Genomic DNA, 72,089 nt, shown 5'->3' with positions numbered 1-72,089 from the left:
CAAATGCCATTTTCAAGCTAGGTAACGCCATATCTCAGTAACACCTTGACGACATTTCTTCACATTTGGCTCAAACGTCAAAGTCATGCAATGTCGACTGTTCACTTGTTGGTGGAGGCATATATCCGCGGTGCAGTCATTCTAGTTTGGGACTGTGAGCTTACTTCAAAATTCAAAATTGTGAACTATGAATGTGCACTAGTTCATTTTAATCTGTGTGAGCTGAACTTTGAGCTAGCTCTTGTGAAGTGTGAACTTGCACAACACTGAAGTTGGTGATCTGACATTGGGCTAACTCCTCTTGATGTAACAAGAGTTAGCTAGCTAGTTAGCTAACTTAAGAAGGAGAAAGTTGAGCGAGGTTCTGCCGGGTACCAAGCTTGGTCAGCTGTTACTGGAGCACAGAGCGAAAAGGGGTGGGACTTGGGAAAGGTCAATTGCATCTGTGTATGAAATGTGCTATAAAAATAAACTTGCCTTGCCTTGCCAGGTGGAGGAGCGGGTCAGGGGGGAGACGCAGCCCAGACGCAGCCCGCCTCCAGCCCCTTCGAGCTGGATCTGCGGCAGCTCGGTGCCTCCTGCCTGGGCCTGGAGGGTGCGTTGTACGCTGAACGCCGGGAGAGAGAGAGGGAGACGGCAGAGAGAGAGAAGGAGCTGCCTCACCTGCAGTTTGCCGGATCCCGCGGGGGGGCCGGGGAAGGCCCGGGGCCTGGTTCCCGTGGGGGAACCGGGGAAGGCCCAGGGCCTGGTTCCCGCGGGGGAACCGGGGAAGGCCCAGGGCCTGGTTCCCGCGGGGGAACCGGGGAAGGCCCAGGGCCTGGTTCCCGCGGGGGAACCGGGGAAGGCCCGGGGCTCGGGGAGGAGGTGCAGCTGACGGGAGGCGAGGCTGCAGATGGGGGAGGGGGAGGAGCGGGGAGGCTACAGACTGAGCACACCCCAGACCCCCCCGCACTCTCCTCCTCCTCGTCTTCCTCTTCCTCCTCCCCCCAGCCCGCAGAGCCCGCCTCTAACCACAAGGGATTGGTGGATGCAGAGGAGAGGGGGGCGGAGCTTCTTGAAGACAGCCAATAAGCTTTCTATTGCCTCTGCCTACCTGTATGTAAATAACACAATAGCTACCTGTCTCCCTGTCTGTCTGTCTGTCTGTTTCCTTATCTGTTTATGTGTCTATCTTTCCAACCCGTTCTCATTCCCAACGCGTCCTATGACTATACGTCAGGACCCCTTGTCGTCACTTCTTAGCACAGAGGGTACCCTTTTTCAGCATTTGTCGATGCCACTGGTTACGTTCCTCCACTGTGAATTTGAAAAACGTCCATTCATCCAACTTCAACCGCTTATCTGGGGTCGGGTCATGGAGGTAGCCGTTCCAGCAGGGGACCCCAAACTTCCCTTTCCCTGGCCACACTAGCCAGCTCTGACTGAGGGATCCCAAGGCGTTCTCAAGGCCCCGAGATACTTGAACCGAAACAATACTTGAAAAACCTCATGTTGGTTAATTTAAAAATGTCACCGTCTTGGTTATGGTTAGTCAACTAAAACAATCTTGGTTAAGTTTAGGCAACTGAAACATCTTTCTTAAGGTTAGGCAAACAACTTGGTTAAGGTTAGGTAACTAAAACAACTTAGATAACTAAAACAACTTGGTTGAGTTTATGCAACTAAAACAACTTGGTTAGGGTTATGGTTTGGGTTAGGCTTAAATAACAAAAGCTTTAAATGTGACTTAGGTTTGCATTACATCAAAGATGCCATGTTACAACCATTTTTAATGGATGTAGCCTTGGTCCGAAGGAGGGTCATCAGGTGGTCTCCAACCTTCACGTGTTTCGACCCTTATAACAACACTGTGATTAAAAGTCAGCATCTAAAATTTACATCACGAAAAATATCAAGTGCAAACATTGTGAGAGTGTCAATGAATATGGAATATGTTACAAGTTGGCCTCTGTGCTTCTACGGCTTGTTTGAGTTTGACATGTTTAGCATGCTTGCTAATGTCAGTTTCCCCACCGTGTTCTACGCTAAAGTCAACTGACATAGCTTGCAAAATGCATGGTATTTGCTAATGTGGAAATGGGAAGGTCTCGCACCAAGTGGACTGAAATTTGGCAGCGCATCTCTTCTTCTTGGGACTCCAGTCCTCCACCGAGAGCTTGAGTGAGGGGAGTGATGCAGTTACACACCGTGCGTCACTCGCCTCTGGGTTGGGTTGCCAGGTACCATGACACATATCCTACAAATTGGGAGGTTAGCGGGGGAAATTACCAAGCAGTGTGCTCTAGGATGTCTGTGAGTGTTGTCAACACCCTGTCATGATGCCCTCAATATCTCCTCTGGGTCAAAGCAGTTTTCCACATTGACAGGATGTGGTGCCTCTCCCTTCACATAGCTTACAGAGGGGGTCCTCCTTCACCCCCCACATGTGCAGGTGGACTGGTGTTGGTCCTCCTTCACCCCCCACATGTGCAGGTGGACTGGTGTTGGTAGGGTGTCATAGACTGCTCTGAGCAAGAAGGAAATGGCTCCAGCCTCCACAGTTCAGCCCATGTGATGGTTCTTTTAGGCAGCTCCCACCTTGTCCAGGCACCTTGAGTTCCGAGCTCTATGGCTTTAGCTCTTCTCCTTTCCTCCTCAAGGCTTCGGACTTTTTACTCGATCATGGTTCTCTTCTGCATAAGGTTGGACTTTGACCACTGCTGAAAATGTGAGGTTCCTAGGTCTTCCAATGCAAGGGTTGCCAATGCTGTCTCTGGTCGTAAGAGAACATTCTGCCTGGCTGACTGTGACTACAGTGCTGGTGGCCCTCTTCTGCCTGGATGTTCTTATGCCAGCTTCCCTGACGAGTGGATCTTCGCAGTCTGTATGTCAAGGAGAGTCTGCACTTGGCAACTTTGAACTCCTCAACTATAGATGACAGGGGGAGCTGGAGCTGTCCAGATCGTATGTACCCTGATAGATGTAAAGCTTGTGGGTATCCCCAACCATCTGTGAAGATGCCTATTGATCTTTCCCTCCACTCCCTCGACTGTTGTCATAGGCACGACCACGTAAGTCTCAGAAGCAAGCCTTGTTGGTAGATCCAGCACTTGCATTTTCCAGGTGAGCCAGATTTGTCAATCTTTTTTATCCATTCTTCTACTTGCTTTCTCATGTGGCATATGCCGTTTTTGTCTGTCAGGGTGTCATACCATTTACCAAGGCATTTGATTGGATGTCCTTGTATTGTTAGAATCACTTCCCCTTGGTTTGCCCAAGTGACCATGCGGTTCTGACCCATTTTACCTGCACGTGGGTTGGTGTGGTCACCGTAAGGTCATCCATGAATCCCCTGATTGCCAGCTGTTGCCTTCCTGTGATTGTCTTTGCTCCTCTGGACTCTTTGCAGGCTGATGTAATAATCAGATATGAATCTGATGGGAATGATCCCATGACGAACAAGATGGGAGAGGTGGTACACCCCGTTAGGATGCCTTTCTCCATGAGCTGCCACTCTGTTGTCAACCTAGCAGATTGGAAACGCAGCTTGATGTCTCCAACGTAACTGGTGATCAGGCCCTGGTTGTGCATTAGGATATGGTAATGGTCCATAGCAACTTGAATCAAATTATGGGGAGTGGACCCATATGCATTAACGCAGTCAAGCCAGACAACTGTGAGGTTGCCTTTTCTCTCCTTGGCTTCTTGGATAAGTAGGCTGGGAAACTCCTGTGTCCTCCAAGCACCCAGAAAACCCCTAAATGCCACCCTTCTGAATAGACGTGTCGACATATCCGTTCTTGGTCATGTATGTGCTCATCCTTCTGGCATCCACACTGAGCAAAGAGATGGTCAGAAACTGGATGACCTGCATGGAACCTAGTTTTGGGGATGAAGCACCCTTCTGCTCTTCGCCAGCTCGCTGGAACAGTGCCCTTAGACCAAATTCTCTGTATAAGCTGCCATAGCCTATGGAGGAGTTTGGGGCATTTTTTGTATACTTTGTATGGTATACCGCTGGGACCTGGAGCAGATGATTATCTAGAGTGCTTACCTCCTGGACCTCTTTCCAGGATGGAGCTTCTGTGCTGAGGGATACTGTTGGTTTATCAACGGTGCAAAGGTTGTTTTCTGCTAAGGCAATGTCTCTTGATGGATCACCAAAGGTTTCCTTTACAAATTCTTCTACTTCTTCCTTTGAACTTGTAAGAATAACAGACTTTGTTTCCCCAAGTAATGATTTGGTGAAGCGATATGGGCTTTTCTGGCTTCCTTCTTCTTCCGCCTCTGTCTTATCCCCTCAGCTCTTCTTGCTCTGATCAGCTGTTCTCTGAGGCTGGATGTTAGTTATTTTATTCCTTCTTTTTCCTCAGTGCTTTTTAAACTGCTTGTTTAACATTTTCATCTCTTTCCTTAGTTGTTTGATCTTCCTTTCTCTTCGGTTTGGCTTCTTTTCCTGTCTGGCTTGGGGGTCTTTCTTTGGCAGTGTTCCAAAGCGTTCTTTCGACTTTCCTTTCTACAGTTCCTGCTTGGGCAACTCCAAGATCTTTATCCAGGTCTTCATCCAACCTGGACCATTCCTTGGCATCACTCATCTTGGGCCACTTGATTCTTTCCTTCACTGGTGGGGGTGGAGTTTGGATTGGGTTGGTACTGGAGGAAATCCGCATGTGTTCTTGTGGAGATGCAGTGGCCATTACCATTGTGTACATCTTGGTGAGTCTCTCATCCTCCCCCCCTCTCGGAAGACTCTGGGGATATTGCTCATTTGTAGTTTCTGTAGCTTCCTTGATGCCCTCTTGCAATTGCTGCACAAGGGGTCTCTCTCTCTCTCTCTCTCTCTCTCTCTCTCTCTCTCTCTCTGCCTAACCTTTGTTGAACCATGCCAGTCAGCTGTCTTTCCAGCATCACTGATATTCCTCGGTTGCCATCCAGACTTTCCTGGAAGTCGCTGGTATCCCAGAGATTTCAGTTTGGTATTACATCGAAGATGCCATGTTACAACCATTTTTAATCGATGTAGCCTTGGCCTGCAGGAGAGGTTATCAGGTGGTATCCAACCTCACAGACTCTTTCGAGCCTTATAACAACACACTCCAGTTGGCGGGTCGGCAAGACACTGCTCCTCTCCTCCGGGCTTCTAGCTAGTGTTCTCAGGAGCCAACAGGAGGCTCTTTATTCATAGACTTTGAAGACACTGTGACTTGAACTCCAGGAGGCTCTTTCTCTTACAGTTCATAGACTTTGAACACGCTGGGACTTGAACTCCAGTCTCCAGCAAGAAAGGCGAAGTGTTGTACCCCTCCACCACCCTGGCTTATTTGAATGTCACACTCCTGTAACATCAATTGCAGATTTTGTGGGAGTTCTATGACAATCTCCTGGACTAACCTGCATGTCCAAAAATGAGGAAAAAGGGGTACCCCATGTGTTATGAACTGATGCCAAGTAGTCTCACAAATAGTCAACACATAGGAGAGGCTAGTCTTTCCCTCCCTCTGTCTGTCTCTCCTTCCCTCTGTCTTATTGTCTACCTGTCTATCCCCCTGTCTACCTGTCTGTCTGTCTGTCTGGCTCGGCTCTGCTGCATGTTAACCAGCCTACTGCAGTCCAGCACACAGGCCCATAGCAACAGGACTGGTCATACTGATGATGATGATGATGAAGATGATGATAATATCCACTCTGATAATGACAATAAAGCTTATTGATAATCTGTTTCTGTCCTTGATGCTTGATGCTTTTTGTTTAAGTGAGTCGACCGAGCTCCACTTTTCTACACATTCGTGCAATCTTCTTTGTCAAAACAGATTCTAGACGTCTCTTATGTTGTCTAGATGAAGTGTGCAAATTCTCATCATTTTGTCTTGATAACTGAATTTTGACACTAGCTAGAAATCTGCCTGTAAATGCATGGACAGCTGTTACACTGCACCCTGGTGGTTGCCTAAGTCCTACTGTGAAGCCTCCTCATGATTTTGCCACTCATCAGGTAGCTCAACTAGATCATGACTTGCCATCGGTGGCAAAGGTTGTGAGTTTGAGTCCTGTAGGATGCAGAAACGTATGCCTACTAAGGATTAATCATATTTTTGGTCCGGAAAGTTTTACTGATGGACCCTTGTGTATTTCTCATTTGTCTTCCTCCTCTTCTTCTACTTCTTCTTCTTCCTCCGCACCGCTGTGCAGCAGCTATAATTAAATCTGTTTTTTGGTTGTGGGACAGCAGTTTGCACCAATTCGGTAGAATGGCCCATATTCTCTCTCTGTCTTTGCTCCTCAGATCAGTTGCCTGGAGTGAAGTCAGCCTGTGTCTTGTGTCATTGGCTGTAGCAGGTTGATGGCTGTCCTGAACCGACCAGATATTTAGCCTGCTAGATATCTGTCAGACCTCTGTGACTCATCGGCGAGCACTTGGCAAGCTCCCTGGTCTCGTGTCTGGACATTTCACACACCGCAATCGTCCATTGATTTGCGAGTGCAGAGCGAATGCCAATTTGCTTCTGATCTGGGGTGGTTTGTCGGCAAGCTCCAAAAACTGTCGTCAAGGGGCATTATCGTGTAATGAATTTAGCTTTAGAAGAGCAGGAGAGACAGGATAGGGTAGGTTAGGCTGTAGATTAGCTAGATTTTTGGTTGGTAGGTAGTTCAGGTTAAGGTTAGGTCTCTGAGACATGCTTGTGAATTGGGCTATACAAATAAACTTGGCTTCAGAAAGACACAGAATAGAATGGGAGAACTACGGGTTATTGAAACATGTGCCACTTTCACAACCTGGACCTTATTTCCCACTTTAAATATGATTTTGACAAGTTTGGGTTGATATACATGCACTGAAATGATCATGTTTTGAACTGCAACCTGAAAATGAGGAATAAAGGGCATGTGTAATGCTTGTATTTACATCAATAGCTTATTTTCTGACACGCAGCAGCTCATTATCCTTATTGTATCATAGAGACAATGAGAAAATTAACAATGTATTTAACTTGGTGCAGCTGGCTCAGCCTGCTGTGTTTGCTGTCCGTCACATTGGTAGCTAGCAGTTCCTGTTGTCCCCCGCTGCTCAGTTTGCAATCCATATGACGTTATTCCATATGGGCGGCCATCGAATTCAAGTACATCGTTCATAATCTCGAAATCAGATAAATATCAGCAGTGTTTACCATGCTAGGCTACATATCGGCTAGAGTATACCCTGCAAGTCCAGATGTGCTTTGACACGACTCTTTTAAAAATCACATTTAAAGCTGGAAATAAGGTCCAGGTTGTGAAAAAAAACTTAATTCTAATTTAATTGATTGGAGCAGACTTTTAAAGTCACCTATGGCAGTGTCCAAACTTTTTATGTGAAAATACCTGGAGGCCAGCTGCTTCATATGGGTTCCACTCGTTCACTGCCGGACAATCACTGGTATGAAATGTATGCTTAGTCTCGTAATGTCTCTTCACATTGAACTCTTTCATAAGAGTGACGGTCTCTTGGCAAATGAGCTTTCAGTGAAAAAGTATTCAACTTTCCAGCACTCCTGAAAGCGGCGGGCCTCGCTGTTAACTTTACACTTCTTTACACCGGCCATGTCTGCCACCCAGTGGGAAATGTGTATGTTGCTAGGTAACCATTTGTTTGCTGTTTACCGTCTGAAAACATTACTTCCACGTGTGTTGTTCCTACTTGGTGCTTGTCTACAAACTGTATGATACTGCTGTCATTGTTAGGTGAATGGATAAAAACACAAAGTGAACTTGCTTGATTAACAAATACTGTGTGGAGAGCCACATATAGTATATTTTAAGAGACAAGCTGTGGGCCGTTTGTTTTTCAAGGGGGGTTCTTAGATGGAGGAAACCATGCATAAACCCCAGGAATAGATAGAATATATGCAGGAATCAGCTGCCAGGGTTCTTACCCACACCAAGCCTTGGCAGCACATCAACCCCACCCTCATCCATCTCCACTGGCTCCCGGTCAAGTCCATTTACCTATAAATCCTGCTCCTCACTTACAAATCCCTCCATGCACTTGCCCCGCAATACCTATCTGACCCCCTACACCCCTTCCCAGAATTTGAGGTCATCAGACACTGGTTTCCTCTCCATCTCCCACACCCGCCTGCAAACCTTTGGGGACCCCCACCCTCTGGAACTCTCTCCCGGCAGAGATCCACAACAACACCCCAGCCAAAACAAAACCCTCAAAACTCACCTGCTCAACAAAGCCTTTGGCCTCTAGTCAACTCTGTTCTTTTTTTATTTGTTATCATGTGTCTCACCAGTGAAAAGCATCCTTGGGTTCCTTGAAAGGCGCTATATAAATCCAAGTTATTATGTTATTATAACTAGTAGAAATTATTTTGTATTAGCGTTCATGAACCAGCAATGTCACAGCCCATTAAGACTTTAAATCTAAAACTCAGATTAACTGGACAGAAAATACTACCAAGGTAAACACTGCCACCATGTGGTTTCAAAGAGGGCTAACCTAACCATACAGAAATAAATACAAACAGCAATTACCATCACAAGTAACTTCAAATGTTTGTTTAAAGTTCAACACAAACTATACAAATGAGTTGGTTAAAAAACTATTTCAATTAAAAATATATAAACATGTAAAAATAATAATAAATTAAATTCATATAGCACACTTTAAAATCCAAGGACTTCACAAGGTGCTTTACAGATGCATGATAAAAGCAATCAAGGAAAAATAAAAATTAAAACAGCTACCAAAAGAATAAAAAGATAAAAGGATAAAAACATAAAAACATAACGTGTAAAAAGAGGGGGAGGAGCCTAGGGGAAAGCTAAAATAAATAAGTGGGTTTTAAGTTTTGATTTAAAAACATCAAAAGAGTCTTGAGTGGTCCTGGGAGCTGATTCCACAGCCGGGGGCCCAGTGAGGAGAAGGCACAGTCACCCATGCTTGCCAGTTTGGTCCTAGGCACAGAAATGATCGGAGTGTCCGGGGTGAGGATTGAGGGGTGACAAGTTCTTGGAGGTAGGTTGGAACGGTGTGATGAATGTTAACAGAAGAAGTTTGTAGGTGATGCAGTGGTTAACTGGGAGCCAGTGAAGGGAGTGCAGAACCGGGGTGATGTGCTCTGACTTGCGTGTTTTTGTGAAAATCCGGGCGGCACAGTTTTGGACATATTGAAGTCTCTGGATGGTTTTGGATGGAAGGCCAGCGAATAGGGAATTGCAATAATCTATAGGGGAGCTGATGAAGGAATGAACCAGTTTTTCTGCGTCAGTTTTGCTTAGTGAGGGGCGTAGTTTGGAGATGTTCTTCAGTTCAGATGGAAAAAGGAGGTTTGACAGATGGATTTGATGTGTGCGTCGAGAGGTAGTGATGAATCCAGTGTGACACCAAGGTTAGTTATGAGTGAGGAAAGGGGGATGGACTGGCCACAGATGGTGATGTGGGTGATGGCAACCTTTTGTGTTTGCAGAGGGGTCCCAATGAGAACGGCCTTGGTTTTACTGCCGTTTAGTTGCAGAGTTGGCACTCATCCAGTGATGGATATCTTTGAGGCATTCAGCAGCTACGGGAAGATAGGCCAAGGTGTTTGTCGGGGGATGTTTGCAGGTAGATCTGTGTGTCATCTGCATAGGAATGGAATTGAATGCCATGACTCCTTAGTATCTGTCCGAGGGGGAGCATGTAGACTAAAAACAGGAAAGGCCCCAAGACTGACCCCTGGGGGACGCCAGAGGTGACATTTCTGAAACTGGAGGTGGAATTGCCCAGGACAACATGTTCCTGTCTATTGGAAAGGTAGGAGGAAAAGAAGTTCAGGGCGGAGTCTTTGATTCCCACCTCCTGGAGATGTTGACAGAGGATAGCATGGTCCACCGTGTCGAAAGCAGCACTTAGGTCCAATGTTATTAACAGGCTGGGGGAGCCAGAGTCAGCAGCCATTGTAGATGATCATGTAGCTGAAAACTGACAGCTTTTACCAGGACCTTAGCTAGAAAGGGCAGGTTAGAGATGGGACGGTAGTTGGAAAGTATGTTAGGGCCCAGGCTGCTGAGGACGGGTCTAATGGCTGCCAGTTTGAGGGTGGGGGGACATCCCCAGACAGGGACCTGTTGATGATGGCGGTCACTGTGGGGAGAATGGCTGCAGAGCATGCCTTCAGTAGTGGTGTAGGGATGGGGTCAAGGCAGCTGGTGGAGGGCTTCATCTTAGAGATGATTTTAGAGAGCTCAGCCTGAGAGACCTCAGCTAAATGGCTGAGAGTTGGGCCATCATAGGGGGCGGAGTCAGGGGGAGGGGCAGGGTGGCTCGAGGCCGCCAGGGTGATGTTGCGCCTGATGTTCTCAAATTTCAATCTGAAAAAGTCCATAAAGCGGTTGCAGTCCACAGTGGAGAGAGTGGTGGAGGATGGGTCACAGGGCTTAAGCATGCGGTTAATTGTTGAAAACAGTTTCCTAGAGTTGTTCTGGCCAGACTGAATGAAACGTGCTGTTGAACTCAGCCCTTCATTAAGTCAGTTCGTCAGCCTCGATCTTTTACCTGCCAGAGAGAGAGAGAAAGCTCAATCGGTGGGGGAAAGACAATATATAACATCACCATCTTTCATAGCTGTATTTACTGCTGGAGTTTCTCCTCTGATGGCACCTCAGCTGCTCCCTGCCCTCGTCTTGAGGGCCTCACCTTAAAAAGTGCTTCTTAAGCCCATGGCACACCAATCAAACATTCTGCAACAAACACAGACAAATGGGTGTTTGTTTGGTGTGCCATGGCGGGCTCTCCTTGTACAAGCGTATACACGCCCTTCTGCCTCTCATCAGCTGAGCAAAAGTTGAGAAGTCACTTTCCACTATAGGGTTTGGTAGTGAAAACCCGGGACCACAACACATTTAGTCTGTGTCTCGTCATAGACGCGTGGTCAATGGGTCAGCGTGGGGGAAATCTTCCCGTTTTTCCCCCAGGCAGCACAGATAGCATTTAGCTGCTTGATATTATTTGAACATGCCATGTTCATTAATGAGGGCCCCAGCAATGGATTGGACCCTCATTAATGTTTTGGTTCCGCCTGTGCTAATCCTAGTGTTAATTTTGTCTGCTATTTTTGATTTAGTCTTAGTCTGACCTGTGTCAACTGTCCTTGTTAGATTTGATCATATTTAGTCAAGTTTTAGTATTTTAGTCTCATCTTAGTCAACTATTTCTTTAGAATTCCCAAACTCATTGGAAAGATCTTTTTTTATTATTTTATTTTTTATTTCACCTTTATTTATACAGGGGTGACCCTTGAGAGCGAGCTCTCATTTGCAAGAGCGCCCTGTTACAGAAGAATATCAAATTTACAGACAGACAAGATAAGAACAAAACAATAAGAACAGATGATAAAACATTTGAGGTAAAACATGAGCACTCCTCGTGTAGTGCTCATGATCTGACACGTGGGATAGACTAGACAGTCTAATGTGATCTGACACGTGGGATAGACTAGACAGTCTAATGTGATCTGACACGTGGGATAGACTAGACAGTCTAATGTGATCTGACACGTGGGATAGACTAGACAGTCTAATGTGATCTGACACGTGGGATAGACTAGACAGTCTAATGTGATCTGACACGTGGGATAGACTAGACAGTCTAATGTGATCTGACACGTGGGATAGACTAGACAGTCTAATGTGATCTGACACGTGGGATAAACAGTCTAATGTGAGACCGTGTGATAACCAGCGTGGGAATTTTGTCATTTTAGGGGCATAGCATAGCATAGCATAGCAAGGCCATCTGGCCTTCCGCATCACACATTTTTTTAGGGCACAAGGCCACATATGCCGGGGCACAAAGGCCATCGCTCTATTGACATCGTGAAGAGGGATTTTTCTGAAATGTGTGTTAAAATGAGCCAAATACACATCCTTTGCATAGGATTTTATTGCTGTCATTACTACAGCCGTGTGTAACGCAGGTCACCATCTGAACACAATTGGAACGATACAGGTAACGCTAACGGCGGCTAGCTTCCTATAAACTCTGCTCTTACATAGGCTGTCACTTAAAGCGGCTGCGCTATGTCAACAACATGGTGGCAGTGGGCGTGCCCGTACGTGAGTGACATCAATCGAATAAGGTCTATAGGAGATCCAGAGAATAGCATCCATTTAGTTGGTTATTAATATGTTATTATGGAATGGTATTACGGTTTGAACGAGCAATACAGACACAGATTTAACAGTTTAACTACTTCTTCTCTTCTGATTGGATTTCTTCCCAATTTGTCTATTCCTTTTAGTGTAGTTTTTATAAGTTGATGAAAATGTGACATTTTCGTAGATTTTCTCATAGTTTTGTCATCACAACTTTTATTTATAACGTCTAGTTTTGTTACAATGTTACAATTTCACTTAGCGGACGCTTTTATCCAAAGCGACGTACATCTGCGCTTATACAACACAAGCAATGATCTAGTCAGAAGACAACAACATGAGTAAGTGCCATGAGGCCAAGCTTGAGTCTGAACCCAGGTGCCACCAGGCACAGAGTGCAGAGGATTTTTATTCATCATTCATGTAATTGACAATCATGTACATCTATTATCCCTTTTTCATCAATCCCTTTCTACATGCCCATCAAGTGTGAAGGTGTTCACGAAAGAGCTGGGCCTTTAGTCTCTTCTTAAAGATAGAGAGAGACTCAGCAGATCGGATGGAGTTTGGTAAGTCAGAAAGTCGTTCCACCACCGGGAAACTACTAAGGACAGTAGCCTTTCATTAGCAGAGTGTAGTGGGGGTAGACCTGAATGAGGGAGTTCAGGTAGGCAGGAGGGGGTGTAGACCTGAATGAGGGGGTGTAGACCTGAATGAGGGAGTTCAGGTAGGCAGGAGGGGGGTAGACCTGAATGAGGGAGTTCATGTAGGCAGGAGGGGGTGTAGACCTGAATGAGGGAGTTCAGGTAGGCAGGAGGGGGTGTAGACCTGAATGAGGGAGTTCATGTAGGCAGGAGGGGGTGTAGACCTGAATGAGGGAGTTCAGGTAGGCAGGAGGGGGTGTAGACCTGAATGAGGGAGTTCAGGTAGGCAGGAGGGGGTGTAGACCTGAATGAGGGAGTTCAGGTAGGCAGGAGGGGGTGTAGACCTGAATGAGGGAGTTCAGGTAGGCAGGAGGGGGTGTAGACCTGAATGAGGGGGTGTAGACCTGAATGAGGGAGTTCAGGTAGGCAGGAGGGGGTGTAGACCTGAATGAGGGAGTTCAGGTAGGCAGGAGGGGGTGTAGACCTGAATGAGGGAGTTCAGGTAGGCAGGAGGGGGTGTAGACCTGAATGAGGGAGTTCAGGTAGGCAGGAGGGGGTGTAGACCTGAATGAGGGAGTTCAGGTAGGCAGGAGGGGGTGTAGACCTGAATGAGGGAGTTCAGGTAGGCAGGAGGGGGTGTAGACCTGAATGAGGGAGTTCATGTAGGCAGGAGGGGGTGTAGACCTGAATGAGGGAGTTCAGGTAGGCAGGAGGGGGTGTAGACCTGAATGAGGGAGTTCATGTAGGCAGGAGGGGGTGTAGACCTGAATGAGGGAGTTCAGGTAGGCAGGAGGGGGTGTAGACCTGAATGAGGGAGTTCAGGTAGGCAGGAGGGGGTGTAGACCTGAATGAGGGAGTTCAGGTAGGCAGGAGGGGGTGTAGACCTGAATGAGGGAGTTCAGGTAGGCAGGAGGGGGTGTAGACCTGAATGAGGGGGTGTAGACCTGAATGAGGGAGTTCAGGTAGGCAGGAGGGGGTGTAGACCTGAATGAGGGAGTTCAGGTAGGCAGGAGGGGGTGTAGACCTGAATGAGGGAGTTCAGGTAGGCAGGAGGGGGTGTAGACCTGAATGAGGGAGTTCATGTAGGCAGGAGGGGGTGTAGACCTGAATGAGGGAGTTCAGGTAGGCAGGAGGGGGTGTAGACCTGAATGAGGGAGTTCATGTAGGCAGGAGGGGGTGTAGACCTGAATGAGGGAGTTCAGGTAGGCAGGAGGGGGTGTAGACCTGAATGAGGGAGTTCATGTAGGCAGGAGGGGGTGTATACCTGAATGAGGGAGTTCATGTAGGCAGGAGGGGGTGTAGACCTGAATGAGGGAGTTCAGGTAGGCAGGAGGGGGTGTAGACCTGAATGAGGGAGTTCAGGTAGGCAGGAGGGGGTGTAGACCTGAATGAGGGAGTTCAGGTAGGCAGGAGGGGGTGTAGACCTGAATGAGGGAGTTCAGGTAGGCAGGAGGGGGTGTAGACCTGAATGAGGGAGTTCAGGTAGGCAGGAGGGGTCTAGACCTGAATGAGGGAATTCATGTAGGCAGGAGGGGGTGTAGACCTGAATGAGGGAATTCAGGTACATGTAGGCAGGCGCTGTTTTTGTTGCAGTTTTGTAAGCGAGTGTCAAGGCTTTGAATTTGATATGGACAGCAGCCACAAGGAGGCAGTGGAGGGAAATGAGCAGCGGTGTGACGTGTTCTTTTGGGCTGGTTGAAGATCAGACGCGACGCCGCATTTTGGATCATCTACAGAGGTTTGAAGGTGCATGCAGGGAGGCCTGCCAGTAGGGAGTTTTCATCAGAAAATATGTAGTCGACGAACATGTTTTGTCATAGTTGTAGAAGTTTATGAAAGACCCTGCCTTTTAGACACAAAATAGCTGCTGTGAAAAAGGTCAAGTTGCCTTTTTGTTGGGGGAGGGTGTGGTGACTCACGGCAGTCAAACCACAATTAGCCTATAGCAGTGATACGGGATACGGGCGCCCCGTGTGGCCCGCGATGGAATTGCAAAAAAAACAAAACAACGCACACTTCTGTTATAGCATTTCAGTCTGGAATATGGAATATCTTTCAATAATCTATGATTTAGCTGCTAAATTGTCAAATACCGCTGTCTGCTCGCTACCCAGGCACTTATGTATGTACTTAACCTAACTAACTATCCGGTGTGCACAACATTGTCAGACTAAACTCCGTCTGACACCTACAATCCGCTACAGAAAAATGTATATTGATTGTTTATTAACTGGCCCCTGGCCTTCTATCATTTCACGAAAGTGGCCCCCGGCAAAGCAAGTTGAGTATCCCTGGCTTATAGCCTCCCTTTAAAGGTTATGTGACATTACTCAATGACCAGAATGCATAGATGGCCAAAATTAACCTTTGATACAAAAAACATATAAAGAGTAAGAATCGTGATTGGTGTGTATCAGAATCAGAATCACTTTATTGATCCCCGAGGGAAAATTGAGTCATGCTACAGTTGCTCACACTCAGGCATGAAAAAATATATAAACATCACACATTGTAAGAGGCATAAGAATGTATCATAACAATAAAATAGAATAAAATAGAAGTGACTTAGAATAGAATGTGGAACTACAAAATGATTTGAGTTAGTCAAACCATTTCCTTCCCATGGCATCAGATTAGTCATTTACACACAGCTTATCAAAACACTGATACTGACTTCACTCACACAGAGGAAGACTCCATTATAGAGCTAGTATGATGAAACTCGCCTGAGCCTGTCTGTCTGTCTGCTGGCATGTAGGCAGCATGTCACTACTAGGCTATAAACTAGTAGACTAGATTTGGAAGTTCAGACTGATGACAGACAGACAGACAGACAGACAGACAGACAGACAGACAGACAGACAGACAGACAGACAGACAGACAGGTTAAACTGGAGTCACACGGCTGAACTGGGAGCGCTGGTCTGCTGCTGCAGAGCGGGCCCATGCGCTCTGCATGTCGGGAAATGTAGTCCCACAGCCAGCGCCGGTCTGGAGCCCGGAAACCCTACCCTGCCAATCACAGCAACCCATGCGTTACACCGGCCAATCACAGCAGCCCAGATACCCCGCCTGCCAATCACAGCGTTTCATATTCCCCAACAGCCAATCACAGCAGCCCAGGTACCCCCAGCCAATCACTGCTTCTCACACAGCCGCCGGCCAATCACAGCACAACAACAGCCATGATGCCGCTCGCCACTGCGCCTGCGCACACGGAGCTGTAGACAGCTGATAACTCATCTATTATGCTACTTCGCTAAATAAAAAGCTTCCAGAAACCTGCGCGGAGATCACCGCTGGACAAACTTTAGGACTACAGATAAAGTAAAGATATCTTCTCTCTACTGTTGCTGGCTGAGCGCCTGCAGAGAGGCGGCTTTTGAGTCTCTGGGCGGCTGGCCGCTCGGCTCGGCTCGGCGCCTGGAGACAAAGCTCAGCTAACAGGCTAACAGGCTATTAGCCAGCTAAACAGCTAGCGTTAACATATGCAAAGTTTAAAGCCTTCATCACATTAATTTGGTCATTTTTCACTTCACACGCGGATGTTGGTCAAGATATTTCCTATAGCACGAGCTCGGCTCTGCCCACGCCCTTCACTATTGACAATATGTAGAATGTGCATCATAGATGAGTAACGTTAGCTTGGCTTATTTAGCTAGCTAGCGACCCAGCTAATGTATTGCATTGCCTTGCCCGCCATCTTTTTAAAGCGAGATAAATGGGATGTTTCGCTAGCAGGCAAAAATATTTGCACCTGGATAGCGTTAAGCACCAGAAACGCGTTTTTCTACAATTAAGGAGCAGCAAAGATCCAAATTGCCCACGTCACCGAGACGTCACCGAGGAGACGTGCTGTTGAAGCAGGTCGCTGTTGTGTTTTGCTAGATGGCACATTTGCAATAGTTAGCCTGTTAGCCTGTAGCTAGCTGCTGAGCCGCAGCATGCAGACAGACAGAGCAACATCTGTTGACTCGGTGTCATTCTCCATGTCAGCCTCATCTGCTTTGTCGCTAACTGTTTGTTTCTTTGCAAGCTAGTTAAGTGAGGTGAGGGCTCGAGTCACGTGACTTGGACTCAAGTCCCAGTTTTAATTGCTTGAGACATGATTAGATGCATGAGGAGATGACTTTACTTGGGGTTCTGGTGACTTCTCGCCTCTGACTTGATTGAAAAGGTCAAAGTGACTTGAGATCTGGTGTTTATGTAAATGACTTGGATTGAAAGTGATCAGATTTGTTCCAGGCCAGCAGACTGACTGAATTTCAATTCTGTTTTCTGAATTCGTATGGAATGATTGAATTTATTGAAGTTGAAACTGATTATAGAAATCAAACTCATGATGCTCTTACCAAGTTTTTATCCTATTTAAACCACGTTGCATTGAAAAGTCCTAGATAGTTAGTTTGCTTTAAGATATTAAATTGATACTGGACTGACCTGACTTGTTCTGACTTGAGTTTGAAGTTTATTTGAATCCCCATTAGCTACAGAATTGCAGCAGCTATTCTTCCTGGGTCCACAAAACAGACGTTACGTAGAGTGCATTTACATGCACACAATAAACAGATAACTGAGAGAATAATCATGCAACTGGCAATAATCTGATTTCCGTGTTTACATGCACTTAGTAAATAGCGGGAACTCACCTCAAAGTCTGTGAGTGGACATGGACTGCAATGAATAAACCTGATGATTCAGCAGAAACCTAGGTGTGTTCATCGCTTTTCTCATAAACCGATAACGTCCTTTATCCAGTAAAGGATGCTGTTTACATAACCACTTGTTAATCAGGTAACTCTAGAAATCCGATAATAAACGCTTTATTAGCGTCTCACCGTTAATTCATTATTATTATTAATTATTATTATTAGTGTGCGTGTAAATTGTTGGTGTTCTTCATTAGACTTGACTTGACATTAACGACATGGACTTGACTTGGTAATCTACATTTAGACTTTGGACTTGACATTAATGACATGGACTTGACTTGGTAATCTACATTTAGACTTTGGACTTGACATTAATGACATGGACTTGACTTGGTAATCTACATTTAGACTTTGGACTTGCCATTAACGACATGGACTTGACTTGGTAATCTACATTTAGACTTTGGACTTTACATTAACGACATGGACTTGACTTGGTAATCTACATTTAGACTTTGGACTTGACATTAATGACATGGACTTGACTTGGTAATCTACATTTAGACTTTGGACTTGACATTAATGACATGGACTTGACTTGGTAATCTACATTTAGACTTTGGACTTGACATTAATGACATGGACTTGACTTGGTAATCTACATTTAGACTTTGGACTTGACATTAATGACATGGACTTGACTTGGTAATCTACATTTAGACTTTGGACTTGACATTAATGACATGGACTTGACTTGGTAATCTACATTTAGACTTTGGACTTGACATTAATGACATGGACTTGACTTGGTAATCTACATTTAGACTTTGGACTTGACATTAATGACATGGACTTGACTTGGTAATCTACATTTAGACTTTGGACTTGACATTAATGACATGGACTTGACTTGGTAATCTACATTTAGACTTTGGACTTGACATTAATGACATGGACTTGACTTGTGATCTACATTTAGACTTGACTTGAGACTTCTTCCTCAAGACTTTAGACTGACTTGGGACTGGTGTGGTTATACCGTGTTCAAGACAACTCGGAACACTGGAAAAAATGAGCTCCGACATGTAAAAAATGAATTTAATGGTTGTGCGTCGGAATTACAGGTCAGAAATTCACGTATCTTTTGTTTTTTTTAGATTATTTTTTGGCCATTTGCCTTTATTAGACAGGACAGTAGGCAGGCAGGAAAGCTGGGGAGAGAGGTGATGACATGCGGCAAAGGACGTAGTGTCGGATTCGAACCCGCATCGGCCGCGTGAAGGCCCGAGTTCTGATTATAGCAATATGTTGAATTCAACAGCTTTACCACTACCGGTAAAATTAGCTACCTGTGCATGTTGTAACTCAGAGTTAAAAACAGCTTGAGGGCTGCACAATTAATCAAATCGAAATCGCAACATGGCTAAGTGCACGATCCAAATTGCAGGAGCCTGCAATTATTTGATAAAGGAAAAATGTGTCACAACATACCATTAAATAAAGCGTTGTGCTACAGAGATGTCCGAGGCTACGAATCATATTCTCCAGACGTAAGGGAACATGCTAATCCCTGCTTGTTTGGTACAGACCCCAGTAAAAATCACATCACATTTTTATTTTATTTTGTGTGAAAAATAAATAAAAAAATTGCCATTCCCACTAAAATCGTATTGCATATGGCAATCGCAATATCTGTCTGGTACGAACGCAATAGGGCTGCCCTCGACCAAAGATTATCCTGACCAGAAATCGACCACAGCTCCGACCAATCGATTGGTCGAAATGGGGTCTAAAAATATATATATATATATATATATATTTTGTAGTGTATTTTTTTTCTTATTTTGTGCAGTGTACTGACTACTGAGTGCACTATACCTGATAGCTGATCATTATAAATAAAAGCTATCTTATTTAAATGATCATAATAACAAACAATGCAGGCGGGAGCTGTTGCGTCTTTACCGGCCACTACTGTAGCTTCCCTCCTCTAATGTCTGGATGTAAACAGACCTGGCATGTGTTAGTGGGAGTGGAGCATTATTGGCTGTAACGTAGAGGAAAGGAACAGAACCAGCGCAGTTTGGCAGTATTTTGATCCAGTAAATGAAAATATGGTTGTATGTATGTAGGCTGTGTCAGATAAAACTGGCATATAACGTTAACCACTCGACCGACATTCAGCACAGGCATGTGGACGCAAGGGCATGTGGACGCTATATATTGCTAACGTGTTAGCCAGACAAGCTAATCCGTTAGCCACACAAGATAACGCAGCTCATATTCACAACTTTGTTGAGGGCAAAGGCTTCCGAAAGTTAAAAGGACTACGGTATATTTAGCCTGAATACACGGCGCTGGGGTGAGTTGTTGTTTTATTGACGATTATGACGAATTTAATTAACGGTTTCACTTTCAAATGGCTCTTAACTCATTCCCCGCCACAGTTTCAAAGTAAAAGTAGGCATAACCTTGCGTAAATGGGCATGTAAACGTTACCTGGAGCATGTGAGGAGAGGGACTGACTGACTGTGATATTAGGTGAGGTGACGCTAAGCTAACATCTAAAGCCTACCTCAGACAGCAGCTCCGATGGTTGGATGGATGGCATTAGCGCTTTGGAGCAAGTGTTGTGAAACAAACGAAGGCTCAATTCCAATACATGTCCATTGTCCAGTATCATCCATTTTACTTTATGATCACTGTTACACTAACGTAAATCCACAGATTACAAGGTCCGGTGTTCTGCCAAAAAGTGAAAACTGACCTGTGTGATTAACATTACAGCTGCAGCTGAACAGTGATCACCATGAAGCGATTGTCTCCCAAAAAGTGATTCTTTCTCCACATTTCTTGTGACTAACGTTATGGGAAACGACAGTGTAGTCAGCAAACTAGTGCAACGTTTTGAACGAGTTTTATCGGGCATGCGCTATGAAGAAGCGTGCGTCTGTCTCCTTCGGGAGCATACCTCCAGCCACCATTTTCGGGATGGGCTGGAAAACTTTGGGTTAAAACTTTCAAAATAATGTTACTTAAACAAAAGCAAATAGCTTATAGACCCCTTATACAGCTTGTCAACATTGAGCTGCGCGCGCAACGTGTAGGCAGAAAACCATCAGCCCAGCATTCACAGACAGTGAAAAAGCCCCGCTGTCAGGACTGCTCTATGCCCATCTGCAACACACAGTTATATTTTAGTTTTAAAATGCAGTTCTCGGCTTACTACCACAGCTTATCGCCTAGTGATGAGCAATGTTATGCATCGAAATTAACGTTGTTTAATGGGATATGTCTTACAGACCCATACGCACTGGCGCTGTCAATTGGCCAAGCCTAGTCATACATATCGTGCATTCCTTTATAACTGGGGATAGCGTAGATAATTATTCTGTAACTTGCAAAGATATATTGTTATTTTGATAATGCACACAACTCAATAATGACATTATGTAACGTTACTTGGTCGTTAACTAACCGAGCGATGTGGCTGAGCAGCCTACAGTTTCAGGCAGCTTACCTGATTAGGAAGAGCACTGCAAAGTCGGGCATTTTTAACGATGCGTGCCTAGATTTAGACCATTTTTACCACCTAAATTTATCAAAGGATTTTGGATACGTGAAACCGTTTTGAAATGATAAATGTCTAAACTTGTGTGTATTTGCTTTTGTTCTTTTCCTGCCCTAAAAGTGTGTGGATCTCAGAAACCATACGCCTCACATCACCCACCTTTCCACATAGTTGCAAGACATCACCCACTACTCAGAGGAAAAAATTACACCAATCCACCAGATGGTGGCGCTATAACAGCCAACCACCACTACTACTGCTGCTGCTGCTACTACTACTACTATTCTTAGTACTTCTGCTGCTACTACTGCTACTATTAGTACTAGGCCTACTACTGCTACTACTACTACTACTACCACCACCACCACTACTGCTACTGCTATTACTTGACTGACCACAACGCCTTGACTGACCACAACACCCTGACTGACCACAACCCCCTGGCTGACCACAACCCCCTGGCTGACCACAACCCCCTGGCTGACCACAACACCCTGACTGACCCCAACACCCTTACTGACCCCAACACCCTTACTGACCCCAACACCATTACTGACCACAACCCCCTGGCTGACCACAACACCCTGACTGACCCCAACACCCTTACTGACCACAACACCCTGACTGACCCCAACACCATTACTGACCCCAACACCCTTACTGACCCCAACACCCTTACTGACCACAACACCCTGACTGACCCCAACACCCTGACTGACCCCAACACCCTGACTGACCCAAACACCCTTACTGACCCCAACACCATTACTGACCACAACCCCCTGGCTGACCACAACCCCCTGACTGACCCCAACACCCTGACTGACCACAACACCCTGGCTGACCACAACACCCTGGCTGACCACAACACCCTGGCTGACCACAACCCCCTGGCTGACCACAACACCCTGACTGACCCCAACACCCTTGCTGACCACAACACCCTTACTGAGCGCAACACCCTGACTGACCACAACCCCCTGACTGACCACAACACCCTGGCTGACCACAACACCCTGGCTGACCACAACCCCCTGGCTGACCACAACCCCCTGACTGACCACAACCCCCTGACTGACCACAACACCCTGACTGACCCCAACACCCTTACTGACCACAACACCCTTACTGAGCGCAACACCCTGACTGACCACAACCCCCTGACTGACCACAACCCCCTGACTGACCCCAACACCCTGACTGACCACAACCCCCTGGCTGACCACAACCCCCTGACTGACCCCAACACCCTTACTGACCCCAACACCATTACTGACCACAACCCCCTGGCTGACCACAACCCCCTGACTGACCCCAACACCCTGACTGACCACAACCCCCTGGCTGACCACAACCCCCTGGCTGACCACAACCCCCTGGCTGACCACAACACCCTTACTGACCCCAACACCCTTACTGACCACAACACCCTTACTGACCACAACACCCTTACTGAGCGCAACACCCTGACTGACCACAACCCCCAGGCTGACCACAACGCCTTTAGTGACCACAACCCCCTGGCTGACCACAACGCCTTTAGTGACCACAACACCCTTACTGACCACAACACCCTGACTGACCACAACCCCCTGACTGACCACAACACCCTGACTGACCACAGCCCCCTGGCTGACCACAACCCCCAGGCTGACCACAACGCCTTTAGTGACCACAACACCCTGACTGACCCCAACACCCTTACTGACCACTACACCCTTACTGACCATGCTTGGACCCCGTCATCGCCGCTTGCGACTATATTTATTATTATTATTATTATTTGTTTTATTGTAGTCTACGTTATTATATTAATTACAGGCACACTGCCAAAAGAAGTTCAGTAGGCTATAGCCAGTCTTAATAAGAATAACGGGTTGCATTTCAAATGATACGCACTACGCAGGCAGGCTGCACGCACATCTCCTCTCCTCCGGTCTTCCCACATGCTCACAGGAGAACAAGTAGTCACATTTTGACTCGGCTCAAGACCGTCCGCCGCTCAACTTTCTTCTAATCTTCTAGGCTTATAAACTTGTGACAAAATAAAGCTCCTCATTTGTCCTGATGGTCGATTTTCATCCAGCTGCTCTCAGTGCGACGTGCGGATATTATTTGCCATGAAATGCTACTAATTGATCCAGGTGGGCTCAGCGTAACGTTAACGGACTGAGCTAGTCAATGAATGAGAGCTGTGTATCTCTCATAGAGATGTAGCGGTATGAAAATTTCACATCACGATTATCGTGACCAAAACTATCACGGTTATTGTATTATCACGGTATTCGTAAGAAATTACTGAAAATGTTAAAAAAAGTACTGAGAGACTCACTGAAATCACTTTACAATCTTGTGTATTGAAAACTCAGACCCAAAAAGGATTGATACACTCACTGAAATCATTTCTCCAAGGCTGCACGTTTGCATCTGGGAGACGGTTGGCAACTTTGGTTGATGATGGACAGTATTTACCATGTTTTTCAAAGCACTGTACCACGGTTTTAATGATAATGACAATTTGAAACGGTACGGTTTAGGGCTGGGCGATATATCGAATATACTCGATGTATCGCGGCTTGTGCCACGTGAGATGTAGAAATGACCATATCGCGAACATTCGAGTATAATTGTCACGCATTGTTTATAACTTAAGCCGCCGGCATGACTCGCTTCACGTTTCCTCTTGTCAATTCCGGCCATATCGATTATTTACCGGACACTATTAAGAGATTAAAGAGATTCAAGATTTTTTAATTGTCACTCCGTAGTACAAGTATCACATGTGAAATTATTGTGCTGTAGACTCCGTTACAACATTGTGCAAAATAACAGGGCATATAGGTGCAGGTATTAAACAAAGGACGTTATAACATAATTGTTTAAACGTGCAGTATGTCGTTTTCAGGCCGATAGGGGTCACTCTTCTGAAACCTCTCTCAAAACACCGACAGGGGTCGTGTGTTGATGACTCAAGATTCAAGATTCAACATTTTTATTGTCACTCCATGGTACAAGTATCACGTGTGAAATTCTTGTGCTGTGAACTCCGTTTACAACATAGTTCAAATATAACAGGGCATATGAGTGCAAAAACAACAAGAGACACAACACGCAATAAGGCAGTATAGTGATAAGACAAGTCAGAGACAGTGGCATATTCACTGCACATAGGTGCACATGTCATGTGCATACTTTAGACGTGCTTAAACATTTTAAATTCGGCGTATTTGACATACAGGTGCAAATAGCATATTCCTTATTAAACATACAATTAAACTCTGCGTTTTAAATTCGGCGTATTTGACATACAGGTGCAAATAGCATATTCCTTATTAAACATACAATTAAACATTAGACATACGTAATGGTAGCAGCTACAGTACGGTACAGTACGGCTACTACACTATTTGTGTATGTTAAGGAGTCTCGTGGCCTGCGGGAAGAAACTGTTCCTCAAGCGATTTGTGCGTGCTTTTGGAACCCTGTATCTTCTCCCTGAGGGTAACAGGGAGAACAGGCTGTTGTGGGGATGGTTTGTGTCTTTGATGATCTTCAGGGACCTCCTGAGGCACCGCTGTTTGTACAGTTCATGCAGATCTGGCAACTCACATTCTGTTACGCGCTGGGCCGCGCGTCTCACTCTCCATAGCGCCCTGCGGTCCATGGTGGTACAGTTCCCGTACCAGGTGGTGAAGCAGCCAGTCAGCAGGCTTTCAATGGTGCCTCTGTAGAAGCCAGTAGACTCCACAGCCGCAAGGAATTGTGGGATGGCAGCATTACCCGCAGAAAAAGCATCTTCCTTTCTTCAGAAACTAAGCAACGGATGCAGCCCGCGGGCCAGTTCCTGCCCAAGATGATGTCCTCAAATCTCTTGTTTTGTCCACAACCCAAAGATATTCAGTTTACTGTCATAGAGGAGTAAATAAACCAGAAAATATTCACATTAACAAGCTGGAATCAGATAATTTTTATTTCTTCTTTCTTTCTTTTCCCTTAAAAAATACTCAAACTAATTGATTTAATTATTGCAGCTCTACTGTTATCTGTGTTGCTGCTAACCCTTTCTGTCTCTCTCTCTCTCTCTCCCTGCCTGTCTCTCTCTCTGCCTGTCTCTCTCTCTCTGTCTCTCTCTCTGTCTGTCTGTCTCTCTCTCTCTCTGCCTGTCTCTCTGTCTCTCTCTCATCAGAGTGTCAGACCGAGGTCATGCGATGGCAGTTTCGCTCCACAGGGGGAACAGGGAGCTGAAGAACCGAGAAGAACACACACTGAGCTGAATACACACTTAATACACACACCAGCACACACACACACACACACACCGGACCTAGAGAGGTTGTCTCCAGGGGTCTCCAGGCAGGCCGGACAGACGCTGCCGTCCCAGGGTGCATTGCTGCATCAGCGTGGTCCACCATGTCGGACGCCCCCGAGGCCGCGCCCCCTACCCCCCCTCCCCTCACCAACCCCTCCCCCCCGGAGGTCACCAACCCCACCAAGCCCGGCAGGTAACTGACAGACAGTTAGACAGACAGGTAATTGACAGACAGACAGCTAACTGACTGACAGGCAGGTAACTGACTGACAGAGAGACCCAGAGCACTTACACACGGGCAAAAACAAACACGTATTTTGCTTTGAAGAAAAATATTGTTGAAACTAGGGATGGGTCATTCTAGCAAAAACTCTAGGGCCGCTGGGCCAAAGTCGGCTTTTCGGCGAAATTCGCCCACCCATCTTTTTTTTGCGAGTCAAATTTGACATGGTCTCCCCTGATTCTAAGCATAGTTGAATCGCTTGGTTTGAGGAAGTAAAACAATTTTTATAAGCATTTTACGCAAGGTCTATGGAAAAATTAATGGCGGATGAAATCCCATGGACAGGGAGAGGGGGTGACTTTGGCACTCTTATTCTCAATAGGCAGCCAGACCTACGTTAGCCGTTAGCATTAGCGTAGCGCCGAGATGGCTCAGGGAAGCATGATTTCGAATCGCACATAGGTTACGCAAAAACCACGCCCTGTGCCCGCCTACGCAGCAGCCAGGAGCAAGTCTTTTGTCTTCTTTTGACAGCTGGAATCTCCCACACCACAATCATGAACCAACTGAATTGCTCTTGATAGGGGACATTGAAATTAATTATTAGTGTATTAACTAGGGATGGGCATTTCTAGCAAAAACACTATTCGAAATTCGCTGGCCAAAGTCGACTTTTAATCGAAATTCGGGAAAAAGAAAAAAAAATGTAAAAAAAAAAGTTTAAAAAAAAGTTTTTTTTGTGAGTGAAATGTTGCATTGTCTCCCCTGATTCTAAGTCTAAGGCTTTATTAATTAATAGAAAAAGCTTCAGCTGTGGATTTTTAGCTCAAACAAGCATTGCACCACTGAAGTAAAGAACATGTTACATGACATTGACATTTTCGAAAATAAAAAACAGTTTTGACAATCATGAGATTAAATATTTAGTAGGCTCAGGTCTGAGTGCCAAAGGGGTGCCAAAGTCACCCCCTCTCCCTCTTCATGGGATTTCATCCGCCATTCATTTTTCCATAAACCTTGCTTAAAATGCTTATAAACATTGTTTTACTTGCTCAAACCAAGCGATTCGACTATACTTAGAATCAGGGGAGACAATGCAACATTTCACTCAAAAAAAAAAAAAAGGGGGGTTTTTTACATTTTTTTTTCGAATTTCGACTTTCAATAATAAAAGTCGACCTTGATAATAACGATTATTCGAAAATTCGAAATTCGATGCCCATCCCTAGTATTAACGCCAATGAAAACGTAACACAAGCTTTTAACACACAATCGATTTTTAAACATTTATTTCAAAACATTGTAAAATTCAGTCCTTTAGCCAAAGCTTCAATAACAGAGCTCAGCTGACAGTTTAACCTGCAAATGAAAACTATAAAAAATATCAAATTAACAATACAATAGGCTACAGCACATAGGCCTAGCCCCTCCCCCCCCCCCAGTCCAGCCAAGCCCAACATGAGCATGAGCGCCTGGCCAATCCCGGCGCTTGACTGCTGCGTAGGCGGGCACAGGGCGTGGTTTTTGCGTAACCTATGTGCGATTCGAAATCACGCCTCAGGGAACAGTAGACAGAATATCAGCTTTTCTTCATGCAGTAACGAGCCTTGAAACCTTTTCCTTGTGGCTGAGTGTTGCTGTAATATAGACAGTTTAAGACCATTTCTACTACATTTCTAGCGTTTCTAGAGCTACTGGGTGCTGCACTGCTGTCAGCTGAGCCTAGAACCGTTGCGCTCCAGTGCGCAGTGCGCAGCTCCTACGGCAACGTCACATGGACAAACGGAGTCATTCTTAAAGAGACAGGCGCGGGTAAAAATAAAAAAATTATAAATAATAAAAAAAACGATTTTCAACTTTCAATAATAAAAGTCGATCTTGATAATAAAAACGATTATTCGAAATTCGTTGCCCATCCCTAGCTGAAACTAATATGAGAATGTTTACATAAAGGTCCTCCATTATGAAGTTATTTGTAATGGCATGTGGCATCGTCCATATAGAGAGGCAAAGTGCCCGCCTACTTCCTGCTTCAGCACTGTACCAGAGATTTTCATCCGCCATTTATTTTCCCATAGACATTTCGTAAAATGCTTATAAAAAGAGTTTTACTGGTTCAAACCAAACGTTCAGCTAACGCTATAATCGGGAGAGACCATAGAACATTTCACTAGGACCAAAAAAAACATCGAAAAAATATTTTCTTCAAACCCGCATTTCTTTTTAATGTTTTGGCCCGAGTTAAATGTTATTTTATCTCCCCTGTTTCTAAATATATCTGTACCATTTGTTTTGAACCAGTAAAACCCTTTTTATAGGCATTTTACGAAATGTCGATAAGAAAATAAATGGTGGATGAAAATCTCTGGTACAGTGCTGAAGCAGGAAGTGACGTTCCACTTTGGCTCTCTATGCAACATGTCCATGGGCATGTTATTCAGGGGTCGTACGGTCATTAAAAACATGGAAAAGTCATGGACATTTAAAATACAATTTCCAGGTCCTGGAAAAGTTCTGGAAAAATAAAATCCCCCAAAGTTTTGGAAAAGTCATGGAAATTAGTTTAATAAATATTTTCATGACGTTCATGTACGCCGAGTTAAAAATAATTTGCATGCTTTTATGCTTTTAAAATAAATAATGTAATGTTACATGCATGTGACAGCGGGGTAGTGTGTCCGTGTGGGTGTGTGTGCGTAGCAGGCAGTGCCGAGGGCTCTGCTGCTTTAACTTCCAGCCGTGGGCGTTCAACACAACAAACATGGCTGCTCTGACCACACGCGGGCTTGTCTTGGACATGCACAGAGAGCGAAATATGAAATTATTTTTGCTTACGTTATGTTGCTGACATTAAGGGGAATCCCGCTGCCCACTGACACAACATAGCCCGTCTGTAAACGATGTTTAAAAGGCCAAACGCCGATAAACATCCCGACTTGTTTAAAGTGCAAGAGGTTAGCGAATGTGATCGATAACATAATTACATTACCTCAAATAAGTCGTCGCTGTAGCTTCCTGCAACAACTCGACTCTCGCGAGACTTCGAGTTAACTTCTCCTTGAGCGAGACTTTTGGTTCCACTCCTCAACAAACAGCCCGGATCAAGGGAACAGTAAAGAAAAGCGTTGTGTTTCTCTGGTTTCTATGCTAAGCGCTGTGTGCTGTGTCCCACAGGAAGACCAACCAGCTGCAGTACATGCAGAACGTGGTGGTGAAGACACTTTGGAAGCATCAGTTCGCCTGGCCCTTCTACCTGCCTGTCGACGCCATCAAGCTCTGCCTGGCCGTAAGTCTCCAGTCTGTCACCTCACTCACTGATTTAGTGGCTGTTCACACTATACGCTGAAGTAACGCCAAAGCCACGCGGTATCATTTCGGCGTCCCAGGTGAGAGCGTTCACACCAGCCCCACGCCGAAGCAACGCCGAAGCCATGCTGAAGCCACGCTGGAGCGATCGTTCATGATTCAGTCCTATTTTCCAGGCGTGACGCGTGAAGCTTGAAGCTGCCAGGCATGAAGTCAATGGGAGTTGTGGGTGCGTTCAAGGCGCGCCGAGGAGGCACTGAGAGAAAAAGAGAACGCTTCTTGTGTGAACGGTTAGGCATCAGATCAGCTTATGCCCACTTCAAGCTTCAGTTCTGCTTACGTTCTGCGTCCTGTGTGAGCAAGGGCTTAGTCTAGTTTAGTACCCTAATAGTCCACTAGTCGCAGAGTGCATGCTTGAAGTATGTTACTGTTGTAAATAGAGAAGATGTTGAGTTTCCTGGAGAGCGTGAGATGGAGCAGAGATAATCCTAATGTAGCTGGTAGGATAAGTACTATCTTGCCCAGACAACATTGCAGATTAAAGGGATAGTTCTGTTTGATTGAAGTGGGAATTTATGAGGTACTTGGATACAGTCTGTGTACTACATGGAGTAGAATGCAGTCAGCGCGGTCCCAGTTTGGAGAAATTGAGACCGACCGCGTCACGCAAGTACAACTGTCTGCTGAGTGTGAAGGGGCCCATGAGCAAGAATGTAAAAAACAACAGAAAAAATACATAAAATGCTTCTGTACTGCTCACCTGGCATAATCCAAGTCTCCACAAGCCCTGAGATGCCAAGTTGACATGAAAATACATAATTTACACTCTGTTTTTAGCTGAAATCTTCAATGTAGCCAGGTGCAGCAACTCCACTTGTTGTACTAGCAGGTACTGCCGCACTGTAGATGGTCCTCATGTGTGAGGATTATCCTGCTGAACACAGGTTCGCGTTTGAATAAGCTTGCGTTAACCACAGACCTCATTTTAAGCATTGCGCCAAAAACCCATTCAAAAATCCCATAGGCCGAAACAGTGAAGAACTTGGAAGTCCGGGACTTCCGCGTTGCAACTACAAAAATACGTCATCCCTGCGGTATCTCTTCAGTTGTTCTCCTTCTTTTTATGCCTCCGCCGGCGATAGCCAGGCCGGAGGCATTATGGATCCGGGTTGTCCGTCCGTACGTACGGCCGTCCGTACGATGTTTGTTAACGCGATATCTGAGGAACGCCTGGACGGAATTTCATCAAATTTGCCTCAAACATCGACTTAGACTCAAGGATGATCTGATTAGATTTTGGTGGTCAAAGGTCAAGGTCACTGTGACCTCTCGAACGCCATTTTCAAGCTTGTTAACGCCATATCTCATGAATACCTTGACGGAATTTCATCAAATTTGCCTCAAACATCTACTTAGACTCAAGGATCAACTGATTAGATTTTGGTGGTCAAAAGTCAAAGGTCAAAGTCACTGTGACCTCTCAAACGCCATTTTCAAGCTTGTTAACGTGATTGATTGATTGATTGACTTTATTTGGTGAATGTCAACAAAAGAGACAGGGAATCACAGACAATCACCGAGGATAAAAACACAATAAAGCCACTGGCTTATTTCCATTGCGGTCCTCAACAAACAACAGAGGGACAAAAACATCACACGATTGGGAATCACCTTCTATACTCAAATTAAGACTATTACATTATTACTAGATTGAATAGGAATAATGGCACGCTTGAATATTATACAATACATAAACATTTGTTGTTACATGTAAGGAATTATCATACGTAGAAAACAAGAAAAACTAGGACGGGGAGGGAGTGGGTTTGCGGGGAACGGGGGTTTAGCAGTGGGAAGGGGGGGGGAAGCTCGTCCACACTGGACTGGAGGCTATGCTATCAGCTCATAGCAGCATCCATGTATCATGGCTCCAATACGATGTGATCGAGAGAAATGGGGTGGGGTGGGGGTGAGCGTCTAGTGCAGCGTTTCTCAACTGGTGGGTCGCGACCCAAAGGTGGGTCGCGGGGCCGTTTTGATTGGGTCGCGGACATTGGCCAAAAAACCCCCCAAAAAACAAAAAAAAAAGTCAAAAAAAATTACTCTTTTATTTTGAAGGGCACACGAGCCATACCGGGAAGTAGCGCGCGTCAATGTGTCAAGCATCTTGACTTTTGTGTCATCAGATGTGCTCCTGCCAGTCGACGAGGTTAGTCGAGCATGTAAACAATGCGAAACGCAAGTATGACAATGAATACATTAAGTATGGGTTTTCGTACATTGAGGACAAGAGTGGACAAAAGCCTCAGTGTGTTGTGTGTAGCGAAGTGTTGGCACACGAAAGCATGAAGCCCTCAAAAATGAAACGCCATTTAGAAACGAAACACTCCGCTTGTAAAGATAAACCTGTTGAGTACTTTGAAAGACGACTCCAGGATCTGAGGGCGTCGCAAAAGTGCCTAACGTTTTCATGTTCCAAGCAAGAGGAGGCCCTGCGTGCATCTTACCACGTAGCTCACCGCATTGCCAAACAAAAGAAGCCCCACTCCATCGCAGAAGACCTCATCTTACCTGCAGCTGTTGACATGGCGAGAGAGGTGCTGGGACAGCCTGCAGCCGATAAGCTGAAAACGATACCGCTGTCAAATGATACCATAAGCAGGCGGATTCAAGACATGTCCGACGACATAAAACAACAGACCACAGCTCGCATCAAGAAAAGTGATCACTATTCATTACAGATGGACGAATCCACAGACATTTCTAGCCATGCGATTTGACTTGACTATGTGAGGCATGTGTGGGAAGGGGACTTGGAGGAGCAATTTCTCTGCAGCAGAGACCTTCCCACCACTACAACGGCAGAGGACATTTTCAGTAGTGTGGATTTGTATCTGGGCTCGGTGGGGTTAAACTGGGATATGTGCGTTGGGATTACAACTGATGGCGCTGCCTGCATGACTGGGAGACATTCTGGGGTGGTGAAGCGAATACTTGAAAAGGCACCGAGTGCGACCTGGAACCACTGTTTTCTGCATCGGGAGGCGTTAGCAGCCAAGGATATGGTGCCAGTGCTTCATGAAACTTTGAAAGATGTCATCAAAGTTGTCAACCACATTAAACGGAGCGCCAAGAACGCACGGTGCTTTCAAAAGTTATGTTACGACCTGGGCAGTGAGCTGTATCATGCAGAAGTCCGCTGGCTTTCGAGGGGAAAGGTGCTCTCACGCGTCTATGAACTTAGAACAGAAATAGCAGGTTTCCTATCAGAAAACAAGTCGCCTCTTGCCGACCTGTTTAGCGACGATGTGTGGCTCGCTCAAGTTGCTTACCTCGCTGATGTGTTTGAACAGTTAAACACGTTAAATGTGTCTATGCAAGGGAGGCGACATAATATTTTTGAACAGTCTGATAAAGTCGAGGCATTCAAAAAGAAGCTTGGATTGTGGGCGAATCATGTTTCCAAAAATAGACTTGACATGTTTCCCAATGCTTGTCATGAGGCACAACAAATGGACACTGCAAGCAAAAATGCTCTGAAGAAAACTATTGCTGCACATCTCACTAAACTGCAGGAGCGGTTTAAGGACTACTTCCCGAAGAAACCCGAGGACAACGACTGGGTCCGTGATCCGTTCAGGATAGACATGGAAAGCGTCATGTTGCCAAGCAACGAAGAGAGTCAGCTCGTGGACCTGTCATGTGATCAGACGCTGAAAAAGACATTTGCAGAGGTAAGCCTCAGTCGCTTTTGGTGCAGTACTGTGATGATCCAGCCCTTGCCACTCATGCAATCAAAATCATCCTCCCATTCAGCACTACCTATCTTTGTGAAAGTGGTTTCTCAGCTCTGGTCCAGCTGAAAACAAAGCAGAGGAACAGATTGGATGTTGAGCACGACCTCAGAGTTGCTTTGTCTACCATTACTCCAGACTTTGCGACTCTTGTCAGGAGCAAAAAGCATCCCCAGTTTTCCCATTGATTCCCCCAAACCTATAAGCCTGTTATGTCAGCCTTGTGATTAGGGGTGTCACGGTACACAAAAGTCACGGTTCGGTACGTACCTCGGTTTTGGGGTCACGGTTCGGTACGAATACGGCACGGTACGAAAATGGGGGAAAAAAGCAACAAATCCCAAATTCTGTTTTTTTCCCTTTGAATATGTCTGAATTCTGCTTTTTACGCTATTTTTACCATCAGAAATAGTGTCTAATATGTGGGAATGAATAAATGTCCACTATTTAATAAGATCTAGGCAATCCACACAAAAAGGTTTTACTCTAGAGCAGTGATTTTCAAAGTGTGGGGTGCGCCTCCCTCTCAGATGTCTGTATTCCAGCTGTTTGACAGGGCAAAGACATTTCCCCCCACTTTAAATCTTTATTGTACACAAGTTTGTAAACAGAGCGCATGTGTGGAGTAGCCTAATACTCCCACCAACCCCTCCCCCTGTTGTATTTGTTTTATGTAGCATTTGCGTTTGATGTAAGCACTAATTTGGAATCCTATCTAAAAGCGGCCACTAGGCGGCAGTGTTTCTTTAGTCAACGTCAAAATACCTACATGTTCAGAAGAAGAATAAAACGGCAGAAGAAGAAAAACTTCTTTACCCCTGTTGAAAGATACCCCCACTGTCTGACAGACAACGGGGTGGGTTTCACTTTCCCAGTAAGTACGGGAAAGAACCCTGTCAGCGCCTTAACGTTATTGGATGTGAGTTTTGTTTAGCATAATATGATTACGTTCGGTCATCTAATGGATTATTGGAACATGACAAGGAGTCATCGCCTCTTCCTCACTGCAGCTTGCCTGTCTGCATCCGCAGATGTCTGCTTGACCGCATCACTCATCCCACGCGATGTATGTTGCTTGTTTACAAGTTAACAGCCTTGTCAGTGTTATGTAACGTTTAGCCGCAACGCGCAACTATAAAGGAATTTGTCGCGGCTACGTAACGTTACATTGGCAAGCTTACCTCGTTGGCTTGATGTTGACAGAATTTGCAAAACAGCTTATCGCCACAAAACGTCCCATTCTGTGAACGCGGATTTCTATGGCCCTTGTGTTGTTTTGGTGTGTCTTCTTCTGTGGCGTTTAATTCAATTAAATTCAATGCCGTTCAAACAGCGTTTAGGTGCTTCTGGATTTGACGTATTCGTCGTGTCATTTCATGTACCGTGAAACGAGGTACCGTGAGGGTCATACCGTAAATTCACGGGACGAATACATGTACCGTGACACCCCTACTTGTGATTAAGGTTTCAAGTAAAGTAGCCTACTACTGGAATACTGATTTACTGAATATTCTTCTTGATAATCTGTTCAGTATGCATGCGTTTTTATTTCATATTTCATATTCCAATTCTTGTATGTGTTTGCATACTTGGCCAATAAAGCTGATACTGATTCTGATTCTGATTCTGATTCATTTGAGTTAAATTCAGATTATTGAAACTGGATTAGCCTGACCAGTTTTACTTGTTTAACAAGCTGAAGCATATGTTCTGCCTGTAATTCAAGAGAAGTCTGCCTTTTCATTTCATATTTAATTTTAGTTCAATTCAGATGATTGAACCTGGATTAACATGGCCCCAGTTTAATTTATTATTAACTTGTTTAAAAACATATAGGCATGTAATTCAAGATAAGTCTGCCTTTTATTTCATATTTCATACAGTTCAAATAAGACTTTCTGAGCATGACCAGTTTGACTTGTTTAAATTTAAAAACATATAGGCCTGTAATTCAAGTCTGCCTTATTTCAATTGGTTTTTAGCCCTAGTTGCACTTCTGTTGCACTTTTTTGTTAATTTGAGGTTTATAACAGTGCATGGAGGCATTGTGTATTAATGCGCTATTTTTTGCAATAAATTTGAGTGGTTTAAAAAAAAAGTCCGAAATTTGGGTCGCGACCTCATGACAAGGAAAATATTGGGTCCCCAGGCTCCACCAGTTGAGAACCACTGGTCTAGTGGGTAGCTGCAAGGGCTGATAGGCAGGACCAGACGGCGTGAGGGGGAGGATAGATTGTGTGGGTGTGTGCGTGTCTGTTTGAGTGAGCGGAATGTGGTCAGGAATGTCCATATGTCCTTGTGTGCAGTAGGCCTGATAATGGGGGCCGTTTCCTTCCCGGATGGTAAGCGAAAACATAGCGGTCGCTATGGATACAGCCTCGTCCAAAGTCATTATCTTGCAGGTGTTTGGGTAAAGGGTGAACTGTGGGGTGTTTAGGCTCCTCGTTTCCACAGGCCCCTCCACGGGGAGAATTTTCTTACACCAACAGGCAGTTTGGGAGTCCGAAAGAAAAACAATGATGGATAATTTGGTTATCCGAGTGAAAAGTATATTCCAAATCTTTCCCTCGGAGCTCATCTCTTCAACTTAAAACACTTCAGTCCCGTATTATGTCTTCATCATCTCCAGAATCTCGTCCAACTTTCTGTTCACGTCTGCAAACATACTATCCACCTTTAGTATGCGTTCCGTTATCGAAATAGTCTGAGTGTTCACAATACGAGCCAACTCGTTAATCATATTCATGATAATGGCTATCTTTGGGCTTTCATTTTTCCCCATTAACATGCAAATTTTGCGATAGACGACTGCGATGCCAAAACCCATCAGCAAATGTCCAGCTATCATGAATCCGAATAGGTAAACATCTTCGACGTCCTCAACGGTCAAAATGGCAAGGCATAAAGTCTGCCATTTCATCCATCCGTCCATCACATACCCAGCAGAAAACGTACCATCTGGGCACTTTGGCTCCCCGGAACCAGCATTCTTCGTGGAGATAATTTTATCAATTGCGTTGAGAGTAGGGATGGGCATTTCTAGCAAAAACACTATTCGAAATTCGCTGGCCAAAGTCGACTTTTAATCGAAATTCGAAAATAAAAATAAAATGTAAAAAAAATTAAAAATGTAAAAAAAAAAAACTTTTTTTTTTTTTTTTTTTTTTTTGTGAGTGAAATGTTGCATTGTCTCCCCTGATTCTAAGTATAGTCGAATCGCTTGGTTTGAGCAAGTAAAACAATTTTTATAAGTATTTTAAGCAAGGTTTATGGAAAAATGAATGGCGGATGAAATCCCATGAAGAGGGAGAGGTTGCTTATAAAAATTGTTTTACTTGCTCAAACCAAGCGATTCAACTATACTTAGAATCAGGGGAGACAATGCAACATTTCACTCACAAATTCTTTTCTTTTTTTTTTTTTCTTTTTTTTCAATAAACAAATTTTCGAATTTCAATAATAAAAGTCGACCTTGATAATAACAACGATTATTCGAAAATTCGAAATTCGATGCCCATCCCTAGTTGAGAGACCAGCTTATTAGTTCCATAATTCCTCAGATTTTGAAGAGACAGCGGAAAGGAGAAGCTTTTTGGAGCAGTGGGCAGGCTGTAGGGAAGTCAGAGGAAAAGCAGGAGAGGGAGGAATTTGCGACCGTTCAGTCCAAGAGCGAGTAGGAACCATGAACCATGAACCATGAACCAACGTGATATCTCAGGAATGCGTTGACGGAATTTAATCAAACTTGTCTCAAACATCGACTTGGACTCAAGGATGAACTGATTACATTTTGCTGGTCAAAGGTCAAGGTCACTGTGACCTCTCAAACGCCATTTTCCAGCTTGTTAACGCGATATCTCACGAATGCCTTGACGGAGTTTCATCAAATTGGCCTCAAACATCGCCTTACACTCAAGGATGATCTGATTAGATTTTGGTGGTCAAAGGTCAAGGTGAGCTCTCGAACGCCATTTTCAAGCTTGTTAACACGATATCTCAGCAATGCCTTGACGGAATTTAATCAAACTTGTCTCAAACATCGACTTGGACTCAAGGATGAACTGATTACATTTTGGTGGTCAAAGTTCAAGGTCACTGTGACCTCTCACACACCCAATTTCCAAGCTCTGTAACGCAACATCACAGGAGCGCCTTGACGGAATCTCTTCCAATTTGCCTCAAATGGCAATTTGGACTCCAAAATGAACTAATGGCGGAGGCATAAGTCCGCGTTGCGGTCGTTCTAGTTAGTTAATGTTATTGGTGGTTGGCAAGCCATCTTAGAGGTGCATTATTGCCACCAAGTGGACTGGAGTCTCACTACAGTCATTTATGGGCTCAGTTGGGAAGCGCTGCTCAAAGTGCAACACTTAGTGGCAAGATGTTTACACTAGGGATGGGGCCGATCCAATATCGGTATTGGGTGCCGATACTGACATAATTCACGGATCGGAAATCCGATCGGAATCTGAATTTTTTTGCAATTCCAGCGCGGGCCGCACAGCTGGCCGTAATTTGCCCATGTACTGTATAATAGTATCCTTCTTTGCCTTGTATATTTTCTTAATTTTGTCTGCTTTTTGCAAGCTATATTTAAAAAATAAATCTTTAATTGGCCAAATCTTTGCCTATACTGTATATTCAAGAAAAATATCGGTATCGGCATAATATCGGTATCGGCAGATATCCAAATTCAGGTATGGGAATCGGAAGTGAAAAAATGTGGATCGGTGCATCCCTAGTTTACACCGACCCATGCCTGGTGACCGATAGTGACGATGAAGATGATGATGTCATTGTAGGATTACCACAAGGTGATCAAGAATCCGATGGACATGGGAACCATCAAGAAACGACTGGAGAACAATTACTACTGGAGTGCCAGTGAGGCCATGCAGGACTTCAACACCATGTTCACCAACTGCTACATCTACAACAAGGTACACACGCACACACACACACACACACACACGCGCGCACACACACACACACACACACACACACACACACACACACACACACACACACACACCAACCATACCTGCCAACATTGGGCTGTGGACAACAGGACCCCTTTGAAAATGTATTTTCCCTCCAAAATTTAGCCCAAATCTGGAGCATTATTTACCAACCTTCCGGACAAGCTAGCATGACATGGTTGTTACCAATGGGTGCCGTAAGTTTTGTCATTTCATATGATACCAGAAACCTCACTCTGGCTTTAAAACTGAGCCTGCTACATACAGCCTCTGAAAGGAGGCTTTTCGAAATATTGCGATATTCGGGAAATACCGCGTACCGATCTCCTGAAAGTAAGCACCAATATAAGCTTCTTTACTCCAAAATTGCACTGTGATGCCCCCACTCAGGCCAGGAGGGGCAGCTGCAGTGCCCGGTTCAGGCCAGGAGGGGCAGCTGCAGTGCCCGGTTCAGGCCAGGAGGGGCAGCTGCAGTGCCCGGTTCAGTCCAGGAGGGGCAGCTGCAGTGCCTGGTTCAGGCCAGGAGGGGCAGCGCCCGGGGACCAATTCTTCCAACCACCACTAGTCAGACGATCTTCCGCATGTTTTTAGTGGGGATCCATATTGATGTTATATGGATTATGGAGGAAACCCCAGTGGAGCACTTTGAATTGGCTTTGTGTATGGATGGAATAGGGATGGGTATCATTTGGATTTTATCGGTACTGGTACTCGTACTGCTTATCGATACCGATACTTATCGATACTACTTTCCATAATTTGGTGCAAAAAATAAAGCCATGACATGAAAAGATGTGAATAGATTCAACAGTCATTTTGTTATTACTTATTACAAGCTAAATTCCTGAGAAGGCCCTTTTAACTGCTGTGAAATAGGCCACCTAGGTCACCTGCTGTAGTACAAATATGTAATTATTTTTTAAATTGGAGCTCTTAACTCATTGAGTGCCAATGACGACTATAGTCGTCAATTCAAATACTAACGTAGAGTGCCAATGACGACTAAAGTCGTCAATTGCGTTTTTTGACGGTGGGACGTGGATCAAAGCCTGATCCATCTCCTGTGAAAGTATGGTGGATGTTGAATGTGTAAAAGCTATTTTACGGACCCATTAGGTGGCGACAGTGCTCTCCAGATTACAGAAAGGTGAGGAAAAAACAGAGAAGAAGTCATGGGGAAACGGAAATCGCATCCGTATGCATCGATATGCATGAAGCATAACGTTAGCTGTGCCTGCAGCAGCCAATCTGCTGCCACAATTGAGCCCCTCCGTGTCCGCTGCGATAGCCCATCCGCATGATTAGTTGTGGAGTTGTTATTATTCTCAACTGGAAGCATGGGAGCCGGTGACAAATACACGCTGTAAAAAAGCTGGATGTAGCGCACTTTTCAGTACAGAGCAAACGCAGCAGAGAGCCACCAGAGACACTCCCACGGAGGTGGGGTTTGCAGTTGAGCGGGGTGGGGCACGCAGGGCAGCATACAACACTGACCCAGACAGCAGGACAGGATTGGCAAACACACGCTAGAATATCTGATGCCCACCAGCAGTAAATCAAGACCAGCAAGAAGCTGCAACCAGCAGCGCACGCAGGGGCCGGCGCTGCTGGTTGCAGCAAAAAAATATTATTTTGCCAAACAAAATTCCTTTGTTTTCACTGTTTTATTGAAGGAAATTATTTTTGAGGTGTGACTACATCAGAAAATATTAGCTTCAGAGTCAGTCGTGCTTGAAATGCTTCATTTCACAAAAGGCTAATTATCTCAGCTTCTAATTTGAAATGTCTCTTTTTGGTGAAATCAACCTATCTTCTCCGGCTCATAACTAAAGAACGGAAAATGATATCAATAAACTTTTTTTTGCTGATGATAGAAGAGAGTCTCATCGTTCTTTGGGCGTGTTCGGTGTAATATCACACAATATTCTGTGGGCCTCGAGAAATCACTGAAAACGCTCTGAAACTCTGGCACTGGGAGCGTCCGTTTTCCAAAAGTGGCTGGCACTCAATGAGTTAAGGGGGAATCATACTACAGCACCCAGAATGCATTGCGCAACGTCACTGACTGGAAACTCGACACCACAAAGACTCTTTACTGGGGCATATTTTCATTTACAAAACGTTTTCTTCGTCGAGTCTGGATGTGTTGTGATGTGAAGTTATACTTACAGCCACCGGGGGCACTGCATGTGCAGCACTGCTGTTACGCTACAGTTAAGATGGCACTGACAGAAGAAGACTGTTTTTGTTGTTGAACGCTTGAGCTAACATGCTAGAAGCAGCCGCAGTCCTTGTGACTACTGAGCTAAATAGAGTCAAGTTAATAACATGACCGTTTGGAGTTCATGACACTGGATAAATGACACCCGACGTTTTCAAAGGATTATGAAACAAACCAGCGCGATGGATTCAGTTACGTTATGTGGAGTTTATGGACCAACTTATCTGAATGGATGGCCTGATCTGGATGTAACGTTACAGGTCAAGTTAACACGTCGCTGTTCGTTGTTCAAGTCCACATAATATTCTGTCGGAAAACAAGTCAGGTTCAACAAAAGCTGTGACGTTTGTTGCAACGTGAGGCGGAGTTTGGCAGTCGCTCGCTAATATCTCTCAGGCGCTGTGTGATTCAACAGCGTGATGCCTCCTGTCATGAAACTAGTTTTCTTCCAAATATACTACTGATCTTTTAACGCTGTCACAAGCGTGGTGACAGGAGTGTAAACACGCAATGTCAAACGCCTGGTGCCGCTTCGTCTTCGTTAGGGAGCGGTAGAAATAAATAAATAAAATACCGATAGCAGCACCAAACGTCAAGGACCTTATTGATACTCCTGGTACCAAATAATACCAGTGCTTGGTACCCATCCCCTAGTATGAACACCTTGACGGCATTTCATCAAATTTGCCTCAAACGTCCACTTGAACTGGATGAACTGATTACATTTTGGTGGTTAAAGGTCACTGTTACCTCACCAACCCCATTTCCAAGCTCTTTAACGCGATATCTCAGGAACGCCTTGACGGGATTTCTTCCAATTTGGCTCAAACGTCGACCTTGACTCAAGGATGAACTGATTACACACACACACACACACACACACACAAACACACACAAGGAGGCATTGTGACAAGACTGATTAGTGATGTCACAGGGGGGCACACACACACACACACACACACACATACAGACAGATGATGTCATCAGTGACATCATAATGGGGCACACACACACAAGGAGGCATTGTGACATCACTGATGCAAAAACACTTAGTGAGCAACACACACACGCCAATAGGGCAGGCGAGGCCGAGCTACGGGCGACATCCTAGTTTATATATATATATTTAATTGACATTGCAATTCCAATACAAAACAGCAGAGGGTGATGCAGCATCATAAGCACCCCCACTTCCTGTGCCCCTGCCAGCCCAGACACTCCCCCTACCCCTCAAACCCCCGACTGTCTCCGACCTTCCAATCCCTAGCTACAGCCGCTTTTCCTTAGCCCCACCCCCTTTCCTGAACCCACCCCCCTCACACCTAGCCACTCCTCCTACCCACCCTTCCAACTCTGACCCTCCATGACCTTCCTATCCTTTGCTACACAGCCCCTTTTCCTGACCACGCCCCCTCCCACAACCCAGATACACCTAGCCACTCCCCCTACGCCTCCCCCCTCCAATCCCGACTCTACGACCTTCCTATCCCTAGTTATGGCCCTGCCCCCTTCCTTGCCCCGCCCCAGATCGGATCCACAGCAATATTTAATGGGTCCTTTCTTGGCCCATGCTACACACTCCCACCAAATTTCATGAAAGTCGGACCAGGAGTTTTTCCATAATCCCGCCAACAGACAGACGGGACCGAAAACATAACCTTCAAGGTTAATAATAATAATGGTGTGTGTGTGTGCGCGCATGTGTCTGTGTGTGTGCGCGCACGTGTGTCTGTGTGCGTGCGCGTTTGTGAGCAGCCCACAGATGACATCGTTCTCATGGCTCAGGCTCTGGAGAAGATCTTCCTGCAGAAAGTGGCTCAGATGCCTCAGGAGGAGGTCGCTCTGCTGCCCCCTGCTGCCAAAGCCAAGAGCAAGAGCAAACCCCCCACCCCTGCTACTACAGGTACACACACACACACACTGTAGCCGCTTTCACACCGGCCTTGAAAGCCAGAAAATGGTATCTGCGCCTCCGATGTGAAAGTTGTGAAAGCGAGTTGGTGGGTAATTGTTGTACACCTTTCTTTCCGCCAGTGGACCTAGTCACAGTGCCGGGTTACCCTTCAGACAACTTTTATTAATCCCAGAAGGGCAATTCAGTTTCACAGCCTACCCAACACCTTCAAAACTTCAGACATGACAGGACGTAACGTAACAGCATGACATAACATAAACAAACAAATAATGTCAGAGATAACAGATCAGACTCATATAAACATGAACAAGAAATAAAAAGTATACATATATTTCTATATGTAAAGACATGAGAACATGTATAAGAAATAAAAGATATATATCTATATATGTATGAGCAAGCCTAACCTGTTTGTCACAGACAGGATACGTACAGCCTGTTGTGCGCTCATACTGTATGAGTGAAGGCATTTATATAAAATGCCTGCAACCCGCCTCCACCTGAAAGCGTAGGAGCGGCAACACGGAATGGTGCGAATGGTCACCTCATTCATAAAAAAAATACAGGGGAAATCACCTCATGCAGCAAGAAAGGCATAAGTGAAAGTTAAAAAAAAGTAGTCTATACAATCATGACTGCAGGGGCGCCAGGAGGAATGCTCCGTGCCTAGTAAAGTAGGTTAGGCTTTATGCTCAAACCATGTTGACATTAGTAGGTAAAATTAACGGATATAATAATAAGCTTCAGAGGACGTATAGCTGTCTGTGGTGAGTTGGTCTGAGGATATTCCCTCTGGAAACCAGCTCCAGAACTGCAATATGTCTAGCTAGCAAGTTGTGCGTTCCCTTACAAAAACTACTAACGTTATAGTAGTCATGTGCATTTATAGCCTATACTATTCCCCCGACGAATGTTATGCAGACTGCAGCTGTTTGATATGCGGGAATCGTCTTTCAGAACGGACGCTAATTAGGCTATTAATTAGGTCATTTATGGACGAGATATTACGAGGATATGAACCGCTACATTGCAGAAAATACGTTGTTTACAGTGTGTACTATTTGGATTTCCTTAATGCTCCCTCCGTGACAAATCTGTCTATCTCAAATGCCTCTGCCACTATGCGTGTCGAATCTGTCGATTTCAAATGCCTGTGCTGTTGTGAAACAACATCATCAACAATGCTAGCTCATTGCTACACGCTGAAAACGATTGGATCTAGAATCTGCCTCCTTGGTACTTTCGGTGTTTGGTTGTAAAGGTAAACAGAGCCTTTCCCCCCGCTATACCAGAGTGCCAGCCAGTACAGCATGAGTCTACCCCGTTGTAGGGAGAGAGTCTGGCAAGCGAGACTAAATCCATTGAAATACTGGTTCAGAACAAACTTGTAGCATGAATCTCATAGCTAGAGTAGAGAGAATACCTAGGGTGCGGTGCGTTCAGTCTGAAAACTTTGTGCACCGTTTCGCTACAGTTTCGAGGTTGAACATTTTGTTTCCTTGCATGTTTCAATGCACCACCGTTCCCATTTAAATAAACGTTTTGCTACATGTTGTTGGGGCTGAACTCGACTTGTACCTGTAGTAGCGGGAGTGGCTACTACAGGTATACACACACCACCAACCCCCGCTGCTACAGGTACAACTAACTAGACACCTGTAGTAGGGATGGGCATTTCTAGCAAAAACACTATTCGAAATTCGATTTTTTTTTTTTTTTAATATGTAATTTTTGTTTTTGTTTTTTTTGTGAGTGAAATGTTGCATTGTCTCCCCTGATCCTAAGTCTAAGGCTTTATTAATTAATAGAAAAAGCTTCTGCTGTGGATTTTTAGCTCAAACAAGCATTGCACCACTGAAGTAAAGAACATGTTACATGACATTGACATTTTCGAAAATAAAAAACAGTTTTGACAATCATGAGTGGTTCATTAAATATTTAGTAGGCTCAGGTCTGGGTGCCAAAGTCACCCCCTCTCCCTCTTCATGGGATTTCATCCGCCATTCATTTTTCCATAAACCTTGCTTAAAATGCTTATAAAAATTGTTTTACTTGCTCAAACCAAGCGATTCGACTATACTTAGAATCAGGGGAGACAATGCAACATTTCACTCACAAAAAAATAATAAAAAAAATCGCATTTCGACTTTCAATAATAAAAGTTGACCTTGATAATAACAACGATTATTCGAAAATTCGAAATTCGATGCCCATCCCTAACCTGTAGTTGACATAAAAATTAAGGTTGAGTTTGAAAATGGGCATGATCCGAGCTAGCCTGGTTAAAACCATCCATTGTTGTTATTGAGTCTATTTCTGCAATAACTGCACTTGTGGCTGTGCAAACTCCACGAACACTGACGTTACCAAGAGCCACAAAGGCAGCCATTATTGTTTTGCCAGCCTGATTGGCCGCGTTACAACTATGAGGCAGCTCCCTGATTGGCCCGTACACTCTGTAGTTTCTGAACCCCCCCACCCCCCATTCACAGAATGGTTTAACCACGGCTAAATCAGAGACCCCCACACACACACCCATTCATTTTAAGTCGCGGCTGGTGTGATCCCATCGCAAGACGGTCTTTCTTTAGTTATATTTTATTTTTAGACTGCTTACTTCCTACAATTGCAATGTGAAATGTGCAGTTCTGCACTCGAGAAATGAGTCATTTTGATTGTGATGCATTCATAAACATATTTATGGTTTGTTTATTAATCTGTCTTTCTGTTTCTCTGTTTCTCTCACCCAGTGAGTCAGCAGGCAGAATCTTCAGCCTCTCCTCCAACGACCTACCCCTCCCCCTCCCCCTCTCAGACGCCAGTCATCTCGACCACGCCCACCCCGGTGCAGGCCACTCCCCCGGTCTCTGCGCCGCAGCCCCCGGCAGCCATGATGCCCTCCGCACAGCCCGTCGTCAAGGTAACGCCTCCCTGTCAGTTGGCCATGTCTTCACTCTGTCAAGCTGAACTCGACTGAGTATTTAAAGGCACAATATTTAGCATTTCCGCATTATAAAGGATGAAAATTATGAGACTTATGTTATCATTGTGTACATACATTATCCCAAATGTTTCCAACAGTTTTCAAACCCAGAGAAATGTGTAATTTTATTCAATCTCATTTATAATTTGGTCTCCTGTCAATTGAATGGCATCATCAGAGGTGTCGCTGGACAATTCCAGCCAACTATTTTCCTACTTTTTCACCTCATGTCGCTCACTTTTTACATCTTGTTGGTTTATATCTTTTAACCGGGTGAAGGATTTTAGTCATTGGATGTCTGGATCTGAAGTTATCAGCCGACGACGTCCTGTGTCTGCCAAAGAGTCTCGGAGAAACAATGATTTTGAACGTGAAACTGTTTTATTCACAGTTTTTACCTGTTTTAATTATTTGCCTGTTTGTTTTGGAAAGGAGGAGATGTCTGCAGATAATTCGGCTCCCGGTAAAAACCTCGCGAACGATGAGCACTGAAGGAATCCTATCCTAACAAAAAATTGGGGATGCACGATATGGATTTTTACAGCCGATACGATAACTGATACATATATGCTTCTCCTGGCCGATAACCGATACAATAAACGATCATTATTTCACATTTTTAGGCCGGTGCTTGCACTGGCCTATGGGAGCACGTGTGTCCCAATCGCTGCAGTCACGACTCCTGGCACCCTTTCATCAAGATGGGCTTTTACTTTGAAATTTGTTTTATTTGACAAATGTCCGGTTTCGGACTTCCTGTCTGCCCTGATCTGATCTTGTTCAGCTTGACCGGCCGCAGAGGGTCTGCGCCCATGTTAACGTTACACACACGACGCACCAAACACACATTTCCCAGTGTCTCTGGACATCAACAGTAGCGGGAGACGTCTCCCCTTCCAGCAAATATACATGAATGTTATGCGTAAGGAACATGAACATCTTACCGCGAGGCAGAGAGCTAAGATAAGTAGCTAACAGCTGAGCTAAGTAGGCTATAACTAGCGTGTTAGCCGATCGGAAAAGCATGTAAACAGCGGTGAGATCGTCTTTATTAAAGTATGCAACCATTTCCAATGAACAAATGACATGTAGCCTTCAACTTTAAAACAAAACAATGTGCTTCTGCTTACTTCTTACATTCAACTCTGTAGCCTATGGCAGTGAGTGCATACAGTGCAACACCAGTGGCATGTAGCCCTCAAGTATTTAAAACAAAAACAATATTGTGCTTCTGCTGCTTACTTAGCCTACATTCAACTTTTTATGGCAAGGGTAACACATCCAATCTCGCCAAGCACCTGAAAGACAGGCACCCAGACCTGTTCAAAGAATTCAAGGTGGGTTCATTCTTTCAAACGGTGTAAAATAACACGTTTAACAACATATCAAACGGACCTTATCCTGTCACATTAGTTTTTGAGATAGCTGGCAATGCATTGTGTAACCAAAAAAACGTTTGGCTAACGTTAACGTGTTTTGCAATGGAATCTTTATGGGGCACGGCTAATACCTGGTACAGCGTTAGCTAGCATAGTGTAGCACGTGTGCAATGCAAATGGAATCATTATGGAACTATGGCTAAGTTCGGCTCTTAGCCGTGTCCCATAATGATTCCATTACAAATATTGCATTGCACACGTGACATGTTATTTTACTAAAAATAATACATTTTACCATCATTTCAAGTAGAATGATACCACCCAAGCAAGAATGTTTCAAGTGCTTTACTGAAATATTTGGACCATATAATGATAATACAATTATCTCAACCTTAAAAGGTTACATATAGGTGCCAAAAAGCCATAAATTCACATCAAAGAACAAAGAAAAACAACAATTATAATTCAAGTTTAAACAGTAAGTGTGCAGCTGCAGCATTTATTAAAAAAAAAAAAAAAAAATCTTTATCCTGCATCCCTAAACACAAACAGGGAAAAAAGGTGGAAAATCAGATGACGGCTTATATGTGTTGATTGTTAAAATGTGTATGGGTATACATGGGTGACGATCCCATGCACCGGCCGTATGCCAGGTTTCCACCTGGCCTTGTTGTATTAAAAAAATAAGTTCTTATTCTGTATTTTATGCACACCTGGGGTAAAGAAAGAAAGAAAGGGCAGATGTACATGACATACATTACATTACGTCATTTGGCAGACGCTTTTATCCAAAGCGACTTACAATAACACATTTTTAACTTAACGCCAGCTCAGACTTTCCCCTAATCTCAGAAACCTTGCGGGACATGTATTGCAAATTGCAATAGCGTTGTTTTGTTATCATTTGAAACTGTTAAGCCCCACTGGAGGCGGCCATGTTTCGCCAGCTGCTTGTGACGTCACGGGCACGCGACAACAATGCTCTGCTTCCAATGCAAAACAAAGCCAAGTTAGCGCTGTATTATCGGGGGTTATTTACCGGCTAAAATGTCATCATTGGAATAATAAATAATGCAAAATGCCCATATCGTCCGATAATTTATCACTCTGATAAATATCGTGCATCCCTACTAAAAATAAAATTGCAATGTGGTGAAGGCGCTGGCGAAGACTACCTCAAAACTTTACCTCAAAACGGGAGCCCAAAACCAATGGGATAGCTTTGTCCATATTTTTACAGTCAATGACACACACACACACCCAGAGCCCTCCGTCCAAAAGCACTAGCCGCAGAGAGCGCTAAACGATAGGTGCGGCGCTGGGAAGAGGAGCGCTCCTAGAGCATCCTTACCATCGAGAATGAATTGCAGAAAGGCACCTAACTGTCTTTCCGCCTACTTGTCTCTCTCCGCCCCTCTCTACCTGTCTCTCTCTCTCCCCCCTCTCCTCTCTACCTGTCTCTCTCTCTCTCTCCCCCCTCTCTTCTCTACCTGTCTCTCTCTCTCTCCCCCCTCTCCTCTCTACCTGTCTCTCTCTCTCTCCCCCCTCTCCTCTCTACCTGTCTCTCTCTCTCTCCCCCCTCTCCTCTCTACCTGTCTCTCTCTCCCTCCTCTCCTCTCTACCTGTCTCTCTCTCTCTCCCCCCTCGCCTCTCTACCTGTCTCTCTCTCCCCCCTCTCCTCTCTACCTGTCTCTCTCTCTCTCCCCCCTCTCCTCTCTACCTGTCTCTCTCTCTCCCCTCTCCTCTCTACCTGTCTCTCTCTCCCCCCTCTCCTCTCTACCTGTCTCTCTCTCCCACCTCTCCTCTCTACCTGTCTCTCTCTCTCTCCCCCCTCTCCTCTCTACCTGTCTCTCTCTCTCCCCCCTCTCCTCTCTACCTGTCTCTCTCTCTCTCCCCCCTCTCCTCTCTACCTGTCTCTCTCTCTCTCCCCTCTCCTCTCTACCTGTCTCTCTCTCTCCCCCCTCTCCTCTCTACCTGTCTCTCTCTCTCTCCCCCCTCTCCTCTCTACCTGTCTCTCTCTCTCCTCTCTACCTCTCTCTCTCTCTCCCCCCTCTCCTCTCTACCTGTCTCTCTCTCTCCCCCCTCTCCTCTCTACCTGTCTCTCTCTCTCTCCCCCCTCTCCTCTCGACCTGTCTCTCTCTCCCCTCTCTACCTGTCTCTCTCTCTCTCTCCCCTCTCCTCTCTACCTGTCTCTCTCTCTCCCCCCTCTCCTCTCTACCTGTCTCTCTCTCTCTCCCCCCTCTCTTCTCTACCTGTCTCTCTCCTCTCTACCTGTCTCTCTCTCTCTCCCCTCTCCTCTCTACCTGTCTCTCTCTCTCCCCCCTCTCCTCTCTACCTGTCTCTCTCTCTCTCCCCCCTCTCCTCTCTACCTGTCTCTCTCTCTCCTCTCTACCTGTCTCTCTCTCTCCCCCCTCTCCTCTCTACCTGTCTCTCTCCCCTCTCCTCTCTCGCTACAGAAGAAGGGAGTGAAGAGGAAAGCGGACACCACCACTCCCACCACGTCGGCCATCTCTGCGGGCCGGGCGGACTCTCCGTCAGCTCAGGAGGCCAAGCCAGCCAAGCTGGGCTCGTCCCGGCGTGAGGCGGCCGCCCGGCCCCCCAAGGCCCCCCGCAAGGAGGGGGTTGAGGAGGGGGCGGGGCCGGGGGTTGAGGGGGGTGGGGCCTCTGTGGGGGCGGGGCCTGGCGGCAGGAAGTCAGGGAAGCTGGGCGAGCAGCTGAAACACTGTGACACCATCCTGAAGGAGATGCTGTCCAAGAAGCACGCGGCGTACGCATGGCCCTTCTACAAGCCTGTCGACGCCGAGGCACTCGAGCTGCACGACTACCATGACATCATCAAACACCCCATGGACCTCAGCTCCGTCCGGGTAACACACATGACATCATCAAACACCCCATAGACCTCTGACATCATCATACTCCTGCTAGAGCTCTGAGGTCGACTAACCAGATGCTCATGGATGTTCTGAGATCTAGGATAAAAAACAGAGGCTTTGCGGTAGCTGCCCCCAATATTTGAAACAGCTTCTCTCCTTGTTAGTGTTCGATTCGAGATTGAGTTCCGACTCCATTTTTATTGTGCCTAACTATTTTATTACGTCTATTGTTCACTGTAGTATTCCTGTTTCTTACTAACTGTTTCTGTCTATTTGACATTTGTAACCTGTTCAGCACTTTGGCCAACCGTGGTTGTGTAAATGTTCTATATAAATCAACTTTGACTTGACTCAAATCAACTCAACTCAACTCTCAATAACTGTCAAACTAATTGAATGACTTCAAAACAGTTTAGTTTTCGGATATGTGTGAGATCATGTGCAAAATAAATCTGCATTGTTTTTTTGGTGAATTTCTCCTTTAACTCACCAAATATTTCATGAATTCTCAGCTGTCTTTAAAAAGACAAAGTTCTGTGGAGGCACGGTGGCGCCTCACAGCTAGAAGGTCCTGGGTTCGATTCCCGCCTGGGACGCTGTGCCCGTCCGCATGTCCTTGAGTGGCCACCGCCCGGGTGGGGTAATCAAAAAAAGGGCCTTTCTGTGTGGAGTTTGCATGTTCTCCCCGTGCCCCCTGGGGGTTTCCTTCATATAGGAACCCCTCACCAAAAACATGCAATATTCTGGTTGCTGATGTGGTGCCTCCTCTGGTCGTTCGGGGCGCCTGTTCGGAGGGAGGGGAACTCGTTGGAATAGCGTGATCCTCCCACGTGCTATGTCCTACCGGTGAAGCTTCCCCTGTCAGGTGAAAAGAAGCGGCTGGCTAACTGCCCATGTCTCGGAGGAAGCATGGAGCCAGTTTCGGCTCTCCCCAGATCGGCAGAGGGTGGAGCAGCAACCAGGATAAATAAATTTAAATGAGCACTAAATAAAATGGGATAAAAAAAGATCTGAAAAAAGATAAAAAGAAAAGACAAAGTTCTCCTTTAACACACACAATGTTACTTGAATTCATAAGAAGCTTTTTGTCATTAATCTCTCTCTCCTCCTCTCCTGCAGAAAAAGATGGATAACAGAGAGTACGTGGACCCTCAGAGTTTTGCGACAGACGTCAGGTTAATGTTCTCGAACTGTTACAAGTACAATCCTCCAGACCATGAGGTGGTCGCCATGGCCCGCAAGCTGCAGGTACAGCAAACCTGTGTGTGTGTGTGTGTGTGTGTGTGTGTGTGTGTGTGTGTGTGTGTGTGTGTGTGTGTGTGTGTGTGTGTGTGAGTGAGTGAGTGAGTGTGAGTGAGTGAGTGAGTGTGTGTGTGTGAGAGAGTGATCTGTTTTCCAGAGGTGGTTGTTTAGACTTTTAAATGATCTGAATAGAATAGAACTAACAACGTTATAGAACTGACAGGTCATTTCTAATACACTAGCAATGTCAAATTAAATAGGCACAAAGCAATACAACTGTGCCTTTTGTTTGGCCGGAAATGATGGTGGTATCCAGCTGGTTTCCAGGACTTTGCAGGCAGTTCCAGGAGTTTCCAACCTGCCCATGACCTTCTCCTGGATCATAACCCGGCCACCACCATGCAAATGTTCAGCCCAAATGTGAGGTGGTTTCCAGGACTTTCCAGGTGGTTCCATGACTTGATGACCTTCCCGGGATCATAACACACCACCAAGCCCAATCCGAGCTGGTGTGTGGTCGTGCATTAAAGATACATAGGCAGGCAGACAACGTCAGATTTCGACTGGATTGGATGCCGGGCCTGTGATGTCACTCAGCAGGCTGACCTGGTGCGTCTGGTAGCATCTTGGTGTAATCAGAGGCAGCAGCAAGTTGTCTTCAGACACCTTTAAATGGAATATTCTGCTATGCTGTAAACGCTGGGAGAAAACCACAGAATAACAAAACAACCTGTCCTGCTGCTCCTGCATGAGCTCCATGCTTAAAAAAATAAAAATAATTAATAAACCTTTATTTATACATAGGGGGAGTCTCACTGAGAGCAATGCTCTCTTTTTCAGGACTGCCCTGATCACATTCACACACACATTCACACCTGGAAGCTGACCAGTACAACCACAGTCTGATCTGCTGGCCACTGAGCAGCTCCACTGGAGCAGTTGGGGTTAAGGGCCTTCCTCAAGGGCACCTCAGTGGTGGTAATGAGGGAGGGGCAAAGCACTCCCTTTTCACTTTCCCCACCCAGATTTATCCTGCCGGTCCCGGGGATTGAACAGACGACCTTCCGGTCACAAGCTCGCTTCTCTAACCATTGGGCCACCACTGCACCATGCTCCTCTACTTGCATTTGTATTTTTTCCATGAAGTACAGAATTCCAGCATGGAAAATTGTTACATTCTGACCAATGAGGGAGCAACTTGATCGTGCTTATTTAATGTTTACAAATCTTACGTCCTCTCCACCTGTATTCACATTATTCCTGGACCTACGTTTCCCATGATTCTCAGCGGTTGCCGGTTGTCGACTTCCTGTTTACATTTTTTTCACTAGCAAGGAGGTGCGCGCCGCTGTCAAAGAGTGGGAACGTTTGGCTTATTTTATCCGAAATGGCTAAAAATAGTAACGTTGTGTGGTTGCATAGCGGCGATATTTTACAAAAACGAGGTGAATGTCAATTCACTCGTACTGTACGGGCTTATTTTAGCCGAAATGGCTAAAATTTTGAAGGCTAATCGTCCAAACCGGAACTCTTATTATTTGGTCATTGAACGGAGCTTTAGCGGTCTCTCTCTTTCAAGATTCAAGATATTGTCAGTCTGTTGTACAATTATGCACGTGTGAAATTATTGTGCTGGGGGCTCCATTACAAGACATAGGTAGGTACAAAGTCACAACAATTATTATGATTATTTTCAGTCTCTTTCGCTATGAACGGTCCTGGGCGGAAACAGGCAACCGGCAGCTGGAAACAGGGAGGGAGGGTGTCATGGAAGCACCCACTGTCTCACCATGAAACTGGTGGATAGAGACACTGCGGAGCGCGTCATCATTCAGAAACCACGCCCAAAACGGGGGGAAAACAGAAACCCCCTTCCAATCCTGGCGTGCATGGTCGCGTGTCGCACACAAACATCGTATATACGGACGTTGAACACTCCAACTTACTACACTGACAGCTAGATCCACATTTTTCTTCTTGCCAATTCTCAATGGCTTCCTTGTTTTGCTCAGGAGTACAAAAAAACTTTAATTGCCGATTTTTTGCGTTTGTTGTCTGCGCAGCCCACCACACAACAGCTTTTAGCTATGTTTAAAGTCGAGCTGAACCCAAGAATGACTTTTCTTTTCTTTTAGTTCAAATACCTGGGTATGCAGTGCACCTATTTAATAATGTATGCAAAACAAATCACAACAATCTAATTTCTTTAGTTTTTCACACTTTTTCACATCAAAAGTTCGTTTTTCAAGATCTCATTGATAACAGTAATTTACAGTTTGCTGACGTCACCTTGTACTATTAAATTTCTACCCCATTTCAACCAATCATATCACGACATGCAGCTGTCAATCAAATCTTCATTTCTGGATAATTTTCTCTTCCAAATGAAGTAGAAAATGGCGCCTAGTGCCTGTCATCTGGCAGAATTCATATCCCATAAACTAACTACTAACTTGGCCAATTGTTAGAAACATGGATAAAAACAAAAACTATAATCTCTAAGAATGCAAAGAAATGTAACTGGCTCGTTAAAATGCGCATTCCAGGGATATAGTATCGACATGCTGCACTCTCCGCTCGGCAACACGAAGGCAGCTGGCTGCCTGCGGGTCGCTGAGCTCCACTCCTCCCGTCAAAAGGCTCTTCCCGAGGGGAGCGCCACAACATACTGAATCCCACTCGATTTGGAGGCGGAACACGCCAGGATTGGCCAAAGCCCAATCCTGTCCCCAGAATTGTCAAATAAAATCATCGACATGATACTATGACCCGCCTCTCAACCTGTCATCTTAGACAAACTATGTTTTCAGTCTGAAACGGACTCATTATGCACGTGACGAACAGGTTCAGTTCGACTTTAATACAAGGAAAGTGACGCTGGTGTGTGGGAGTGAACGGAGCGCTTTCCCCCGTGATGGCCGTGGCCTATTTCATGCAGTGTCTCTATACAGATACGTTTTTTGGCGGGGTGGGACACCAAAACATCGTTTTAGTTAACAGAAAATTTGCTTTTAGGAACACCTTCCAGGGTGGAGATTTATCCAAGTTGTAGTCGTGTGTTTGTGTGGATCGGTCGAACTGAGCTTTTAGAAAACGTTGACATCATGACCACAAACAGCACGTTTTCCTTGTATTGAGCAGCGTCAGAAAGATACGAGCGATGGTCAAGCTTGTGTGGTCAGTGCTGTGAGAGTTATAGGTTCAAGTCCGCCTAGCTGGACTGCTGTTACTTTGCTGTGAGGGTTACAGGTTCAAGTCTGCCTAGCTGGACTGCTGTTACTTTGCTGTGAGAGTTACAGGTTCAAGTCTGCCTAGCTGGACTGCTGTTACTTTGCTGTGAGGGTTACAGGTTCAAGTCTGCCTGGCTGGACTGCTGTTACTTTGCTGTGAGGGTTACAGGTTCAAGTCTGCCTGGCTGGACTGCTGTTACTTTGCTGTGAGGGTTACAGGTTCAAGTCCGCCTAGCTGGACTGCTGTTACTTTGCTGTGAGGGTTACAGGTTCAAGTCCGCCTAGCTGGACTGCTGTTACTTTGCTGTGAGAGTTACAGGTTCAAGTCCGCCTAGCTGGACTGCTGTTACTTTGCTGTGAGGGTTACAGGTTCAAGTCCGCCTAGCTGGACTGCTGTTACTTTGCTGTGAGGGTTACAGGTTCAAGTCTGCCTGGCTGGACTGCTGTTACTTTGCTGTGAGGGTTACAGGTTCAAGTCCGCCTAGCTGGACTGCTGTTACTTTGCTGTGAGGGTTACAGGTTCAAGTCTGCCTGGCTGGACTGCTGTTACTTTGCTGTGAGGGTTACAGGTTCAAGTCCGCCTAGCTGGACTGCTGTTACTTTGCTGTGAGGGTTACAGGTTCAAGTCCGCCTAGCTGGACTGCTGTTACTTTGCTGTGAGGGTTACAGGTTCAAGTCTGCCTGGCTGGACTGCTGTTACTTTGCTGTGAGGGTTACAGGTTCAAGTCTGCCTGGCTGGACTGCTGTTACTTTGCTGTGAGGGTTACAGGTTCAAGTCCGCCTAGCTGGACTGCTGTTACTTTGCTGTGAGAGTTACAGGTTCAAGTCTGCCTGGCTGGACTGCTGTTACTTTGCTGTGAGGGTTACAGGTTCAAGTCCGCCTAGCTGGACTGCTGTTACTTTGCTGTGAGGGTTACAGGTTCAAGTCCGCCTAGCTGGACTGCTGTTACTTTGCTGTGAGAGTTACAGGTTCAAGTCTGCCTGGCTGGACTGCTGTTACTTTGCTGTGAGAGTTACAGGTTCAAGTCTGCCTGGCTGGACTGCTGTTACTTTGCTGTGAGGGTTACAGGTTCAAGTCCGCCTAGCTGGACTGCTGTTACTTTGCTGTGAGGGTTACAGGTTCAAGTCCGCCTAGCTGGACTGCTGTTACTTTGCTGTGAGGGTTACAGGTTCAAGTCCGCCTAGCTGGACTGCTGTTACTTTGCTGTGAGAGTTACAGGTTCAAGTCTGCCTGGCTGGACTGCTGTTACTTTGCTGTGAGAGTTACAGGTTCAAGTCTGCCTGGCTGGACTGCTGTTACTTTGCTGTGAGGGTTACAGGTTCAAGTCCGCCTAGCTGGACTGCTGTTACTTTGCTGTGAGGGTTCCAGGTTCAAGTCCGCCTAGCTGGACTGCTGTTACTTTGCTGTGAGGGTTCCAGGTTCAAGTCCGCCTAGCTGGACTGCTGTTACTTTGCTGTGAGAGTTACAGGTTCAAGTCTGCCTGGCTGGACTGCTGTTACTTTGCTGTGGGAGTTACAGGTTCAAGTCCGCCTAGCTGGACTGCTGTTACTTTGCTGTGAGGGTTACAGGTTCAAGTCCGCCTAGCTGGACTGCTGTTACTTTGCTGTGAGAGTTACAGGTTCAAGTCTGCCTGGCTGGACTGCTGTTACTTTGCTGTGAGGGTTACAGGTTCAAGTCCGCCTAGCTGGACTGCTGTTACTTTGCTGTGAGGGTTACAGGTTCAAGTCCGCCTAGCTGTTACTTTGCTCTTCTGCTGAAATCCAGCCTGCTAAACCATGCTGATCACATGACCTCACATTGTGTTTAGTTCTTTAGGTCAGTCTGGCTTCCGCCCACAGCGATTTTCACAAATCACAGACTTGTAGTTGACAACATAACTGGCAAATCAGGGACCTGCCTCGCAGTTGACAATGTAACTGGCCAAGCAGGGAGGCCGCTGGCAAAACAAACCGTAATTGTGGCTCCCGAAGCAACGAGCGGTAATCTTAACGTTTGCTGTAAGTGCAGTTATTGCAGAAATAGACCCAATAACAACAATTAAACAAGAACAATAGTATGTAGCAGCCGGGTTTCTGGGCGGGAAAGACATTTTCGCCGTTCTTCTTACTGGACCCCACGCTGATTACCTGGAGGACTGGATTTGGCGATGCTGATTGGCTGGAGGACTGGATTTGGCGATGCTGATTGGCTGAAGGAGTTGTCTCAGACAGATCTCAGTTGACTCTGTGAAAGCAAGTAGTCCCGAAAACAAATGAGTCGCTGTTTCACAAGAAGCAAACAAACTTTACACTGGAGGACATCTTCTAATCTGCCTGTCTGTCTCTGTCTCTCTGTCTCTGTCTCTGTCTCTGTCTCTCTAGGATGTGTTTGAGATGCGTTTTGCCAAGATGCCAGATGAAGGCTCGGAGGCGTCAGTCCCATCTACGACCCCATTGGTCAGTAAAAGCACCGCCTCCTCCGACAGCAGCAACAACTCCTCCTCTGATGAATCCTCTGACTCCGAGGAGGAGCGAGCCACGCGATTGGCTGAGCTTCAGGAGCAGGTTGGTGCCGCCGACCAATCACAGGTCAAGAACATCTTCGTTTCCTCCTCCCCTGATCAAAATTATTATAGTAGATGTTTATGATAGATATTCTATTGATTTTATTGTTATTAAATACCATATTACTGATAATCTATTGATTTGATTATTGATGTACATATTTGTGATAGATGTTACATTCATTTTTTTGTGTATCAAAGTAGATGGTAATGATGTATACATTGATGTTTATAATAGATGGATTTTTTGTTCATTACAATAGATTTTACATTTCCTTTTCAGTTCAAGGCGGTTCTACATGTTGATATGGGTATTAGATATTGATAATCAATATATTTCCTCCAGTTGAAGGCGGTCCATGAGCAGCTGGCTGTCCTGTCCCAGGCGCCGGTCAGCAAACCAAAGAAGAAGAAGGAGAAGAAAGACAAGGAGAAGAAGAAGGAGAAAGAGAAGGAGAAAGGGTCAAAGGTCAAGACGGAGGAGGAGAAGAAGCCCAAGGCTGCCGCCCAGCCGGCCAAACCAGCCAATCAGAAGAAAGCACCTGCCAGGAAAGCCAACAGCACGGTGACCGCCACCAGGTAGGGACCAATCAGAACACCAGCTGAGGACGCAACGCTGGCATCCTATTGGCTGAGAGCAGGATGGTCAGGACGCCCTTAGTTTGAACTCCCAGTCTCTGTTTTCTATTCCGTCTACCTTCACTGTCATGACAACATGGTCTCGTCTTCTCATGATGGGATCACACTAACCAGTGATACTCAACCCGAGGCTTGTGTAGTTGTGGCTCTTTTAAGTCCTACTTAAAATAAATAAATAGAAACTTATTTTTTTAAATGTTTCGTGGATTGTGGCTCTTGCAATGATTTTTTTTTAGTAGGGCAAGGTTGCGTACCACTGCCCTAGACTTGAGTCTCTCTCCATGGTCTCCATGTCAGATTAGGGCCTCATAGTGCCAGAACTTCTCGCTGTGTCTTGGTGGGCCTGGGAGACGTCTGACCCCGACCAATCATCGTATGCTGCCTTTCACTGGGACCGCCTGATGAAAAGAGACTGAAAACTGACATTTAACACATTTGTGAACAGAGATAAATGCCTCTGCCATGTTGTCTTCTATCAGTAAAAATTCTACTCGGTGATATGATAAAAACACACATGACCAACAGGCAGTTAGCAGCAGGATCTGATCTCCAATCTGTTTTCAGTCTGTTTTAAAACACATGACCAACAGGCGGTTAGCAGCAGGATCTGATCTCCAATCTGTTTTCAGTCTGTTTTAAAACACATGACCAACAGGCAGTTAGCAGCAGGATCTGATCTCCAATCTGTTTTCAGTCTGTTTTAAAACACATGACCAACAGGCAGTTAGCAGCAGGATCTGATCTCCAATCTGTTTTCAGTCTGTTTTCGTGGCTCATTGAAGTGATTTGGAAGTAAAAATCCAAGCGCCACAAACTCGGCCAGCAGCATCTGATCTGAGTCAGTTATTTTCTGCTGTGCATGGCGGTCAGAGCCAGAGAACCTCCATGTTAAACTATGTGGAGTATTGCTGTAAAGTGAATGCAGCACAAAGACAGTTTTATGTGAACAGCAAAGACTTGTCAGCGCTCTGTCTTTCACGTGTAAATGAGGCTCGAGAGACTCTAGTCTCACGTGATCTTAAGCCCAAGCCACGGACATGAACAAACACCAACAGGCGGTTGTCAGGATGTCGGCAGTTGTTGGAGAATGTTTGATGGCATGGCACACCGATCAAACAAATTCAGCAAAACAGTTGTCCAAACCTCAGCCAGTAGGTGGTGCTAATGCAACAATAAGGATGCCATAAAACGCAGAAGACGACGACGACGACCAAACAACTTCAGTTTGACAGTTGACTTCGACACTGCTGACAAGACAAGCTGAAGAGGACATCTTGGGTCATTTAGACACACCTTGGAATATTGTGTTTCAGATTGGCAAAAAACACACCCAGCAGCACCCAGCCCGGAAATGTCCAGTGAGTTTACTGCTACTGTACTGGGCATGCGCGAGCTCCCGCTGCTACTGGATACACGTCTGAAAACGTGGCGAACTGAACAGCTTCGTCAAACACGGACAAACAAAGATTGAACGTGTCAAATCTGACCAAACATCCCCGAACAAGGACCGACAAGAACACACTGCTATGGCACACCAAACGAACATCTGCGTTAGTCCGTGTTGGTTGGAGATTGAGAATGTTTGATTCGTACGTCAGCAACGTACTAGGATCTGAATCACAAGTCAGCATTTCCGGGTTTTGTCGGAGGAAATCCCCTGCCTCCAATAGTATCATGGCGGAAGGCCGGCTCTCTGCGTGCATCGGTGCATTGTTCAAAATGTACCATCCATGATACCACCCATGAGTTACGTCTTGCAAACAAGGAGGTCCGTGGTTGGTCAGTTCATGTCTGTCACGCATTTTGTTTTAGTCTTAAGCTCATGCATGGCACACCAATCAAACATTATCCAACAAACGGACAAACACACACACATGGCTGTCTGTCCTTGTTTGGAGATGTTTGGTCAGATTTGACATGTTCAAAACCTTGTTTGTCTTGTATTCAGCCCACGTCACACCATGGCCTTGTGCACCAGACGGTACTGAGAGACTAGAGAGACTAGAGAGACTAGAGAGACTGTGTCTGACTTGTGTTTCCAGGCAACCTAAGAAGGGCGGCAAGACGTCGGGCGGCAGCGGCGCGGCAAACGGTGAGGAGGGCGAGGAGGCGTCTCTGCCCATGTCGTACGACGAGAAGCGGCAGTTGAGCCTGGACATCAACCGTCTGCCCGGGGAGAAGCTGGGCCGCGTGGTGCACATCATCCAGAGCAGAGAGCCCTCGCTCCGCGACTCCAACCCCGACGAGATCGAGATCGACTTCGAAACGCTCAAACCCTCCACGCTGCGCGAGCTGGAGCGCTACGTCAAGTCCTGCCTGCAGAGGAAGCAGAGGAAGCTACTGCGTGAGTACCAAACTACCGCTGATACTGCTATAGAGAGGCAAAGTGACCGCCTACTTCCTGCTTCAGCACTGTACCAGAGGTTTTCATCCGCCATTTATTTTCCCATACACATTTCGTAAAATGCGTATAAAAATTGTTTTACCGGTTCAAACCAAACGGTTCAGCTATATTTAGAAACAGGAGAGATCGCATAACATATCACTGGGACCAAAACGTAAAAAAATATCATAATATATATATAATATAATATTTTTCTATGTTTTTTTGTTTTTTTTGGTCCGAGTGAAATGTTCTATGGTCTATTTTTAGAGACCATAGGACAGGCTACATATAGCCTGTCCTGTATAGTGTACAACTATTTTATAAGCATTTTATGAAATGTCTATGGGAAAATAAATGGCGGATGAAAATCTCTGGTACAGAGCTGAAGCAGGAAGTGACGTTCCACTTTGCCTCTCTATTACTATTACTACTATTACTGGGGGTCAGTAGCTCCCCTGGCCCATGAAGTTTGCTTTTTCTCAGCAGTCATATTTGTGAGGGGGGGGGGGGGGGGGGGGCCGGTGGAGCAGCTCCAAGCGAGGCGCTGAGCAAAAGAGAGGGCTTCTGGTGTGACTCAGGTTCAGCTCTGCTTATGTTAAGCGCCTGGTGTGAACAAAGGATAAGAAAGGCAGATGCAGTGAGCAAAGATGGATGATTTAATATTCCATAGCTCTGACCTAACCAAATCTAACTGACACCACTATTGTGAACACAAAACAAAGAACACTTCTGATATGAGTGTTTTAGGAAAGTGTATTACTCAATACAAAAAATAAAGGCTTTGATACAACCGAAAGCCTATGGCCGCTTAGTCTGCAGATAAAACACGACAAAAGCCATAGTAATTTAGACTCAGGTGTGCATAAACTACAGGTTAATAACTTATTTTTTTTATACAAAAATGTGAAATTATTATCCGTTATCGGACAGGAGAAGCAGATATTTATCGCTTTTTGTTTTGCTCAGCTAGACCGGAGCCACAGGTCTTCCTGACCACTGGCCGGGCAGCTGGCCTCTCTTCTCCCCTCATTTGCTCATGTAGTTCTTATAGAGGCACCAGTATTTCACAACCAGTTTAAAAGTTCCATGTAGGGGTTTAATTTGAATGTTACAAACTGACTGCGGACGCCTCACGTCTCGCTCACACGCGCTTTCTGGACACGTGTTGGTTTTCACATGTGAACTGCTGACTGCTGTCATCTGCAGTATTGCTGTTGTCTGTAGCGTTAGCAGCAACATGCCCCATATCCACAGTTAGTGAGCTTCTGTCTCTTCTTAACTCTGTCTCTCTTTCTGTCTGTCTCTCTGCAGAGAAAGCAGCGGGAGGCGGGGCCTCGGGGGGCGGGGCTAGTCGTTTGAGTGGCAGCTCCTCTTCCTCCTCCGATGACAGCTCCTCAACAGGAACCTCCTCTTCCTCTGACACAGACTGAACACACGCACACACACACTGAACATACACACATTGAATAGACACTGAACACACACTCACACACACGCATACGGATACATGTTACTGAAATACACACACAGAGTTTTATACACTATACACACACACACAAACCTAAAGACAGGCACATACATGTGGAACTCAATCTATACCATTAAAGGATAGGTTCACTCAAAAATGGAAATGCAGTCGTCATCTGCTCGGTTCACCCCCATGCTGATGGAAGGACAGGTGAACAACAACAAAAAGCCTCCGTACTGCTCATCTGGCATAATCCAAGTCTCCAGAAGCCCTACGATGCCAAGTTGACTTGAAAAAGGTGTCCTTTGCACCCTGTTTTTAGCTGAAATCTTGTACTGTAGCCGTGAGTTGAAAGTCACGTTTTCACTTAAAACTCACAGCTCCAGCACAGATTTAAGCTAAAAACGGTGTAAATGATGTCTTTTCAAGTCAACTTGGCATCTCAGGGCTTCTGGAGACTTGGATTACACCAGGTGAGCAGCATGGATGCCTTTTTTGTGTGTGTGAAAAGTTGGTGCTCCAGGAATGTTTTGTGGACTAAAAAAACGCCACCCGTCCTTCCATCAGCACGGGGGGTGAGTAGATAAATTGCCTACATTTTCATTTTTGGGTGAACCTATCCTTTAACTCATTCAAATACATACTAACACACACACACACACTGACACACATTCATGTCAAATTACATCCTGAACACACATTCTCACACTCAAATTCCCATAGAAAAGACAGAGGAACACACTCTGAACTTCTTACAGGCGCACACACACACACACACACACAGCCACGCCCAGACTCGGAGACTGTATGTAAATAGGCTGACCTGTTTTTTTAGCTCTAGTGTCGTTTTCTGGAGGACTGCAGACCGAGAGGAGAGAAGAAGAAACCAGCGACTTCACAGTCAGTGAAGAAGAAGAGTGGACATCAGACAGACAAGACAGTCTGTCTGCCTGCCTGCCTGCCTGTCTCTCTGACTGCCTGTCTGTCTGACAGGAGTCGCTGCAATGAACCTTCTCAGAACACTTGAGCCTTGTCGCCGTGGAAGCCAAGGCTTTCTTATTCTTATTCTGGGCCAGACGTGACCCCCCCCCCCCCCCCCGACAAAGAACTTACATCGATAAGAACCTAAGACTAACAGGTTGTTCCGTTGCCACATGGGGAGCACGGCATTTCTTGACAACACTTGCCCTACTCTGCCTCTGATTGGCCGTCATAGTTCTGTGCTGTTGTCCCATTGGCGCAAAGAGGCGTTTTCAGTCCAAAATGGCAGTGGCACTGTTGTCAAAAAAAGCACCAGCGCTTCACCTCTCGCTTTTAATCCTCTTTTTGCCCCTGGCCTCTGACCTCCCACCCCCAGGCAACATTCCAGCAGCGCCCCGCCGCAGAGCATCATGGGAGTTTCTGAGACATCACGAGACAGGAAAACTCTCCTCTGAAAGCAGTGTTCTGATCTGACCTTAACACCGCTGGAGAGACTAGATGCACCCTCATGGCCTGAATACCCAGAATCCCTTGCGGTCCGAAGTTGAAAACGTTGAATTACGCCCCCAAAGGTCGGTTGTTACGGTTATGGTTCCGCAAACTAAAACAACTTGGTTAGGGTTACGTCATTATGAAATGAAATAAGAAAAACTTTTGTAATTTTTTTTAAATGTAGCTTATCTGGGAATCAATCCCCGGGCCTCGGCCACGAAGGTGAACACCTAACCCATCTGCCACAAGCCCCGACCACAATTTTAACAAACATCTTTCTTATTGAACCGTGGTCTAACCCTGCCGAACCACAACAAGCAACATCCTTCAAACAAAATGCGACGAAATCTGTTTGAAGAGTTTCGTGGAGTTTCTCTGTTCGCTCGTCATCCCGATGGGCGCTCGGGCTTCGTTGGACCGCAAGGCATTCTGGGTATGCAGGCCATGACGGTAGAGCTTCTTCTTCTGTTCTTCTCAGAAGTTCAAGTTTATTATTTGTCCCAAGAGGGTGATTTGTCCTGCAGCAAGCATAAAAACCACATAGCAAAACATGTAAAAAAAAAAAATCAATACAAATATTACATCCATACTTTTGACTGTATAAGTAAATCATGTTTATCATGAGAAAACAGATCCAGTCTGTCTCTTTCTCACCGACTTCACTTCTCTACTATACTTTAAAAAGTCTGCCATACGGGCCGATGTCACATAGCGCCGGGAAATAAAACGATATTCGGCCGACTGGTCAGGCTCGGGCTGATATTCAACGTTATTGTATATTGTGACATTTTTCAGTCAGGAAAAAAAGACCCTCATCTGTTGTGTCCAAACTGCCTGAAACCCTCTGAGACCAAACCACCGCCCAGTGTGTGTCCCGGGGTCAGGGGGTCACCGGGCCCGCCCGCCCGCCCCGCGGCTCCGTCTGAGAGCAGAGCAGAGGAACTTGCTTTTTCAACACTACGTTTCCTTTATATTCCTGTTTTTTATTTTATTTTACAGGTTGTGTGCTGAAATTGTTTGTGTCTTATGAGGTTCTCTATATAAACTATCTTTGTACCGCTGTTCTGCTCCCCCCCCACACACACACAACTCCCCTCGCCAAAACCACTCATACTGTAGGACCACAGCGGCGGAGCTGGACCGTGGAGCTCTGGTCCATGTTGTTAGCGTGTAGACGAAGCCTTATCCCGTTGAGCCCTGTGGTTATTTGAGGTGAGAGGTGCGTGTTGAAGGCCTACATTACCCACGAGCCCCTGCGTGCTGCCCCATTAAGCACTGCGTTCCATTCAAAGTCAGGGATAGGCTCTATGTACACAAAACTTCCATGTTTGACAGTAGGCCGCCTCCCCATTTCCGGTCCTATAGTAACGCTGGACATAACGTAGCTAAAAAAAAACGGCCTAAACTACATTACTTTTTTGTCTATTTTATCCCAATTTGCGTCGACTCGAGGGTTAATTACAATATGCATGAACTGAAGACATCTTAAAGATCGTCAATCTAACGTCAATGAAGATCTCAAAATGAAACTTTAAGATGTTTTGAGCTCATGGCATAATGCAATTAACTATCCACATAAATTGGAATAAAATATGCAAAAAAGAATGTTAGTTTAGGAGGTTTGTTTTAGCTGCGATATGACCAGCGTTACTATGCTAGCATAGAGGAGCAGAAGTGTGGGATAGCTGGTGGGTAGGCTGGGAATCCGGCCCGGCGTCCGCCGATGTTTCGTCAGCGACGTGGTTGCAACTTTTTGTAGCCGTTTTACCACGTGGGGGTTTGGTTTCTGGTCATGTGATGCTGACATGGAGTTGGGAGTGTATTTTGACGATTTTAAATGTGTTTCTGTCGGCCAGACGTCAGCAACCGGCCGGTTCAGACATCCGGACTCGGCCGGCTTTCCTACTTCTTCCTATGTCGCATTTTCCCCAGCAGGAAGCAGGACAGCAGCGCGCGTCCCGGTCCGAGACGAAGGTCGTCTGTTTTTTCCCCCCTTCGTCTGTTCCTCTCTGGTGTTTTCTGTGTTGAACTGGTTTCGTTGCCGTCTGTATCTGCCTCGCTATGCAGTGCTAGCCAATCAAATCCAATCATGACTTCTTCTGCCCTCAAATGGCTAACCTGTCTGTCTGTCTGGAGGTCAAGCGTCCCTCATCGTTCTTGGTTTCCAATTAAAAACAAACGAAAACAAAGATATCTTTCTAGCTTCGGCATCGGATGTCCCGTAAATACAAAACGCGGCTTGGCTCGCCCCCTACTGGAGATCACAGGCAGGACGGGGGTGGGTAGGGAGGATTTTATCGAATCACGAATTCCGGAAGTACGTCGACATTAAATGCGGCAAACTGCAGCGAACCTGCCTGCCGCTCTGCATCTGAGATGATCAAATCAAAATGATCGGTTCTATTCACGTCGATACAATCACTGCAGCTGGTTTACGGCTGAGTTTAGCTTCCAGGTTGTTCTGCTGTGGGACCGTCCCAGCTCAGGATGGAGAAGCTGCTGACCTGTAGAGAGCTGAGGAACATTATTATGGGCTGTCGTCACCACACACACCTCCCAGTGTGGCTGACAGACGAGACGTTTCCCACCTTACTCACCTCCTTTTGTTTTTAGTTTGATGGTCGAGCGATGATGATGATGATGATAATAGTTAATTTTTGTATTTTAATAAGAAAGAGGAAAAAAATGATTTTATGTATTTGCATGCACTCCGGCCGTACGTTCTTTCTTCCGTATGTTTTGAGCACTGTATAGTAGCTGTATAGTAGCTGTAAGGTTTAGCCAGCCTCCGCTCGCTAGAGTAGAGAGAGAGAGAACGCAGGACAAACAGACGAAAAACCAAGAAGTGAATTATTTGATGTAATTACTGATATGGGATCCTTATTTTCTGAGTTCCTTTGTTTTCATAAATAAACACATAAACCTACCAGCCGCCCGGCCGCCTCGCCTCTCACTCTCTCCAACATGCTTTCTGGACACATTGCTTTTCACATGTGAACACTTTTTCCTGGTGTTTTATTCTGATGTCATGTGATGTCACATGTTTGTGTTCCTCATGTGAAGTACTTTTATTTTGGTTCATTACGTGTCAAATGATAAGAAAGCCCAAATATGAACCTCTGACTGACCGAGTCGCTGCGCCGACATGCCTGGAACACCTCCCTAGGGAGGCGACCAACAGAGGTGCAAAGTACTCAGTACACGTACTTGTAGTTTTTTTGGGGGGGGATTTGTACTTTTTAAGTATTTTTTATAATGCTATACTTTTACTCTCGAGTAATTTTAATAATATATATTCTACTTGAGTATTTTTTTTAAGTGTACACTGAGTAAATGAGTGAATTTAGATTTTCTGTTTTGCACACCGCACTATGAAAGCAGCACAGTAGCATTGGAACGATCACATTGTAATGATCCCCATCCTCAGATTCAGAAATCTGTTTCATTTGACACTTCCACTGAGAAGTGCTGTTTTTTTTATTTATTCTATTTTATTACCTTATTGACTTATTTACAGTTTACCTCTTTGCGTTATTTAGGACCCGATCCGAGCCTGTGCATGTTCTGTCTGAGCCTGGCCCATCCCATCTGTTCAGTCTCATGAATAATAGTGATTGATAAGGTTACAATGTTATATTATATAACATTCTGATTATGAGACCAAATATTACCCCAATTATTTAAATTTTTTTGAAGAAAGGGCATTATATCTGACCGCAAGCCTGGCCCAGCCCGGGTCTGAGGAATAGAGGGGAAATCTAACCTCTAACACAAATGTACTTTTACTTGAGTACTTTTAAATAGGCTACGTTTTACTCTTCAGTAATTTCCTGGAGTCTGGACTAGTACTTTTACTTGTACTGGAGTAGGATTTGTTAGTACTCTTTGCACCTCCTTACCAGATGGCCGAACCACCTCAACTGGCTCCTTTCTACGTGAAAGAGCAGCGGCTCTACTCCGAGTCCCTCGCGAGATGCCAGCCAGGAGGGATCCTCCTTTGGATCCCACTCTTTACCAGTGTTGGGCAAGTTACTTTCAAAATGTAATATACTAGATATTACTAGTTACTTTCATTTGAAAGTAATATGTTACTTTACAATATTACTGTCTGTGTAGAGTACTTATTACACTACTTTTGCATTACTTTCACCAAAACAACAGCAGCAGCAGAATGACATCGCTGCCCCGGAACCATCCCGAAAAAGAATGTCAACCGCCTTGAAGTCAGTGTAAACCATAGAAAATTCTAAATGTTATTCTTTTCCTTTGTTATTGTCATCTGTAGTGTTTATTTGCATAAAAACAGTTTGATTAGTAAATGCTAACTTTACTAATAATAGCTTTGATTTAAAAAAATGTAACTCAATTTGTAACTTGAGTTACTTGACAAAGTAACTGGTATATTACTGAAATCCTATAAGTAATAAGTTATATTACTGAGTTACTGCTAAAAGTAATATGGGTTGAGTACCCCCAACACTGCTCTTTACCTGTAAATAATGACCAGTGAGCTTTAACATGTGGCTCTTCTAATCATGTATGTAGAACTTCTGCCAGGACAAAAAAGATGAAACATCTGAGCCGGAGAGCTCTGGCTGAGTTGACACAACGACCGGTTTGACCCGAAATCTCTCAATATTTGTTCACATGCAAAGAGACGATCTGTTAGGTTCTCTCCCTTCTGGACTTCCAGGTCTCTGGAGGGCGAGTTGTGCTGCCTTCAGGTGCTCCTCTTCAGCTCGTAGGTGACTAGCAGTCAGGGAAACCTACGACCTACGACTTTGTTTTGCCAAATCACATTACATCCCTGCAGAGGAGCGCAGGCTTTACCAGTAATCAACCCACTTTGTATCATTCATAATCTCAGTAATATAAGCACATGGGCTGTGTTTACCTTCTCTCTGTGTTTTCCTCAGAGATCTCCCATTTCCTCCTCTGGCAAAGCGCTCCGTTCTGACACGTTTTACGTCACAACGGTGCTGCAGAAGTTCTGCTGGAAATGTGGAATCTGCTCCGAGGGCGGCTGTTATTGTTTATTTTTTTAAGTATGCATTGAGAGCCTTAACGAGCCTTAATGACTTGCGGCTGGTGGGGGCGGAGTTTCTGCAGACAGGAGCAGGTGCATTTTACTCAGGTAAGCAGAGAGAGAAGATAAAGGCTGCCCATGTGCTTATATTACAGAGCTTATTAATGATACAAGTAAGGGTTAATGTACGACGAGGTGTCCATTATCACTTTTTAAGGGACGACGTGGAGGCGTGAACCGTCCGAGGCGAAGCCGAGGACGGTTGCCTCCGCGAAGTCCCTTAAAAAGTGATAATGGACACCTCGAAGTGCATTAACCCGCTTATACCATGGTCACTTGCCAACAAAACAATAAGACCAGTCATTTATATTTCCATGTGTAATAAATAAAGCAATCTAAATGGCTAAATGTCTGTTATTCATACTGTAAATCAGTCTTCCACAAAATAAAATAGTCCCTCCCACCTCCACCACCCGCTCCGTTTTAAAGCCGACTCAAACGTTAACTTTATTACAGGAATGCAGGTTTAACGATGTTTTGCGTTCTACATTAAATGAAGACATTACCGTTTGGCAGCTTGCTTTATTTTGTATGATAGATACGTATTGGCCAAGTATATTAACATTTAAGAGCGAAGACTTTCAGGGAGTGAGAGAGCAGCGCCCTGCGTGTGCTGCTGATGTGGTGAAATGCAGAGAGATCTCTCTCTCTCTCTCTCTCTCTCTCTCTCTCTCTCTCTCTCTCTCTCTCTCTCTCTCTCTCTCTCTCTCTCTCTCTCTCTCTCTCTCTCTCTCTCTCTCTCTCTCTCTCTCTCTCTCTCTCTCTCGTGCACGAGGGAAATCTTCTCTTTCTCGCCGAGAAGAGCCTGGTGACGCGAGGTTAAAAATCTCCGAAACGAAAATCTAAATTGTAAATAAGAGTTATTTTTGATAAACTGAGCACACAGGGGTGATTTAAATACTTACTTTGACCGAGTCAATTTTTTTCTCAACATCCAAAATTGTCATATTAACCCTTAACGGGGGTATAGAGCTCAAACTGCTCTCCTGATAACACTGATGAAACTATGGCGCATTGATATGAACGGTGAACAGACCATTTAGCTAGGTGTCCATTATCACTGTACAATATCACTTTTTAATGGACACCTTGCAGCCAATCAGAATCGAGTATTCACTCAGACCATGGTATAAAGTGGGTTGATTACCGGTAAAGCCATCCTTTAAAGGGATGCATGCAAAAATAAAAGTGTTGTTATCCACTCCTGGACCCAGAGAAGTTTGTCTACCTAACACCAAAAAATGTTGCTTTTGTTTCAGGGTCCGTTAGTTATTGTCCGACTAAAAAGTACTTGAACAAATTAGTTCATAATATATACTGTCGCAGCAAGTGGCCATGAAAGGGGTTCAAGCCATTATGGTACTGACCTTGCAAAAAGGTGTCAGTGGTTCTGATATATCTGCATTGAATAAACTGGTGTGTGGAGTTACGCCCATTTTTTGGCATTTGTGGCACCCCCTTCTGGTTAGTCTCTTAAAACAGACTGTCTCATCTACATCTGGCGAATGCAGCTATACACAGTCTGTACGTAACACCCCCAGAACATGCACAAGGAAGTTGGGAAAAAACCTTCAGACAGGAAAGAAGTTCGACGGAATCCGACCAATCACGACACGTGTGTCCACGAAAAATGCGGCATATTGGATTCTGATTGAACTAATGAGCGGAAGACCCGCCTTTCTGCTATTCTGATTGGACTAATGAGCGGAAAACCCGCCTTTCTACTTCCCATTCCGGTTGGTGCATGATTCTCCCCCACGAAGTACAGACGGTATGGCAGAAGCATTTGAAAATTGCGGAAGCCAACTCGTCTGTTCTAAGAGACTACCTTCTGGTCAAATGGCACAAAATTTAGTACACATCAGAAATGCCATTCCAGACGAGACTGAAAAGTTTGGGACTGATTTTGCAAATGGACTTTGATTTACTGGCTATTACATGGTTATTACACCATAGGACCCGCCCACTTTCACCAATGATGACAAAACCTATGCTTTTTTTTTTACTACAGCTTTCCTGAACATGTGTATCAAATTTCACAAGGTTCAGGGCATCTAGATTAGGCAAGTTTTTGGGGGCATTTAGTATAGTACTGTATCTGGAATTGGGCCAAAAGCAATTTGCGACAATGTGGATGAATATGAATAATAAACCGACAGCAAAACAAAAGGGTTTCAGCTCGTATTATAATGTATAAGAGATGGGCTCATGTGTTTTTTAATGAAAAGCCCAAACCATGCAGTCATTATAATACCCATGCTTTCAATAATAATACTGTTATAATACTATAATACTGTTATAATACTCCTGTTTATATCCAACCAGCAGCTCAGTGGGAGAAGCGGTCTAATCCAGACTGTTGTGGGTCATGTGACCGATCGTCTCTTCAGTCTGTGGAGTGTCTTCGCTCGTCTGCGATTGGCCATCAGATCTGCTGGAGAGCCCATCAGCTCGTCTGTGATTGGCCAACAGATCTGCTGGACAGCTCGTCTGGGATTGGCCAGTTCTCCACAGCAAGAATATCAAACACCGGAATGGATCCAGAATACAGAGAACAGTTGTTTTGGGGAGTAAATTGTCTGGCAGCTGTTCCAGAGGAGCACACAGAGGGTGAACCCTGACCTTGAGCCCGGCGAAGCTTCAGCCCATGGCACACCAATCAAACGTCCAACAGCTGTAAACACAAACCAGGATTGAACATGTGGAACATCTCCAAACAAGGACAGACAGCCATGGCACACCAAATACACATCTGTGTTGGTTGCAGATTGGCGTGCCATGGGCTTTAGTGTAGCTTAATATGTAGTGTCAGTGCATTCGGATTATTTTAGCAGCGCGGCCGTCAAGTTCAAGTCCTTATGAATTCTCCTTCACATCTTTCATTAACTTAATGAAGTTTTCCATCCAAGGACGAGTGATTAGGAAAAGAGTTAGGATTTTTTTTAACTACTCGACCGCAGCTCTGGATTTGGTCTGTGGTCTACATGAGGGTGCAAATCCTGGTCTGTGTGGTCTAGATTTAGAACCATATGAAATCCCCCCGCCCCCGCAAATTCAGTTTTTTTCCACTTTAATTTTAATTTAGGTGTTAGGATCGCCTTTCTTTCTTTATGACTTGGCTCTCTCAGACAGCCTCTTTAACATGTTTCTCAAAGTGAGAACCAAGTTGTGAGGTGAGCTCAGGGTCCCACGCAAGACTGACCCCCCCTCTCAAAACACCCTAATCAAAATGATTTCTTTGGGCCTATTTTACAATTATTAAATAATTTAGGTTACTACAATAATTAGGTCTAGTTTTGATTTTGATAATCAGGCTTACTTTTATCAATTTCACCCAAATGATGGAAAATTCTGCAATATTTCATGTTTTACAGTTGATTCCATTTTTATTACCAAATTCCATGATTCTGTCCATCTTTCCCCGTTGGCCCGAGTCTACATGAGGCTGCAGATCCTGGAGCGCCCCGCCTCCTCGTCCCCCAGGCTCCTCCTGTCTCGGACCAGCACGGCCTGGTTGCCGTAGCGACCGTACCAGGCGGACTGGCTGCGGCTCAGGTAGCTGGTGGGCGGGGCCTGTTGAAGCTCCGCCTGCTGCTGCTGCCAGATCAGCAGGGAGGTGTCGCGGTACCGCAGCCTGGTGAACGCCTCCGAGAGAGCCTTCGCCGCCAGGGGAGGCCGGCCTAGAGACGGTGGGGAATCACCATAGCATATAGATTATTTGGACGATACGATATGTGCTAATTATCACAGTCTGCCACCATACGATTCAATCCAGGGGTCTGCGATCGATATGAGATATATCATGTGTAGGGCTGAGCGATAAAACGATAGCAATATATATCACGATAGAGACGTCAATCCAATAAAAAAAAATTCTGCTGCATGAAAAAATGTCCCTTGTTAACACATTGACTGCCAGCCCTTTTTTCAATGCTGTAGGTAGGTTCTGCCAGGTTTTTTTTTGAGGATTCTGGCTCATTTTACAAGAGCCGAGGATTCTTTTCTGTTAAGACTTCGTGAACACCAATCATCTAAAAAGAACTAATAGAATGTGTGCTTTCTCTGTCTAAAAGTTAGTTTGTAGAGTTAGTAGTTATGTAAGCATTAGCAGTTGAATACAGCATGGTTTCAGCGTCAGAAAGATTATTCAGAGATAAACGGCTTTTTGTGAAATTCGATAGAACAGTCACTTTAACCATTCATTTTTGGCATCAGTAAGAGTCAGACATCTAAACAATAGTTTTGAACAGTAATTTCCTCCATAACAGCAGGAAACCCCCCTCTGCTTCCAACTCCTCCCTCCGTGTGTGTTCTCCTCCTGCCTCCCTGGCTCTCCAGCGGGCGTGTCACAACGAAGTTGCTGCTGCCTGGCTGCTGCCTGTTTGCGCGGCCGCTGTTTGAGGAAGTCTGGGTGGACTCGCTCGTTTCGTGGAGTTTTGGTTGAGAGCTTTGATGCGATTCTGGTCATATTTATGCTGCGTGTTTCAAAGTGTGCATCCAATCTATTCTTGGAACCCCCCACCGTTGCCACCGCTGTGCATCAGCGCGAAAGTGAAAGCGTTTTCGCCATCAATTTTACAGTATGAGAACGGCTTCGTCACGCTTTTCCGTCCAGTTTTGGGTCGCCTCTTTCTACTGTGGAGAGACATGTCGACACTCAGTGGGTCGGTAAAATAGATTATACACATTCAATACCTCCAATTCTGGTGTAGGAGACGTAAAAGGGGTTGATCGATGTCCCACCGTCAAAAAAAAAAAATGTTTATGTAAGCCGAGATATCTCGTCCTTGGCACTCAACGGTTGGATTATGTAAGCCGAGATAGCTCGTCCTTGGCACTCAACGTGTTAATGGAGCGCGGTACGAGTGACACGGAAACAGCCAACCATTTAACAGACAGATGATGATCTGATTGGCAGATCACGGCAGAGCTGATGTTGGCAGTCAGGCTGTCACTCATTGGCTGAGATTCTGCAATCGCTCTGAATAGACCAGCCACCAGACGATATCACATTAAAGGCTGGGTTTACCCAGGCTAGTAAATGACTGCTTGCACTGAGCGTGTATGTGTGACA

General features: G+C 45.3%; 3 protein-coding genes across 5 annotated transcripts in view; 2 read left to right on the top strand and 1 right to left on the bottom strand.

Annotated features, from left to right (window-relative positions):
- LOC310784488 (nucleus accumbens-associated protein 2-like) overlaps positions 1–1,071 on the top strand; it is a gene marked incomplete at both ends in the record, with an annotated part of 43,927 nt that extends 42,856 nt beyond the window's left edge. The window contains one exon of the mRNA XM_083645474.1: positions 491–1,071. Coding sequence (XP_083501600.1) covers positions 491–1,071 — 581 coding nt within the window. The remainder of the gene's footprint in view (positions 1–490) is intronic.
- Positions 1,072–15,966: 14,895 nt separating this feature from the next.
- On the top strand, positions 15,967–64,849 carry brd3b (bromodomain containing 3b). 3 transcript variants are annotated; one of them, XM_083645093.1, is made up of 12 exons: positions 15,967–16,067; positions 25,150–25,465; positions 28,670–28,781; positions 37,398–37,535; positions 41,551–41,698; positions 44,461–44,630; positions 48,529–48,939; positions 50,068–50,196; positions 55,782–55,964; positions 56,310–56,542; positions 58,645–58,946; positions 60,300–64,849. In XM_083645093.1, exons 2-12 carry the CDS (start codon positions 25,374–25,376, stop codon positions 60,416–60,418), a joined length of 2,037 nt encoding a protein of 678 aa, XP_083501219.1. In that variant the 5' UTR covers positions 15,967–16,067; positions 25,150–25,373; the 3' UTR covers positions 60,419–64,849. The 3 variants fall into 3 exon arrangements, with proteins under 3 accessions (XP_083501219.1, XP_083501218.1, XP_083501217.1); XM_083645092.1 differs by having other exon boundaries at positions 55,782–55,988; positions 56,316–56,542; XM_083645091.1 differs by having other exon boundaries at positions 55,782–55,988.
- Positions 64,850–69,278: 4,429 nt separating this feature from the next.
- The window catches only part of brd3os (BRD3 opposite strand), a 6,130-nt gene continuing 3,319 nt past the window's right edge, over positions 69,279–72,089 (bottom strand). The window contains exons 3-4 of the mRNA XM_083644222.1: positions 70,409–70,695; positions 69,279–69,689 (exon numbers count right to left, since the gene is read on the bottom strand). Coding sequence (XP_083500348.1) covers positions 70,451–70,695 — 245 coding nt within the window. The 3' untranslated portion in view covers positions 69,279–69,689; positions 70,409–70,450. The remainder of the gene's footprint in view (positions 69,690–70,408; positions 70,696–72,089) is intronic.

Source organism: Poromitra crassiceps (assembly GCF_964638095.1).
Source record: "Poromitra crassiceps genome assembly, chromosome: 10".
In the NCBI taxonomy this organism is placed as follows: domain Eukaryota; kingdom Metazoa; phylum Chordata; class Actinopteri; order Beryciformes; family Melamphaidae; genus Poromitra; species Poromitra crassiceps.
This window is presented reverse-complemented; position numbering and strand designations above follow the sequence as displayed.

Bases quoted from the DNA above. Each gene is read 5' to 3' on its own strand.
- brd3b (XM_083645091.1), top strand. From the start codon at position 25,374: ATGTCGGACGCCCCCGAGGCCGCGCCCCCTACCCCCCCTCCCCTCACC. The intron at 44,631-48,528 runs GTAACGCCTCCC...CTCTCGCTACAG, and splicing joins CCGCACAGCCCGTCGTCAAG to AAGAAGGGAGTGAAGAGGAA. The intron at 48,940-50,067 runs GTAACACACATG...CCTCTCCTGCAG, and splicing joins TGGACCTCAGCTCCGTCCGG to AAAAAGATGGATAACAGAGA.